This window comes from Olea europaea, chromosome 1 (genome assembly GCF_002742605.1).
Source record: "Olea europaea var. sylvestris chromosome 1, O_europaea_v1, whole genome shotgun sequence".
NCBI classification, from domain to species: domain Eukaryota; kingdom Viridiplantae; phylum Streptophyta; class Magnoliopsida; order Lamiales; family Oleaceae; genus Olea; species Olea europaea.
The window spans coordinates 30,258,370-30,330,458 of record NC_036237.1 but is presented as its reverse complement, the minus strand read 5'-3'; the positions used below and the strand labels follow the sequence as shown (position 1 = coordinate 30,330,458).

The 72,089-nt window shown below is 34.9% G+C and overlaps 1 protein-coding gene and 1 long non-coding RNA gene across 2 annotated transcripts; both read right to left on the bottom strand.

The window, feature by feature from the left end:
• Positions 1-35,921: 35,921 nt before the first annotated feature.
• On the bottom strand, positions 35,922-48,855 carry LOC111400616 (nicalin-1-like). The gene is made up of 14 exons (XM_023028020.1): positions 48,455-48,855; positions 46,007-46,173; positions 45,497-45,600; positions 44,386-44,452; positions 43,793-43,885; positions 43,555-43,719; positions 43,323-43,463; positions 43,147-43,224; positions 41,795-41,907; positions 41,648-41,708; positions 37,979-38,146; positions 36,839-36,940; positions 36,546-36,635; positions 35,922-36,393 (listed from the first exon to the last, which is right to left on the bottom strand). The coding sequence occupies exons 1-14, from the start codon at positions 48,765-48,767 to the stop codon at positions 36,331-36,333; spliced, it is 1,725 nt and encodes a 574-aa protein (XP_022883788.1). The 5' UTR covers positions 48,768-48,855; the 3' UTR covers positions 35,922-36,330.
• On the bottom strand, positions 46,693-48,448 carry LOC111400638. The gene is made up of 2 exons (XR_002703842.1): positions 47,358-48,448; positions 46,693-47,192 (listed from the first exon to the last, which is right to left on the bottom strand). It is a non-coding gene; the product is annotated as an uncharacterized LOC111400638 (long non-coding RNA).
• Positions 48,856-72,089: the final 23,234 nt, after the last annotated feature.

Below are 72,089 nucleotides of genomic sequence, written 5' to 3'. Positions count from 1 at the left end.
ATCAATTATGCCACCACTGAAAAGGAGCTGTTAGCCGTGGTATATGCATTCGATAAATTCAGATCATACCTTGTTGGGTCTAAAGTCATCGTCTACACAGATCATGCTGCATTGAAGTATTTGCTCACAGAGAATGATGCAAAGCCGAGATTGATTCGTTGGGTGCTGTTGCTGCAAGAATTTGATATCGAGATACGAGACAAGAAGGGTAGTGAGAATGTAGTAGCGGACCATCTATCCCAATTAGAGCCTAGGGAGACAGAAGAATTAGTGGACATCAATGAGATCTTCCCAGATGAGCAGATGTTGAGAGTAGATGAAGCACCTTGGTACGCAAATATCGTCAATTACTTGGCCAGTTCCATCCCACTGTCGGACTACTCAAGTCACCAAAGGAACAAGTTCTTCGCCGAATTGAAGCATTATTTCTGGGAGGATCCAATTCTCTATAGGCGAGGGGTTGATCAAATGGTAAGGAGATGCATACCTGAGGAAGAAGTGCATGAGATTCTCGAGCACTGCCACTCATTTGCATATGCAGGGCACTTTGGGGCTTCGAAAACAGCTGCAAAGATTCTACAATCAAGGTTCTACTGGCCTACACTGTTTAGAGACGACTTTGAATTTGTTAAGAGGTGTGACAAATGTTAACGCACTGAAAATATCTCGATGAGAAATGAAATGCCATTGAATAACATTTTGGAAGTGGAGATATTCGATGTTTGGGGAATTGACTTCATGGGACATTTTTCCCCTCCATTCTCAAATCAGTACATCTTGGTAGCTATGGACTCTGTATCAAAATGGGTGGAACAGTTGCACTGCCAACAAATGACACAAAGGCAGTAATTGGGTTCTTAAAGAAATATATTTTCACCCGATATGGTACACCGCGAGCTATAATCAGTGATGGGGGCAAACACTTCTATAATCGCCAGTTTGAGCAGCTGTTGAATAAATATGGCGTTAAACACCGTGTTGCTACCCCATATTATCCACAAACCAGCAAGCAAGTTGAAGTATCTAATCGGCAGTTGAAGAGAATACTCAAGGTCACGGTGAACTCATCTAGAAAGGACTGGTCTAAAAAGCTGCACAATGCATTGTGGGCTTACAGGACAGCATTCAAGACTCCGATTGGCATGTCTCCATACCGCCTAATTTTTGAAAAAGTGTGCCATCTGCCACTAGAAATGGAGCACCGGGCATATTGGGCTATGAAACAGTTAAATATAGACTTAAGTGCCGCTGGTGAAAAACGCCTACTGCAACTTAATGAGTTAGATGAATTTAGAATGAAAGTTTATGAAAATTCAAAACTCTACAAGGAACGAACAAAGAAGTGGCATGACATGCAGATTCAGAGGCAAGAATTCGAAGTGGGGCAGCAAGTGCTATTGTATAATTCGAGACTCAAGTTGTTCCCAGGAAAACTACGATCACAGTGGTCTGGTCCTTACACTGTCACGAAAGTCCCACCATATGGGACTATACAAGTCAGCCATGAGACTAAGGGTACCTTCACTGTTAATGGACAAAGGCTGAAACACTACTGGGGCGGTGACTTCTTCAACCAAAAGTCCACCGTTCAACTCGGGACGTCAGAATAAAGCAGCTGCAGAAAAGTCGAGCTATCAAATATAACCTAGCACTGGGTGAGAGGTAACCCACTGTATCCTTTGATTTATTTTACTTTTCACATTATTTTAGGAGCTATTTAATTTTCGCATTTGCATTTTTTTTTGTTAGGTCATCGATCTTTCACGCATACTAGTCTAAGCATTACACACATAAGGTGACATGAGTCAAGTTGATTGAAGTTGTTTTGAGGGATTGAGTGTGAAGTCACGCATTTTGATGCACAAAGTCGTTCTTCATAAAAAATTTCGAAATGCGTTTCAAGTTTATTTCATAAATTGATTTTGGTGCTAAGTCCTTCGGCAAGCACATATCCCATTGAATTGAAAGTTTCTAAATTTTCCGAGAATGATATTAGCCGAGTCAAATTTTTAATTGAAAACCAACTTCGGGGGAAAATTTTATTTAAGTTGTGTTTTGGGGGTTAAAATTGTAATTTTGATTTTGTTTTCTTTTTTTCATAATTCAGATTTGAAGAAAAAAAACGTTTGATTTGTCTATGCGGTCGCATAGACCATTACTGAAAGCAAAGTGGCCCCATATTGTTGCACTATGCGACCGCATAGTGCAACACTATGCGGTCACATAGTGACCCAGTTATGGGTCTTAAACCCGTAACCCACCTATTCCACACTACTTCCTCCCATCACCTCCAAAATTCCCTCCCCCTCACACTCACGCATAAGACGAGTTCTCCCCAATTTCACGCACACCACCAATCAGTCAAAGTACTTCGCCTAGCACTCCACGCATTTATCACAACTTCATCAATTCTAGGGTATGAATTTGTTCTATTCTTCTCAATTGAAATTTTGGTTCGATTTTTGAATCCGAATGTGTGCTAGATTCATACATATATACTGAGGAGATTGGACAATGGGTAGATATGGATTGATGTTATTGGATAATGATTGTGCTGTGGGATGATTCACTTTTCAATTTATGAGATTCCTAGGGCTCAAATATAATGCACGTGATGTGTTTGATGAAACGCCTAAACGACATGTTTTGAGGCATTTTTGTAAACTGTGCATGTATAGTTAATGAGATGTGAGTTGCCTTGTGTTTTACTATAGAACTACATGGAAATTAACTTGGAAAACACCGAATCCCAATTTGACCACACGAAGGCACATGGCTAGGTCACATCACGGCACCTCACGTCACCCACTTTGGCACGTAATTTGACAACCCAAACGAAGCCCAAATGATTTGAAATTCGAATATGAGCTAGAATAATATGGATACTTTCATGTTCCCAGAGGTCGCTTGGGAAAAAATTGATATTTCTTGGTGACGCCCAGGGCTGAAAGTCCCCACTTGGTCACGGGTCAAAATTTCCACAAAAAAAAGTGCATGTTTGGGCCATAGTTTATGAGCTTCTCATATTTATGCAATGTTGATACTATATTGAACTCATTCATTGAACACTACACTCCTACATGTTATATATGCACTTTGAAGTAATTTGGAGGATTTTGCACTTCACAGTCATCCTGTCTCATTTTCTTAATTATCATAGGTCAAGAGCCTGATACACTACACTCTTACATGTTATATATGCAATTTGAAGTAAGTTTGGGGGATTTTGCACTTCACAGTCATCCTCTCTTGTTTTCTTAATTATCATAAGTCAAGAGCCTGATACACCTCTTTTCTTATCTTTGCAAAATGCCGCCAAAGAGAACATCAAAAGGAAAAGAGAAGGTTGGTTCCGCCTTTGGCACAACCCGGACTAGAAAGAGCCCGAAGGGGGTATCGGGAGATTTCTATCCTCAGGCACAGCAGCCTGTTACGTCGATGTTGTCCGCGAGTGGGCACTCATCCCCGAATGGCCAGTTAAGTTGGAAGATTTTCCCGATTTTGAATTAATTTACTTAATCCACAATTGTGGTTGGGAGAAAGTAATTGAAAGACCGCATCCAGTGTATAAAAATCTGGTGAAGGAGTTCTATGCCAACTTCAATACAGAAATCGACACTCCAGGATCAGATCATCTACATCAAATATAGGTTCGGGGTAAATAGATTATGTTCTCACCAGAAGTGATTCATGACTATTATCAGCTAACCTAGAATAATGTGGTCCCGGTCCCATATAATTTCAATTGGATTGAGGTTGCAGAAGTATTATTAGGACGTGAGAATGCTTGACCTCTACCGACTACAGATTGGTATCAGATTGATCTCATCCCATCTATAGCTATCCTATGGTTATTCATATGCCACAACATCGAGCCCATATCCCATAGGACGACATTCACAAATCAAAAAGGCGGAGTTCATCTATCATTTGGTTCGGGGAAACAAGATTGATTTGGCCACATACATCTACAACCAAATATAGAATATAGGCACATGGGGAGAGGCACACCTCGCTGATTTTCCCAAGTTTGATAAGTGAGATATATAGAGCTGCAGGCAAACAAGTCCAACCTGGGGAAGCACCAGAAAAACCAAGTCTCTATATCAAGCGCCTCACACTAAAGGCCCAGAACCAAGCCAGAGTTAAACATCAACAGAAGTTAGAAAATGAGCGACACCGACAGCAACAGGTTGAGGAAGGACAAGCAGCTGAGAACTTCGAGATGCCACAAGTTCCTCCACCACCGGTTGACATTGATACCCAATTATTGAGGTAGATGTTTTCCACTATGATAGGACACAGCCGAGACATGCAGAGTCTTCAGCAATCATTTGGAGCAATAAGTACCACCATCCAGCAGGTGCAAAATGATATGGCAATCACAAGAAACTTCGCATCCAATGCCAGCAGTGAGTCCCTTGCAACAATAAGAGAGATGAGTACCTTTGATGGGAAATTGGGAATGTACGTTGGCAGGATGGAAAGTTTACAGTGGTGAGTGAATGAGACATAGGACCGTTTAGGAAGCTTGGAGACTAGGGTTCAGGCCATGCAAGTGGAGCAGACCCAGCAGTCTAACCTATTGAGAGAGATTTTATCCTGCCTTCCTCCCCCCTGGAGATGATGCTGCACGACCCAACCTCCCATCACAACCACCATATTGATCAGGAGAGTCTTGTTTACCTCATTTTGCTATTTTGTGTTCATTTTTTTTTTAAATTATGTCATTTAAACTTTAATTTTTACATTTAAGACAATGTATTGTATAAGTTTGGGGGCTAGTGGCATAATTTAAAACAAATAGTCGACATGTAATTATTTTGCATTTTCACATTCCATCGTTATTATTGACTAATTGTTGCATAATGTATGCTTGATGAGTGAGTGTTGATTATACTTTTGCATACTTGTGTGGGTTTGATAGCCTTGCCGACTATGATGTGATTATTGTATTGGTATAATTCATAAACTTTGGGTATAGTGCTGAATAGATTAACCAATACTTGTGATGCAATACTTGACATTATCTATGCACGCTATTTATGCTTGACATGTTAGGTGAATAACTAGATTTTGAGCATAAAGTAGGAAAAAAATAATAACCCCCTATTGAATTAACATGTAAATCACCTTAAGACAGTTTGGAATTGGTTGAGCTATGATAGGGAGCATTAAGATAAGCCAGGGCTCCGTGGATGAAATTTTATTGTGTGGATTGCCTAGACCAGTGAGGTGAAGATTATGTGAAAATCTTAAATTGGGGGTTAGTTTTGAGAACTAAATGTCTAGAAAGGATGTTTCAAAATCTGGTGCCCTAAGGTCAACTGGTCTGGGAGTCACGGGCCTAAAGCTCGCTAAAGTGGTCATATAGAAAGCAAGAGGGAAAGAGGTTAATAAAAAGTCATCTGATCGAGCCTCGAGTGAATAAGCTTGCAAAAGTTTAAAGCTTAGTGCCCTAAAGCCAACTGGTTTGGGAGTCACCGGCCTAAAGCTCGTTACATAGGTTATAGAGAAAGCAAATGAAAATATGATAATAAAAAAGTAAAAAAATAAAAAAAAAGGAAAATGAGAAAAACAAAAGAGAGACAATAACATGAAAAAAAACCCTTAGACATTTGGTTGAGGAAACTATACTTTTGAGGCGAGCCAAGTAACCTTTTTAATCTTGAGTGCCGAAGCAATCAAACTTGGGAGAGTCTTCACTTGTTGAAATGTAAACTTGTGATAGTGAGATTAATCCAAACTACGAGAAGGTGAAAATTACAGCTATGTAAACTCCTAATTTTAAAACACAACCCCGGGATAATTGAGTGAAAAGAATAAGTTTGGGGGGTTGTGTATCTCTCGAGTGAGTAAGGATACATTTGACTACTTGGGGTCGGGACTCAACCCATTATGAATTTGATACGTTGGCATGAATTTACACACACACATCAAGTATGCATTTAACAGGTAAAGGTTGATGTTATTTTTGCACTGATAAATTTTCATAAAGTCAAATACTTAGTCCAATCCTGAGCCACAACAGGATATTAAGCCATGCTTGTTCAAAATTAAGTCACTACCTTATTTGAGGACAAACAATAGTTCAAGTTTGGGGGGGTTTGATAAGTGTGTTTCTGCACGCTTATTTAGATCACAAACATGACTTAATTACGAGCAAAATACTTGAATTGTGACTTAATCTATTCAGCATTATATCAAAAGTTTATGAATTATACCAATCCAATAATCACACCATAGCTGGCAAGGCTATCAAACCCACATAAGCATGCAAAAGTATAATCAACACTCACTCATCAAGCATGCATAATGCAACAATTAATCAATAATAACGATGGACTGTGAAAATGCAAAATAATTACATGACGACTATTTGTTTTAAATTATGCCACCATCCCCCAGACTTATACAATACATTGTCTTCAATGTAAAAATTAAAGTTTAAATGCCATAATTTTAAAAAAAAAAATGAACACAAAATAGCAAAATGAGGTAAACAAGACTCTCCTGATCAATACGGTGGCTGTGATGGGAGGCTGGGTCCTGCAGCATCATCTCCAGGAGGGGGAGGAAAGCAGGATAAAATCTCTCTCAATAGATCAGACTGCTGGGTCTGCTCTACCTGCATGGCCTGAACCCTGGTCTCCAAGCTTCATAAATGATCTCATGTCTCATTCACTCGCCATTGTATACCATTCATTCTGCCAACGTACATTCCCAATCTCCCATCAAAGGTACTCATCTCTCGTATTGCTGCAAGGGACTCACTGCTAATATTGGATGTGAAATTTCTTGTGATTGCCATATCATTCTGCATCTGCTCGATGGTGGTACTCAGTGCTCCAAATGATTGCTGAAGACTCTGCATGTCTCGGCTGTGTCCTGTCATAGTGGCAAACATCTGCCTCAATAACTGGGTATCAATGTCAACCGGTTGTGGAGGAACTTGTGACATCTCGAAGTTCTCAGTTGCTTGTCCTTCCTCAGCCTGTTGTTGTTGGCGTCGCTCGTTTTGCTAACTTCCGTTGATGTTTAACTCTGGCTCGATCCTGGGCCTCTAGTATGAGGCGCTTGATATAGGGACTTGATTTTTCTGGTGCTTTCCCAGGCTGGACTTGTATGCCTATAGCTCTACATATCCCACTTATCAAACTTCGGAAAATCAGCGAGGTATGTCTGTCTCCCTATATGCCTATATTCTGTATCTGGTTGTAGATGCATGTGGCCAAATCAATCTTGTTTCCCCAAACCAAATGATAGATGAACCCCGCCTTTTGATTTGTGAATGTCGTCCTATGGGATATGGGCTCGATGTTGTGGCATATGAATAACCATAGAATAGCTACAGATGGGGTGAGATCAATTTGATACCAATCTGCAGTTGGTAGAGGCCAAGCATTCTCACGTCCCAATAATACTTCTGCAACCTCAATCCAATTGAAATTATGTGGGACCGGGACCACATTATTTTAGGTTAGCTGATAATAGTCATGAATCACTTCTGGTGAGAACGTAATCCATTTACCCCGAACCCATGTTTGATAAAGATAATATGATCCATGAGTGTCGATTTCTATATTGAAGTTGGCATAGAACTCCTTCACCATATTTTTATACACTGGATGCGGTCTTTCAATTACTTTCTTCCAACCACAGTTGTGGATTAAGTAAACTAATACAAAATCGAGGAAATCTTCCAACTTAACTGGCCTTCCGAGGATGAGTGCTCACTCGCAGACAACATTGGCGTAACGGGCTGCTGTGTCTGAGGATAGAAATCTCATGACACCCCCTTTGGGCTTTCTAGTCCGGGCTGTGCCAGAGGCTGAACCAACCTTCTCTTTTCCTTTTAATGTTCTCTTTGATAGCATTCTGCAAAGGTAAGAAAAGAGGTGTATCAGGCTCTTAACTTATGATATTAAGAAAACGAGAGAGGATGGCTGTGAAGTGCACATATCACCAACTTTCCCTTTCCTATATATACTGCAAACTCTAAATCTTTCAACACAAACAAGACTGCCAGCTTCTCAATAAATACAAACATAATCTCTACCAGCTTATGACAATTGACTTTATAGAGAGAATTGTACAAAAAATTGAGGTGGGTCGGACAAAAAAAATTTAGTGCGCTGGTGGAGGCAGCACGGGGGGCTTTCAGGCACTGGCTCCGACAGTACTTCTTAGTCTATATATCAATATAAGATTGTCCCTCAAGTTCCTTCATATATTGTGGAAATTTTGTGCAACCTCATACATAATATGAATTCCCAATTTGCCGTGTCAAAAAAAAAAAAGGACCACCTGTGGCTAATCAGATATCAAAAGTCATTCCAATGAAATATATTCTCATCACGTCCGTCTTTGGCTCAAAAGAATTATGTCTGGAATGTAATGACAACTGCCAAAATGATTAGGGGGAAACAGGCATGATTCATTTTATTTCGACTTGCTTGTTTACCTGTCATGAACCAGTAAACTATTCACTCTAACCTCAAAAGAGCCACTTCTGCTAACCTCAAATCTTTCTTGATTCTTCTGTCTGTTTTGGAAAGCGTTGAGAGTTTACATGACAAGAAGTTAAGTCATACTTGAAATAAAGAAGGTCAGCTACTTCAATGCATTTTTCTCACCTTGCTGGATCCAAAACTACCATTATTCTCAAAAGGCAAATCATCTGCGACCACCCCAGACCTTGTTGCTTTGGTCAACATTGTCCTCCTAGAACTACTCCACTGGGTCACATGATTTTGAAAAGGTGCTTCTTTAATCTTTAGATTATGCCAGAGGTGCCGCAAAACAACTGGTCATTTTCTTAATTTTTTATCTAATGGTACCACCTCTACATTTTTGTGTATGCCCTCATTATAATATTCTTAATTGATGCACCCAACAAATTCTCAACCCACCGGGTGTCTCTCCCTCAAATAACATCCCTAGTTAACATTTACCATTAGATGATATTTAAATGTGCACCCTGCCATTAGAATACCTCGTCTGATTTTAATATAGCTGTCTTGCATATACTTCTATTTCAGTTCTAAGAAAAACAAAAGCAACAACAATTCTTTTATACAAGCATTTACAATGCCTCTCACAACCTTATTATTTCTAGTCACAAGAATAGACAGATAAATTGTAAGACAACAATTAAATAATTACAAGTGTAGAATCTTCATCAAGAGCTGATATTTAGAAATCGACTCTCTCTTCAAACCTAATTCCTAAGAAAGTTAAAAATTATTTCCAATTACGAGCAAAACGAGTACACAATACACTTGCAGAATTTCAGCACAAAATTTTATTTAACGTGCTGGCTAAATATATATAAACCCCCCTTCAAAGTAACAAGTAATCTTAGCATATCACGCAAACTCAGCCTTTGATTTTATAAATATCTTGTTTTTGTCTTTTTAATCCTAGAAAAGAATTTTCACAAAGAAAAAAGCTGCATGCTTAAGCATTAATAAATAAGCTTCTTTCATCTTTAAACCGAGAAAACACTACTCACCCGCCATTGACAAGGCAACTCCATACATCTGCAAACTCTTTCGACCCTGTATTCAAAGCAAAAAAATTAAGCACTGGCATACTAAATTGGATAAAGTAAGGACTAAAGATATATTGAAGAAACAAACTCTATCACAGTATCCAAAAGCTAGTATTTGAGACACAAAGAGAAGAAAGAAATAAACAGTAAAAAGTTGCACAAAAATTTTCCAAATCCAACCTTATTCCACTTCACATTGACAAAAATGCCTCCCATTGCAAAAAAATTAATGGTAATTTCAACTTAATCTTTAATAACACTAACAGTATTCCATTTTCAACATGCAGGAGTAAATAGGAAATGATCAAGAATTACATACTTTTTCCCTGTGAAGCAACAAAGGAGTAAAAGCAACTTTGGTATGAAGATTTCATTTTTCTCAACTAAAGAGTAAAATTTTCTAACTTCTTATAAAGAAAATTTAATTTACCAACAAATACAGGGCAAAAAAAAAAAGCAAAAGGGCAGTCCAGAGAAACTGACCAATTCTACAAGAAGAATCATTTGGGGTTCTTAAAAGAAAGATGAGCAACCGCAACGTTCTAAGGCTGAACCTTTGGTAATTCCAAGCAAGTGCTTCTTGGAGCTCCTTTTCTTCTTTGTACCCGTTTTGGTGCCGGTCCACCATTTGGAAGCTCCGCATAATATCCGGGTGGGCACTATAAGTATTATGTTCTAGGTCCAATCAATTTTGGACATAAATACTTTTGATATATAATTAATGTAATTTAATGGCAGATTTATTATTTAATTAATAGACAATTAAATAAATAATAGAGTCCGTAAATTCAAATCTTCGTAATTTGTTAATTACAAGGAGTCGTGATTGTGAGATACAAATTACATCTGATTGAATCTTAAATCGTCCATGGTCGTAAGTGATAACGAGATACGGATATCATTATTACGGATAGACCATCACGTGTGGCATTTCTTACTTGTGAAGTAAGTAGCTGATCTCACAAGTTAAAGTGTGGTGACACTTAAATGAACACGTGGATGTTTTGTTATAGAACAAAACATTGGAGACCCGCCGAGAGATTCCACATGAATAACTATCTAAATGTCAGTGGTTAATCTCTAACATTCGGTAGTGGAATTGGTCCTTTGACTCGAGGTCGTCATGGTACCTTATATGAGGACAGTCATACTTTGGCGGTGTTGGATGTTGCTCTGCAAAGGGCTACTAATACGACATCGTTTGGGTACGTCAAGAATCGTATGAAGGTTGTGATTGATCAATAAATGATTCATCACTCTTAGATAGTAGGAGATTATGATCTGTGTTTCATTCAATTAAGTCGATGATGAAATCATTGGCGAAGGTGTACTCATAAGTCGAAAAGGAGTTTTCGACTTATATTGACTTAATAGTGGAGTGAAAGATATGATCGAAATTCGGGATTGACACTATTCCATATCTCGTAATTGATCAGATCATATTGACGAAGGGATTATAATTTCATGGTAAACGAACGAATTTTTTTTTGTCATACCACGTGACATTTTCCGTCACATGCATTGCCCTGACACATTGCTAGATATCAATCAAGGACGGCGAGTGTGAATTGACGATAAATTAAAAGGGTGTTTTAATTTATCAATTTTTATTTGATCAAAATAATATCACGTCGTTAGATATCATGGTCGGGAACCTAATGGGTCGCACACAAAAGAGAATTGGAAGATTGCAAATTGCTAATTAGTTAATTTAACAATCGTTGGATAAATTAATTAATTAGATTTGTTATTTATATTCCCGAATTAATTAATTGGATGAATTAATTCACGGACCGGATTTAATTAAATGGATTAATTAAATATTGAACTGGACCGGACCGAGCCCGTTTGGGTTTATATAAATACATGGCTAGGGTTTGAGATCCATATGATTTTCATTATTCTTGTTGGCACAAGAGGAAAAACCTTGGTAGCTGCAATCTTATTCTCTGTGTGGATCACCGTTGGAGGCTGGACAATTGGACAGTTGCGGGTGGCGAATCAAGATTGCTAGAACGAAAAGAAAAACAAAAGGTTTTTAGAATTCGTTAAAGGTACAACCTTTATCACTATTTCTATCTAAACACAAAGGGATTCTCGGTGGGAATTGAAATAATTTTAATTTTTCGCTGTGCATGTATAAGTAGATTCCCAACAGTGCTATCAGAGCATACTTTGTGTTTGTTAGGAATTGATTTACATGTTAATAATCAAAAGTTGATTTTGTTCTTATAATTGTTTCTAACAATTTAAGATTTATTTTTTTGTTCAAAATTATTTTGAATAGAAAAATAATTTTGGATCGAAATATTGTTTTAACAAAATAAAAAAATAATAGGAAAGGTTGGTGCCGACAGCAACAGTTGCTGTCGGCATCGAGGCGGCAGATGCTGCCGCTGGAGCGGGGTGGAAACAGCCCACCGCGGCGGGCTGCCGAGCTATTGGGGGAGTCGCCAGCCAAGAGAAGAAAGAAAACAAAAAAGAAAAAAAAAATTCTTGGGTTCTAGGATTTTCAGAAACGGGTTGGGTGATTTTGGGGATTGGGGCCACCTGTGCAATTTCTGAAGTTGTGAGCCCTTATCCGCAATTAGGGATGTAAAAGCGGGCTTTTTTTGGGCCGAGCCGAGCTGAGCCAAAGCTTGGCCAAAAAAATAAGGCTCGGCCCGAGCTGTGGCTCGGGCTCGGCTCGGGCCAGCTCAATTTTTTTATTTTTTATTTTTTGCAATTTTTAATGACATTTTTTTCACATACCAATTGTTGTGGTGCAATTTGTTTAGTAGAAAAATCAAAGAAATTGTTTAATGACATTTTTTAAAAGAATTTAAAAATTGCATCATTTATTATTTATACAAATTACAAATTAAATAAAAGTACAACTTTCAAAATTATGTAATTTATACGAATAACAAAATAAATAAAAGTTACAAATTACAACCTTCCTCCTTTTTCCGAGTTTGGGACCGACTACAATCAACGTAGGCGGAGTTAAAATTATACACGAATAAAATATTTCGTGTACAATTTTCTTGATTCAAATAAATTTAAAAAATACATTTTTTAAAGAAAAATAATTAATTCAAAAACTTACAACATCCTATGTTTGGATATGCTGCAACTCTTCGGCCATTATATTATCAAGATGTTCTTGAACACGTAATTCTACACATTCCCAATCCTTCAAGCATATCAAAGCCTCCAATATATCTTTTTTTAGTCTTGATCATTCATCTGATAAAATTCGACCACCTAAACTGAATGCAGCCTCCGATGCTACCGTAGACACCGGAGGTGTTAGTAGATCACGTGCAATTTTTGATACAATTGGATATTGCCTTTCGTTACATCTCCACCAATTTAAATGACTAAATTCTTGTAATTCGTTTGGTTGCAACACACTACAAACATCCACGCACATATACCTAGCTAACTCAGAAGGAATTTCAAGATTTGTACCACCAATATTGATCGCTCTTGATGTTGATGAGCTAGAACTAGAACTAAATGAATGAACACTTGTATTGCTATCTAAATAATTCCATAAATTTTCGAAATTTGTTGAAATCTTTCTTGAAAAAAAACTTTGGGAAGTAGAACTACTCTGACCTTCCTTTTCAGCATAATAATTATACATTTCACATAAAAAAGATTTTATATGCACGTGTGACAATTCTATATTCAAAAAATCTGATATCCCCTTTACAGTAGTTTTTGTGCCAATTAAACTAAGTCGATGGTCCATTACTGAAGCTAAAAGAGATAAAGAAGGCAACTCTTCCCAATATTTACAAAATTTTAATTCCATAGAGCGGACTACATCAGCAAAAAGTGGCAAATTCCTATATTTATGAAATACTTGTGAAATGTAGAAAAAATGTTGTAAAACAAGAGAAGATGTAGGGTAATAAACACCGCTACATTCCTTTGTAGCATCGAAAAAAGGTTGTAAGAATTTTTTTGCGTAAAATGCAATAGTCCATTCTCAATCTTCCAAATTATGTTTGGGTCCGAGTGTATGCCTACCATTATAATATAGTGAAATCACTTTATCGTAATTTTCACACGAATGTAACATAAGATATGTAGAGTTCCACCTATGTGTTACATCAGTGGCAAATGATTTCTCCTGTAATTCATAGTCTGCACACAAACTATTAAATGCTTGTTTTCTTGCTGGTGACACAGTAATAAAATTTATTGCTTGTCTAATTTTATCTAAAGGTGAACTTATATGTTCTGATCCAACTTTTACAATCAAATTAATAATATGACATACACAACGTTGATGAAAAAATAAATTTCCAAATACGGGGTTAAGATCAGCAATAAATCTTTCAATAACAACTTTGTTCACTACAGCATTATCAAAAGTAAAACTTCGAACCATATCTTGTATACCATATTCCCGTATGATATCTTTTAAAATCATGTATATGTTAGTGACATTATGGGGAAATTCTTGTTAGTGACATTATGGAGAAATTCTACACATCTGAATGCAATAATTCTTTTATGGAGAAGCCACAGGCGATCAATATAATAAGTCGTAGCAGCAGTATAACCTTTTCTATTACAACCAGTCCATAAATCAGAAGTAAACGATATAACACTATTAAAACTTTTTAGACTTTCAATAGTAATTTGTTTTCTTCTGTTATATAATTTTATGCTATCCGAACAAAGAGTATTTCTAGAATAAGAAGAATACCTGGGTTGGAGATATTTCTGCACGAGTCAGGTAAAGTGTATTGAGTCTATCATCGTAAGCAGCATTTCTACTGCAGCCATGTATGCAGCCATTTATTCACGAAATCTTTCCTATGAACATACAAAGGTGGAAAGAGTAGAATTAGAACGGTCAAACACTAGTTCGGTCTGTTTCGAGTCGAGATCGACTAGTTTCGTTTTGCAACTCCTTAATACGTGTCTATTCAAATGCGTTGTGCTCGAGCCAGACTTCCAACTAAGTTCTTTGCCACAGTAATTGCAACATACTTTCCAAATATCTACTCCATTTTGAACACCAATTTTTTTACGTGTCATATGTTGCCAACAGTCCGATGATTCTTTTTTTGTCCTTTTTGTCTCGAGTACTTGAACTTCTTCCTCTTCAATATCCTCAAAATTAATTGGAACATTTTCACATGCATCGTAGTTAGATGGAGTACTCGAGCTACCGCCAAACTGATTAACTTCATCACTTGTAAAATTCATAATAACTAGTATAATAAAAAATACATAATATTAGACTGTAGAGTGAAAGAAATTGAATATATTAATTGTTATATGAGAAGTGAGAAAGAAGAAATTGAAATTTGAATGATTGAATCTGAATCTATAATATAAAAATAATGCGAATTAAAATCGATAGTAAAGTGATTTAAAACTTCAAAAATTATCCCGTATTTATAGATAAAAAAACCCGCGTTATTTTTCAAATTTGAATTTCAAAATCTATACGATTAAAGGTAACAGTGTAACATTACGTAAAAAATGCAGCTATAACTGCCCTAATTGGCAGCTATAAAGCTGTCTAAAAAGACAGCTTTATAGCTGCCTAAGGTAGCTGTAACCTGCTGCCTAGGCAGCAGGTCACATCTGTTGCATGGCAGCAGCTCAAATTTTCAAATTTTTTTTTGTCCTTTAATTTGCTCGGGCCGAGCATTATTGTCACGGGCCATTTTTGGCCCGTGACACGAGCAAGCCCATAAATGGCCCGTGACACGAGCAGGCCCGTCTGGCTCGGCGAGCCACACGGGCTTGCTCGGGCTCGGGCCGACCTCTTATTTTGAGGCTTGGTCACTATGAGTCACGAGCCGTTCGAGCCACCGAACCTTTTTGACACCCCTATCCGCAATATTGTAAGATGGGTCATAATGCAATTTTAACATAAGGGCCAGATTGATAATTCTAAAATTTCTAAGGGTTGTCTCTAAATTTTCCAATTTGGGTCAAATGCAATTTCAAAATGGTTTTGATTTTGAATTTTAATTTTAAAATTGTTTTAAATTTATATTTTAAATAGGTTTGACCCATAATTTAATTTTGACCCAAATTAAAAGTTTTATTTAAAATTTGATTTTAATGGGTTTGACCTATAAATTTAATTTTGACCCAAATTGAAATTCTATTTAAAATTGACGATTTTTTATATTTTTGTTAAAGTATGATTTTAACTTAAATATTAAATTTGACCCCAAATAGAATTTTATTATATTTAGGATTGTTATCCTATATTAAAATATTAATTCTATTAAAACTAGAGTTTGACTCTAATTTAATACTTAATTAAAATTTGATTTTAATTAATTATTCACCCAAATATGTTATCGAAGTTAGAATTGGATTCTAATTTGACATTTAATTAAAATTTGATTTTAATTAAATTGTCTCGCCCTAAATTTCTTCTTGGAATTAGAGTTGGACTCTAATTTGGTATTTAATTAAAATTTTGATTTGAATTAAATTAACTACCCCTAAATTTCTTCTTGGAATTAGAGTTGGAATCTAATTTGGTATTTAATTAGAATTTTGATTTTGATTAAATTAATTCGCCCTTAATTATTGGAATTAAATTCTAATTTTGTTATTTAATTAAATTCCACTTCCTTAAATTATGAAATTAGAGTTTGACTCTAATTTGATTTTTAATTAAATTTTGGTTTTAATTAAATAATCCCGTCATAGAATTGTTGAATTAGAGTTGGACTTTAATTTGGTATTTAATTGAAATTAGATTTTAATTAAATATGCCCGCTAATTAAATAATTGGTTAATATGATTAATTAATTATTTAATTGTTCCGATCATTTTGTCTAAAAGAGTTTAGACGATTTAATTGCTAGAAATTTGAAACTAATTTGCATATAATATTAGATATTATATAGGTATACATTTATGTGATGAATGTATTATTAGTGGACGATTATGGACTCGACCATATGGATTTGTTGAATGGTTAATTTTTATTCTTGTCGTTTTATGGACCTGCGAGCTCTTAATTGTTTTGGGTCTGCGAGCCCGTTATTATTGTTATTATTTTGGGCCTGCGAGCTCTTGATCATTTTGGACATGCGAGTCCGTTATTATTATTGTTGTTATGGGCTACGAGTCCAATTTCATTTAAGCCTGCATGCCAACTAGTATAGGATACATGTTGCAATTGGACTAATTGAAAAAACAAGAAAAGGAGACCATGGAGATGGCGTATTGATACTGATCAGTGTAATACTCCCTAAAAATTGACCAATTAGTCTTCCTTATGGCTCGGGAAGACTAGATAGTAAAGTCCATAATTGTTCACGCTATTATATTATATGTTATATATATTTATTTGTATGGTAGATGTATAATAAAGTATATATTATTGTTACGATGAGACATTTCAATGCAAAATCCCTCCATGAAATATTAAGTCACATTTATAATCACCTTCCATCATTATAGTAAAAAATCAGAGTCCCAAATCGTCTCAACTTGTTGAGTACACTCAAGGCTAGTCCATTAGGGATATGTTTGACACTATGAAATATTTGATATTTCTGAATGACGGGTTTAACTTAACTAAAATTTATTTTTTGTTGAGTACACTCAAAGAGATAAATTTTAAAAGATAAATTTTAGAGGCATGTTAAACTAACACATAAGATGTGTGAAAACAAAGAGTTGTCAGCTTAATGATCTGGGAGTTGTATGTAGATACAATTGATAATAGTATCTACTCAAATGTTATATTAAAATTTGTTGAGTACACTCAAAGTCTTAACATAATAGATGGGATCCCAACTCATTGGGAGTCAAGTATGGACTCCATAAATTTATGTAAGAGGGTCATAAATTTTAACTAAACAGTGGGAGCATAATTAATTTAATAAAAGTCCATGTTAAATTAATTGATGCGTTTTATATGTTATTCTTTTTCTTTTCGTTGTTTATTTATTTATTGAATCGTGAGTAACCATGTGTATTTGAATGGCATACTATATGCCAACAACCAAACTATATTTTCTTAATTGACACCGCAATTTGAGAATTGCTCTTATACATGAGAAAATTGGTCACGTCCTTGAGTAACCTTTTTCAGAGACACCTGCTAATGACTCGATTAAAGAAGAGGTGGCTACTGTAGTAAACGCAGTGATGACAATAGTACTGCAACGTATGTGATACTTGAAACTATGTCGCCTGAGTTACAAAAGTGACTTGAGAGTATAGATGTTAACACATAATTCTTCATTACAAAGAGTTGTGTGATAATAATCATGTGTGGAAGAATATGAGACTTCCAAATAACTATATCGGTACAAAATGACAGAGTAATCTTCAATCGATACTTAGACACTGAAGATGATTGATGTTGAGAAATGTCTAAACTGTGTTCAATCATAAACCATGAACTAAGTAATGACTTGGTTCTGCAATCTCTGTCAGCTAAAACTATTCACAACTAATTATGAATTTAACGTGAATAAGCTCGAATGCAAAATTATTGAGTTGCTTAACATGCTTAGGACTGTTAAGCCCTTTATCAAAGTTGGTAGTGGGCAAACCATTGATTCCTCTAAAGATATTAAGGGGAAGTCTAAAGGGGCTTTATGAAAAAAAACCCACTATGATTAAGACAGTCTAAGTGAAGGACAAATATCAAATCTAATGACCCTTGTTTTCATTGTAGAATGAAAGGTCATTGGAAGGAATATAGTGTAGCTTATGTCTACTTCACGAGTTTCTTAGGTATTTGATACCAGATCTCATATTTATACAAATATGAAGAAACTAAAAAAGAAGTAGACCACTGCGAAAGGAAAAAGTTGACATACACGTTGGAGATGATCAAAGGTTGCTGCATTGCCTATATGAATATACTTCTTGCCATTGCCTTTTGGTTTAGTATTGGAACTAAAGAAACATTGCTTTATACCAACCATAGCTGGAACATTAAAATGAATTTCATGTTTCGACATAAACTATTTTAATGTTAAGGACAATAGTTGTTCTTATTTATTTTGATAAAGATCCTAATGACTATGGTAAATTACAAAACGACGTTTATATTCTTTAATACTAAAGATTCTATAATGAGTATAGAAATTATAAGGCATAATGCTATAATCTAATTATTACCTAAATCTGGCATGACAGACTTTGTCATATAGATGAAAAATAATTTCAAAGTTACATAGAGATATATACTTAAGATTAATCGATTTTGACAAGTACAAATTATGCATGTCTGGCACAACGACCAAATCTTCTTTTACTTGAAAAGAAGAAAGGTCGGCATAATTATTGGTCTAATGCATAGTGATGCATATGGATTCATGTCAATTGATGTCAGGTAATGTTTCTCTTATTTCATCAATGATCATGTATACTTGATGAAACTCAAACATGAAACTCTTGAAAAGTTCAAGGGATTCAAATTAGAAGTAGAGAAACAAATAGGTAAAGATACCCTCACATTAACATTCGATCAAGTGAGAGTATCTTAAAGATAAAATCTAGATTATCTAAGAGAGAATGAGATTCTCTTGCAGTAGACTCTTTCATATACACTGCAGCAAGGTGGTGTATCTAAAAGGAGGAATCATTAATTATTAGATATAATGCGGTTAATAACAAGCCATGCAAATCTTCTAAAAATTGTTTTGGAGTCGTGTATTGATTGCAGTGTGAAACACACTAAATCATGTCCCATCTAAATTGATTAACATACTCTATACGAGTTATAGAAAGGCAATAGTTCCAATTTATCTTATATGAAAGCTTGGGGTCATGACGCTTATTTGAAGCACCTTGAATCAGATAAGTTTGACACTAAATCTAATAAATACGTATTTGTGGGGATATTCAAATGAGACATTTGAATATAAATTCTATTATCATGAAAAAAGTCTTCGTCTCACGACGTATCGTCTTCTTAGAGAAAATGTTTACTCTAGGAGAGGACAGTGGAAGCAAAATAGAACTTGAAAGAGTTCAAGATTCCAACAGATATAGTTAACCAAGTAGATAAATTCGAGTTTGATCCCATATCTGATATGGGACATACTCTTGATCAAAAAGTAAAGGCTCCTGAGGACATGCTCTATGTGAATTTAGTAGAATCATTCGACCTTCAAGAATGTGCGAATTCATGATTACTAATCAGATATTACTGATCCAGGATAATGAACCTGCTAACTGCAACAAAAATAAAGTCAAGTGTTGACTTAAAAGAGACAGCAAGAGGCCATGAAACTCGAGATGAACTCGACGTATGTGAACAAGGTTTGGACCTTGGTCAAGCTTCCTGATGGAATAAAGCCCATAACCTTTTGTAAATAATTTACAAAAGAAAAGGTCGATATGGATGTGAATATCCATATATACAAAGCAAGGCTAGAAGCAAAGGTTAAGTGTTGACCTTGGTGAAACATTTCTCCTGTAGCCTTGCTTAAGTCCATTCGGGTTTTGTTTGTAACGGTTGCATACCGTGACTATAGGTTAAGAGAAGTCTCTTGGAGCTGAAATTTTAGATTTAATGAAAAAGTCAAAGTGCTTGATTTTATCAAATTTGAAGACGAATTGTGTGTTTACAAGAAGATAGTGGGAGCATTGTCGTATTCCTAATATTATAGAAAACGACATCCCCTATATTTCAATCGTTGAAATAATGGTTGTTAAAGGATCTATTCATGAACGATATGAGATAAGCAACTTGATCTAGAGGTAGATTTAGAAGATTGCTTAACTCATCCCTATTTGCATAGATGAAATCTTGAGAAGATTTCATATGGAGAAATTGGTTTACTATTAAGCGGTATGTTGGAAAGGTTCCGAATGTGAAGCAACCGTTGATTCAATAGTAGAAATCTAATACATGATTACTTCAGAAGTAGCAAAGAGTTGCAATTTGGATCATGATATTTATAAATGAATTTGGATTAGTTCCTAATATTGTTGATCAGATGCCATTGTATTGTGATAACAATAGAGCCATTGCAAAAGTAAAGGAACTAAGGTCTCATCAATGATCAAAACATGTATTAAAGGGGTACAATCTTATCAAAGAGATAATACATAGAAATGACGTAAAGAGAAGAACAAATTTCCACATTTAATAATATTGCAGATCTACTGACAAAGAGTTGTCGTAGCACAAACATGATCGTCATGTAGACTTATGACATTAGATACATAAGTAATTGGATCTAGTGCAAGTGTAAGTTTGTAAGTATTATGTCCTAGGTTCAATCAACTTTGGACATATATACTTTTGATATATAATTACTGCAATTTAATAGCAGATCTATTATTTAATTAATAGACAATTAAATAAATAATAGAGTCCATAAATTCAAATCTTCGTAATTTGTTAATCACAAGGAGCTGTGATTGTGAGATACAAATTACATCTGATTGAATCTTAAATCGTCTGTTGTCATAAGTGATAACGAGATACGAATATCGTTATTACAGATAAACCATCACGTGTGGCATTTATTACTTGTGAAGTAAGTAGCTGATATCACAAGCTAAAGTGTGGTGACACTTAAATGAACACGTGGATATTTTGTTATAGAACAAAACATTGGAGACTCGCCGAGAGATTCCACATAAATAACTATTTGAGTGTCAGCGATTAATCTCTAACGTTTGGTAGTGGAATTGGTCCTTTGACTTGAGGTCGTCATGGTACCTTATATGAGGACAGTCATACTTTGATGGTGTTGGATATTACTCTGCAAAGGGCTGCTAATACGATATCGTTCGGGTACATCAAGAATCGTATGAAGGTTGTGATTGATCAATAAAGGATTCGTCACTCTTAAATAGTAGGAGATTATGATCTGCGTTTCATTCAATTAAGTCGATGATGAAATCCTTGGCCAATGTGTACTCATAAGTCGAAAAGGAGTTTTCGACTTATATTGACTTAATAGTGGAGTGAAAGATATGATCGAAATTTGGGATTGACACTATTTCATATCTCGTAATTGATCGGATCATATTGACGAAGAGATTATAGTTTCACGGTAAACGAACGAATTTGCTTTTGTCATACCACGTGACATTTCTTGTCACATGTATTGCCCTGACACATTGCTAGATGTGAATCAGGGACGGCGAGTGTGAATTGACGATAAATTAAAATGGTGTTTTAATTTATCAATTTTGATTAGATCAAAATAATATTTCACGTCTTTAGACATCGTGGTCGGGAACCTAATGGGTCGCACACAAAAGAGAATTGGAAGATTGCAAATTGCTAATTGGTTAATTTAACAATCGTTAGATAAATTAATTAATTGAATTTGTTATTTATATTCCCGAATTAATTAATTTCACGGACCGAATTTAATTAAATGGATTAATTAAATATTGAACCGGATCGGGTCGAGCCCATTTGAGTTTATATAAAGGGAAAATTACCTAGAAACCTGAATTTAAAGATTAATTTTCAAAGAACAAGAGATTAAGTTTCATTTTCACAAATCAGGTCTTGAATAAATTTTAATAATTAAAACCAATAAAAATATATTTACAAAATTGAATACACGTATTTAACTCATCTAACCCCATTACCCCACCCACTTACCCACCTACACCAAGAAATTTGTCTTCTCTCTCTACCCACTCTTATCTCTCTCCCAACATTTCTGTCTTCTCTCTCTATTGACTCTCATCTCTCTCTCTCTCTCTACATTTCATATTCTCTTTCTAAAATCACTGCTTTCCCCATTCTCTCTCTCTACACCAATCCTTCTTTGACAGACAACTCCAAAGTTGAGTGCGGCATTGGAGTGGATGCACATATTTGTCTCTTCACCTAAGTGGATGTGCTGGGATGGTCACATCGCCGGTGGAGTTGAGGTGCAACGATACGGACTAAACTCTTCTCCGGCGTTTCGGATCATAGCGGCGATTTAGACTTTTTGTGCGGTGTTACAGACTTTTGTGTGGTTTTATAGATCGTATGATTTTTTGGTAAATTTTTCAACAAGTTTTGTTGAGGTTTTTGAGATGGTTATTGTGTAGGCTGTGATAGTGTGCTATGGTAGTGGTGATGGCTTGTTTGTGGGTTTTTTTGGTGGGGATGGTGGTTGGGTGCGGTTTAAATGGAGAGAGGAGATGATGGTGGTGGTGGTGTTTTGTGGGTGGTGCGGTGGTGGTGGCAACGGGTTTGTGGAACTTTGGGTGGTGGTGCTGGTTGGGTGTGGTTTAAATGGAGATAGATGAGATGGTAGTGGTGAGGTTGCCGATGGCAGCAAAGACACGAAGAATGAGGGAGGCCAATGTAGTGCCAGATAATTGAATCTTCTCAATTGAAAAGTGCTCCATTACTCCGATTGTGTGTTTTCTGTAGAAGAGAAGGAAAGAGAGATTTTGCCTCTTTTTAGCAATTATCACAAATTTACGGTTGGCAAAAATGTAGTGGCCTGTCCTTCATCCATCCTTGTCTTCTGGGGCTAGGAAACATCATTTTTATATCGATTATTACTTTGAAACGGGAGGAAATTATGATACTGATCGCAATGAGTTCATATTTGTTTGTGGTGACCTCATGTGACCAAATTTGTGTTTGTTGTGACTATTTGTGACCAATTTTGACCGATTGTAACATCAGATTGACCTTGTCATAGATAGTCACACTGAATGTAATTTTGGTCACAGTTAGTAACACCGAAGTTAGAGTTGGTCATTGTTAATCACAAATAACATATGTCAGTGAATTGGTTACATACAATCACAAATTCGATTATTACTTTAAAACAGGAGCAAATTATGATTTGGGTCACGATGAGTGCATATTTGTTTGTGGTGACTCCATGTGACCAAATTTGTGTTTGTTGTGATTATTTGTGACCAATTTTGTGTTGATTGTGACCGATTGTGACATGAGATTGACCTTGTCACGGACAGTCACACTGAATGTAATTTTGGTCACAGTTAGTCATATCGAAGACAGAGTTGATCATGGTTAATCACAGATAATGTGGGTCAGTGAATTGGTTACATAAAATCACAAATTAGATGGTCACATAGAGTCACATTGAAAATAAATTTGATTACAAATAGTTACATATAATTCATCTCACCTGATTAGGTCACAAATCTAATAGAACTGGTCACATGTCATTGTCTAAAAAAATAAAAAAATAAAGGGTACAATGTCAGTTGCCGGAGACCATTGGAATTGTTGCGGGAGGTAGGTTGGGGTCGTCGGAGTTGTCGTAGGAGAAGTTGCCGGAATGGGGTTGGGGTCGCCGGAGCAGTCACTGGAGTTGTCGTCGGAGAAGTCGCCGGAGATGGGGTGGGGTCACCGGAGGTGAGATGGGGTGGAGAGATAAAGAGAATGGTTTGAATTTAAATTTTAAAATTTGGTGGGGGTGGTGGTGGAGTAGGTAGATTAATTATATTATATTATTTTAAAATATTTAATAATTTCATTTATCACCTGATTTTTGTAAAATTTCAGGAAGTTTGTTAGTTTAGAAATATGATTTTTATATGTAGGATTTATGTGGTCTTCCCTTATATAAATACATGGTTAGAGTTTGAGGTCCATATGATTTTCATTATTCTTGCTGGCACAAGAGGAAAAACCCTGGTACCTGCAATCTTATTCTCTGTGTGGATCACCGTTGGAGGCTGGACAATTGGACAGTTGTGGGTGGGGAATCAAGATTGCTGAAACGAAAAGAAAAGCAAAATGTTTGCAGAATTCGTCAAAGGTACAATCTTTATCAAGATTTATATCTAAATACAAATGTATCCTCGGTGGGAATCGAAATAATTTTAATTTTCCGCTGTACATGTATAAGTAGATTCCCAACAGGAACCTAGTGGAAACCAAATATAATTGCTATGCTGCCTGTAAGGGTTGTACTCGTATCCATGCGGTGGTTGGTGGGTCAGAATGCTGGCGGTGGTGCTTTGAGGGTGAGGTTGGGTTATGGGTGTGAAGGGGAGGTGATTTGGAGGAGAGTGGTAAGTATGACCGAACCAGGGCTCAACTAGATCTGGTATGGGTGGAGCAGAACGGGAGTATGGTTGCTTGCTACTCCGAGAGAGTCAATTAAATAGCTATCATCAACATTTATACCTGCTTAGTACTTGCTCATTCACAAATAAAAGGTAACTGAATGTTCACCCACTTTTGTAAAACGTTACTCATCCATCACCTTTTCAATTCCATCCATCCATCTGGGCAAGAAAACACACGTGACGGATGGAAATCCCTCGTGGCAACAAACACCATTAATTTATTTAACAACTGGACATTAGTCACCAAAAATGAAACAACATTTTTCCTTTAAAAATGGCAAGAAATGTTTTTTCTCATATTCCCAAATCAAAATTCAATTTCACCAAAATTTTCACATTTGAACCCTAAATCCATTTGTTCTCCAGAAGTCAGGCCTAAATTATTTTTGTTCCAACTCGAATCCCAACTGTCACTGCTATTCATATTTCCGTAGCGACCAAAAACTTTCTGTTGATTGTTCGACCGACCAATGTTGTCTATATAAGCATCACTTCTCCGTAGAATATTTAAAATTCAGGTGCTTGAGGATTTTAATTGAAAAGCTTTTTGTAACTATTTGATTAAATTCTTTGTTTATTTTCTCTATTGCGGGTTACATATGTTGTCTATTGTTTCTAGGTTAATTTGAATTCCAGATAAAGCTATAAACTTGGATTCCTTTGTTTCATTTTATTTGCAAGTGAAATTCAGATACAGATACAAATTTCCATTTACAGATACAAATTTAAAAATACTGATGCTACTAATCTTTGGTTGATATTGTTGTCTATCTTTAAAAATACTGATGCTATTGATACTAATGGGGTCTGGAAGGAAAGGTTTATTGATTTGGGATGGAAATCGATGGGTTGTTATGGAGAAGAAATGGATTTAGGGTTCAAATGTGAAGATTTTGGTGAAATTGAATTTTGATTTGGGAATATGAGAGAAATTTGGTTGCAAATCCCATAAATTTTCTTGGGAAATATTGCAGAAAGTGTTAATTTATTGGAGCTAAATTATTTTACTTTAAAGAAAAAAAAATCTACCAAATAGGATATCTTTTTTGAGTCTCATTCTTCCAAAAATTCATTTTTACAAAACTTATTTTCAATCACATTCTATAATAGAATAATATTACATGTAAACTCAAAATTTTCCTTAATTTTTAACTACACATTCACCATTTTTTTTATTTTTTTTATTTATAGGCTCATTCGAGCCATTCCTTTATATAATCTAAAAGAAATTCTGATTTAAATTCTGATTTGTATATCTCTAGAATAGAGAAAAAAAGATTTAATCCCTATTTAAAAAATGTATTCTTTCACTTAAAATGAGCTATATGTGTTGAATAAGATCCGCAAGTATTTTCAACAATTAATTCTCTTCTATGTTTGAGAAGTGCTTATAAAGTATTTAAATTATAAATTAAATTAAAGACATGATTAATAAGAATATGATAATTGTAAATTCTTCTAAATTTGTATTAAAAAAATGATTTGATATTTATAAGTAGAGCCAAATATAGGTCTAGTAAAAAAAATTAAAGATAATAATTGGGATTGAAGGGGTAAATTTATAAGTAGAGCCAAATATAGGGGTAAATTTTTGTTTAGCACTTACGAAAAATCTCTAATTTGCTCATTCACGAAGTTGGGCTAAAAAACTAGAATTGCGATTATATTGTTTAGTCTACCAACTTGAACAAGTCAATTCAACAATAATCAAATTTAATTGTATTTTTGGTTATGCTGATTTTATTTTTTAAACTTGATACGTCACTTGGTATCGATTTTGCGTACCTTTTAAGTTTTCAATCTTTAGCACACCATAAAAGTTGACTTTTTTTTTTTCGTTTTTTGAAGAATCTAATAATAGTTATTGCATTTTAAAGTTGACAAATACAACATTTATAATTCATAAATTTTATTTGGATGAATATTTTGTTCGGTAAGAGTGCAATAAAGTACAAGAACAATTCAAAGTATCCACAATGTTTTACTTAAAAAATAATAATAATAATTCTCATTTGGAAAATAACGAAATATATTCAATAGTAATATAAAAATTATGTAAATTGATACAAATGATCCCAAATCCATCTTGCATTTTGATCACGGACCTTCAAATTTTTACCATTGACGTTACAAAGCCATGCATTAAGTGAGTAATTGTGGGTCATTTTTTATGGTTTCAATAAAAAAATGATCGTTAGCTTCGCTTATGGATTGCACACTTCTTTTTAAGGGTTTGTTTGATTGGAGTGAATTTCATGAAAAAATGTCATATCTCAGGAATTCATTTTCTACTTTGACTGTTTGATATGAAAGTAAAAATGGTGTTCGAATTGCCCCCCAGGGCACATCCTAACTGGCAAAGATGAGGGCGCTTCAAGGCTGGTAGATCAGAGGTCGTGAGTTCGATTCCTGGAAGGCTCTTGGAAGGCAGATATTCTCCTGGAAGGCAGGATTTATCCTGGAAGGCAGGAGCTCTACTCGAAAGCAAGGTACAAAGATGGGAAACGACTTGTTTGACACTTTGGCTGATCAGTTGGGGGGCTCTTGAGCACTGGTCAATTTGGGGAATAACCTGCGGTTTAACTTGTCTGCAGTTTGAGGGGCCAAGGTGTAGACTCCAGAATTTAGTCACTATAAGTTGGATACCTGGATATCAAAAAAAAAAAAAATGGTGTTCGAATTTCAATGTACAAACACTTAAACCGTCTTTTTGGCTTATTCCATGAAAAATGCATTCCTATGATTTTGGTGGGTTTTTTTCCTTCTTACATGAAATTTGTTTGTTTTTTCCACCTTTCTAAGATTTTAAAGTGTTATAATTGAAGGAGAAATTTTGTGGGGATCATTTCGCATCACACCCTGCCCCGATCCTAGCCCCCACCCCAACCGTGGCCTTAGCACCCACCATTGCTCAAATTGATATGATTGTCAATTAAAAGCATCTTTAGGAATTGTTTATAATCAGTTTAAATTATAAATTAAAAAAAGTGATGAATAATACTAGTAGATTCTATAAAATATGTAGATAAAAGGATAACTTAACCAATCGTGTTTAGAATTTAAACACTTGCAAATCGAGGGATAAGATTTTTATTTGGGTTTAGATTGGTGGTGTGGAGGCTGGCGACGATAGTTGGTTGCAAGCGTTACATAGGCTGGTGGGGTGGAATATTGTTGGGTTGGGAGAACAAGATGATAATTTTTCTCTCTCTCCCTCTCTCTGAAATCTTTTCTTTATTTTTAGTTTGACGAAGTTAGCCCCTTCAGCAAAAATAAAAAGAAGTAATGTAGAGTTCACACTCAAAACTAATAGTTATTTGGAAGAAATTATATTAGAAGGACCAACTTGCACCTAGTGGTATAGGTTTTGGATGTCAATGTCAAGATTTAAAGATTTCGGACTAAAATGTAAGATTAGTAAAAGTTTGAGGATCTACTCTAATTTTTCTAAAATCATAACAATAGAACCAATTTTCCTATCAAAGCAATCAATGTTATTAAAGAGTAATTCATATAAACATACTTTAATTTTAGTATGTTGAAATTGAATAATTGTTTCAGAGACCAAAAATAATTTTTTTTTTGGTATAATTTATTTCAAGTCATTCATTGCATTTTATAAAAAACTATCAGGTAACGTCCCTACCTCTTAATGTTATAACGCAAAATGTTTGTATCTTTCATTTTTTGGCATTTTTAATTTTATTTTTACAATTCTTGAGAAAATCATCATTTTCATCCAATTTTTTACAATTAAAAATATAAAGTGACAAATATACCCTACTATTTAAATAAAATAAAAAAGAAATTAAATAATAAATTGCAATACACTCCCAAACTTTTTTAAAAAATACCGAGTTCAAATAAATTATTAAAATGGTAATTATCACAGAACGTCTTATACCTTTCAATATAATTGTGAAAAATCCTATACCTTTAATTTTTTTGGACATTTTTACCATTATTATCACATTTCATTGCTAAAATCATCATTTTCATCAATTTTCTCAATTAAAAACTGTAAAATAACGAATATACTATCATATTTAAATAAAACAAAAATAAAGAACAAATTACAACTATATTCTCAAAATTTTCCAAAAAGCACGAATAAATTTTAAATAAATAATTAAAGAATTTCTGCAAGTGCAGTCCCAATTGCATTTGTACTAGCCGCGTCGCTTAAGTAGTAGTGAGTTATAAATATGTAGCTATGTGACGTTTCCATCTGTATATATGGAGATAATGTTGTTCTACTACCATCTAGGCAGCTGCTTCGTTGTCCGATCTATCAATAATCTAGTATGGACTAGTTTTGTGCAACAAGGGTAAGAGACGTTTTCTTCCAATTAATGTTCATATTATTATAAATTGGCCTCTAAATCTTCCAGGGCCTTGCCCGTTTAATTTAAATAAGTCTATTAAGAATAGTGACTGATATTAAAATGTGTGATTAAAAAATATAATTTTTTTTATTTATGTAAAATATTATTTTAATAAAAAATGTGGTTAAAAATGAGTACCGTCAAAAAAATAACGAGCTAAAATGTGTTACAATTAGGACTTGTCCTTTTTTAATCCCTTTCTAAACCAGAAAAATTAAATTATGAATATTTAGCCTGGTTTTGAAAGCGAATTTTCAAAGATAACATTTTCGATAACACGTTTTTTCAATAAAATAATATTAAGGTAGACTTATAATTTTTCTATTTTTAACATAGTTCCTCGTAAAGAATAATTTTTTATGTAATCACGTACTTCCTCGTAAAGAATAATTTTTAACAAAATCTCATCTAAAAAATTGTACATCGCACAGGTTTAGTTTTCATATCGAAGGGAAATTTCTGCTGAACCGCATACTAGCTAAACCGGTTATGATTTAACTCGGTTCATGGAAATATTTGACATCGACAGATTTAATTATAATATAATTCTAACCTATGACGTAGTTTTCTGTCTAAGATTCAAATGTTGGATAATTTAGTGCTTTAAATTATCGGATCTTTCATGTTAAATCATCAAGAAATATAAGAATTAAAGCGGAAGCATACCTGAATCAGACATGGTTAATGCAATATGAATTTCGCGGTATGATCTTCCAAATCTATACACAGTCTCCTTTTCCTCTCTATGATGGGATGCAGTAGAGAATGAATAATACGTTGCGTGTGATCTGGAGACCATAACCTATTTATATAGGGATGCCCTTTGACCTAATTCGGCTCATCATAGAATTAGGACTTGGGCCCGATCTTTACACATATGTAAATCCATACTTTAACGGGATACATTAAAGCTCAAAATCGGAGCCTTATTAGATCACTTTAATTGGGCTCAACCGAATTCGATAGTCTATAATTTAACACACAATTACTCACACATACAAGCCCATATTTAATTAAAAAATCCTTACATCAAATCCAATTGAAATTCATAAGAATCCCACGTGACCAAGTTTTGGACTCCAATCCTTTTAAATTTTGATTTATTTTTCCTAAAATCCAATCTGTATCAAATCAGTCAAAGCCCTCAATAAAGGTGCATATAGAAAATAAAGGAATCAAACAGGAGTTATCGAAAATTAACAGTAAAAGCCTGAATTCTCCAATTTATTCACCTGCTTTCGTGTGATACTGATACGTTCCCACGCTGACTACTGAGAGTTCAAATATTATTACGAGATTTTACATTTACAATGTCATGCTTTTACAGTTACAACATAAATATTGAAAGAAGTAAAACACAGTACGTACCATTTCATGCCTTTTTAATATTCTTAAATATAGCAAATATAGCTCCAATCACAGCAACCACCACTCCTGTAATGATGAGGCTTGAGTTTAGGTTTTGTTGTCCATTCTTTTTCTCTTCCTCTCTCTTCTTCTCTTCCTTGGCTTCCTCTCCCTTCTTCTCTTCTTCCTTCAAATAAGAACGTTTCTTCCACTCGGTAATATGAACTTGAGGATAATCGACTTAATTTTTACAGAATTTGAAAGCTACGAATGGAGCCATAACTTTACAAAAAATTTATAATCTTAGTTAAACATTAAGATTGCAGAGAAATTGATTATTTACAAATTACCTTGAGTTGTTCGGAATGAGTAGAAGGTGGACGAATTTGAGAATTATCAGTGTTAACTACACCAGTCATAGCTACAGGTTCTACTTGAGAATCTGCCATTTTTGGGGGGGCTTCAAACAAGTTGAGCACAAGACGAGTTTCTTTTATGAGTTTTTTGTTTAGCAGTTGTTTCAGGAATAAAGGATAATATTAAGAATGGAAGCAAAAAGGACAATATAAGAAGATAAGACAGACGTGTGTAGTTGGACATTCGTTGTTCAGATTTCTTTGGCACACGTTAATATATTCCTTCTACACGTGTATTGTTCAAGTTTAATCTTTTTTTTTTTGGGGCAAATTATAGTGAGCGGTTCCTAATTTTTCAATTATTTATCTACATGAAATGAATTCTAACCATTTTTCTGACATTTTGTGGAAACACCATCAAAATCTAACAGGATTATTACGCCTTTCACTTTACCTGATTTGATTGACATGGAAAATATCACCTAGAAAAGAAAATATTTTTTATTTTTTGTGGAAAATAAAAATCACCTCTACCCAAAAAAAATGTTTTCCTTAAAAACAAGGAAAATTAGGCATATTTTCAAAAGTTGAAAAATGTTTTCCATGGAAAAAAATAGCAATCAAACGCTTCAAGTAGAAATTTGGGTGGAAAACTGATATTTTCCATGGAAAATAAATGTAATCAAACACACCCTGAACTCTTTTTATTGACTACTCAAACAAGTACAAATTGAAGGGTACTGGGTATCTTACCTCCAAAATATGCATAAAGGCATTTGGACCCAACACAAAATCGAAGTGACAGTTCGAGTTGGATGAAATTCTAACCCAAAATAGAATCAACAAGACGAATAAATTAACTCGATTCGATTTGTTGGGATGAAGGAGATTTTTCATTGAAATTTAATTCTTTTAAACTTGACCCCTCAAATCAAGATCTTTGCGTTGATACAAGTCAACCTGAAAATCAAACCAACATCGCACCAAGCTAACTTGTGTCTGTTCAATTTGGCGTTTGGATTGATTAGGTAGGTAATTTGCCCACCCTAGTGACTACTATCGGTTCGAGTTAGCATGACCTATATTTTCCATTTCTTTTATTATTATCTTGAAAAATGTGTGTGCTTGGATTTTTTTTTTTTTTTTTTTCGATCGATGCTTTGTAAACCATCACTCCATCAATCTTTGAAAGAATGTAAATTGTCAAAGGTTAAAGGGTTGGAAACAAAATCAATTTTCGAATTGAACCAATTGGATCTGTCCAATTTTCAATTTTTAAAGAATCTATTAGTCAGTATTTTAAAAAAACAGCGCCCATGCACAAAACGCCTCACCTAAAATCCCTTTTTTTTTTTTTTTTTTTTTTTTTTTTTGTTTTTTGTGCCCTAAAATCCCTTTTTTTTTTTTTTTTTTTTTTTTTTTTTTTAATCTTTGGACGCCTAGTAGATTCTAAACACGCTTTTTCGTTTTTTCCTTAATTATTAAAAAAAATTTAGGTTGATTTAAAATTTTAAAATAATATTAAAATAAGAAAACATTTTTTTATACTTTTTTACGCCTAGGCCTCACTTAGGCCTAAACTTGGCATCCTCGCTTCGCCATACTTTATGCTCTTTAGAACACTAGTTAATTCTTGAAATATTGAATAGCTGATAATAGATGAATTTAATGTTAGAAGTTTTTATGGAACTCTAAATTTCAAAAACTTGAAAAGCAAATTACTTTTATGCCAACATTTTTCATGTCAAATCACCAAGAGAATTATAACTATGGAACATACTGTAATTTATTGGGAATGTTTCTTTGATACTGGATCTTAAATCTTGAATATTAACTATTTTGATTATTGAGTTCTTGATATTGATTTTGCTTCTTGATCCACATTTTTTGAGTCTTGAATTCCTTTATCTTGATTATTTAATGGTGAATTGTATGTTCTTGATTGTGGATTTTTTTGGACATTCCTCTTCAATATATTTTCTCTTGTATTCGTGTGTTAATGGGACAACGTAAAGAATGAGAAATTGCATATGAATTGGGAACTATACCCTATACATAGTTTTCATATGTATTTCGTCTATCACTAAATACAATTATAATGGAATCTAATCTACACATATAATTCGATCCACATTTTATTTAGATATCCAAAGCTCAATTACTTAATTTTTGGGGGGAGAGAGAGAGAGAGAGAGGCATAAATAAGGTATTAAGTATGCACCAAATCAATTTTCAAACATTAATTTTAAAAATGCAAAAATTAGGTATTTATTAATTAATTAAAAATATTTTACTAATTAATTATATCAAGGTCACAATTATACAATTCATGATCACTAGTGAATACTTATAGGATAGATTAGAGGTCACAAATCAAAAACATTATAGGTCACAAATTATTTTTCAATCACATATTATTATATTTTTAGGTCACAGTTTAATTTCATTGGTCGCAAAATCAAAATTTTTATTAGTTACAATTAATTTCGCATCCACAACTTAATTGTGTGTCACAATTACATTTTTTTGGTCACATTATTTATTGATCACAAAAACCTCTCGTCTCATCCTATCTACCCACGAGCACCACCATCATGACCACCACTGACTCACCCGACCGTGCAAAACAGCCACCATACACCACATCAATGCAAACCCACCACCATTACAGTAACCACACACCAAACTCCGGCAACCATGAGCATTACCGTTTCCAGAATTACCACTACCACCACAACATTCGCAAAACCATCACACCACCATCGCACAACACACCACCACCTTTATCTCCATCTATGCCACACTAGACCACCATCCCACCAAAAAATCCACAAACCCACAGGCACCACCACAGCACACTACCACCGCCTACAACAAAAACCATAACAAATCATGCAACATAAACCACAGCAAAACATAGAAAAATACCACAAAAACCTCAGCAGGTGATTGCAACGCCGTAGGAATCTCCACAAAGAGCATTGTGATGTGTAGATATCACCACAAAAACTTCCACAAGCAATGCTGTGTAGTTTAGATTGCTGCTAGATACACAATGTTCAAGGAGAGTTCAAATCCACAAGAGGAACTGTCGCGCCTCAACTTCGCTGCACATTTGTCGCCACGCACAGAGCGTATGCATTGATGACCAGAGTATACGCCGTTGTGCGCGACACTTTGAGCTTGCAGCTTAGCGCAGTGCTCGACGAACTCAAGTGCCGTTCATCAGCAGCACTTAAGGCGATGGTTTTGTTGCTCACAGCGGCTGATCAACGGCGTTGGATTCGCTGTCGCACCGGCACCTGTTGGTGAAAGAAGGACAACAATGAAAGAAAAAATGAAATAGAAGAAAAATGGGTAGAAGAGATTGTAAATGGGTATTTGTTTTGATACATGATTTGTGAATAACGAAATTTCATTTTTTATTTTTGAATTGTAATCCTTAAATACTCGGGGTTATGAAATTTCCTCTAATTTTTTATTTGATTACTTTGATTTTGAGTGTAACTTTAGAATAGTCTTTATACACAATTAATTACATATGTAGTCCCACATGGCAAATTAAATAATTTCCCAACATTTAAATCCTACAATTTAATTACATAAATTGCACAACATACAATAATTAGAGATGATGATGATGATGATTATTATTATTATGGACAATATGGACTGTACTAGCACATTTTGACTACAAACTCTACAATTTAACTATGGTTTTATTTATTTATTTATTATTTTATTTTATTTTATTTTTAATGAAAAACCACATACGTTTGTGGGCAAACATTTGTGCAGAACGCGTACAAATACGCAAACAACAGCCAACCAATTATGCATAATATGATTCAAGGGGGGCAACTTAGGCATTAAACATACTTCACTCAAAAAGAAATACTAATTACTAATTACTGGAATCATATCTATTCTCATGACTTAAATGTATACAAATTTGAAAAGGAAAGAAGTTCCTTTTTCGCTGTCCATATTCATTTCTTCCCTTAATTTTTGAACTAAAAATAATTAACTCAATATTCAATTCTATTTTTTCTTCCCTTCTCTTTCTTTTCTTCACGGCCGCCACCCTTCGCCCTTATCACCACCACCCTCTTCCTTGCTGCCACCGCCTCCATCTCCGCCCTTTCCGTTTTTAGAACCAGCCTGACGCCATTTCCTTATCACCATCACCCTTCTTTTCTTTTTTCCACTGTCGCCTCCCTCCCTTGTATTACCACAATCCCTCTTCCTTGCTGCCACCACCTACACCATTACCCTTCTACTTTTCAGAACCAGCATCTTCCTTATTGTCATCCTTTCTATATTTTTAATATTTTAATTCACAAGAATAATTAATTAATTCTAGAATACAATTCTACAAATTTTGCATCAGTTTTATATTATAGGAAATTTCCATCGAAAATTGGAAAAGAAATTATTTCCGTAGGTTATAATGTAGAAATTTATCAAAAGAAACAACAATTACAATTTCGCCTCTAATTTTCATCGATTTAATTCAACTCAAAAACCATTTTTAAAGAAAGCTATCCATATTTTGAAGAACTTGCACATGTAGGTAAATTAGTTGATAATCACTTTCTGATTTTGTATATTTGAAGAAGTTATCGACACGTTATTGTCAAACGCCACATGACACCGACATGTCAAAAACATCAAGTGGTGTGTTCAAATTACTTCTTGATTTCGTATAGTTGAAAGTCACACATACACGTGTCTAGAACTCTAGGTGGCATGTTCAAATTATTTTTTATTTTGTACGATTGAATGCGTTGCGGGCATGCTAAAATTAATAATTTTCCTTGAGTACGTCGAAAACTTGTTGCATTGGTATTTTTTTCAAAAAATTGTGTCAAAGTGTCCATATCATGTCGTGCAACTTTCGTATCCATGTTGGTGCTTTCTATCTAAAAGCTTTCCAGACTCACCTAGGATTGCCCATAAACTCTCTTCTAGTTGTATATTGTTTATGGGTGTCGTGTAAACCATTGTATATAAAAATCTTTCATCAACCATTCCCCAGGCAATTTCATTCCTAAAATCTCAATGGAAGTAACATTTGGGTAGGTCGATTTCATCTCCAGGCCAGATATAATTCTCAATTTCATTCCTAAAATCTTTTAGTGAAGTCAAATCACAAAATTTATCCTTCTTGACTTACCAAATCATTATTCTGATTTCATCTTCAAATAAGAGATTGAATCAAATCAAAACACTGCACGCACACTCATGCCTCAATGTCATGGAAAAGATGCCAGTTGATTTCAAGCCAAATATGTTCAAGTACCATATCAGATGATAAATGAATCAGTTTTTTCGAAAATACAACCTCGCTTAAAATCGGGATCTAACATAGAAGCTATGTCTCTTTGTAAGGAGAGCCAGCTGGAGGATTACAGGGTAGTCTCAACAAAATTTGTTTATAGCAGCCAAGTGATCTCCTTCAGGAAACCACCGAGGAAAAGTTAAAGAAATAACGACCAACTCAAAACTTCTAACTAGTTTACTCAGAATTAAGTTAACCTACACACATAGGGACCATCAGATAACTCATCTGAAGTTCAATGTCCGCATTTAAGCTGCAAAAAAAGTAATCTGCAAGTCCAAAACTCGGAGGGTCCTGGTGGTAAACTACCCAGCTCCATAATCAAGCCGTTTTCACTTTGCGGGAAGGGGGACGACGAAATAGACTGATCAGATCATCAAGACCCTGTAGAGACATAATCAGCATTTGCAAAGATGTCATTTTCTCGTTATCATACTCATTAATAAGGCATATATAGAGCAACTTTTTGCATTTTCTGAATAGAATGTGCAGACAAGTGGGATGGAGAGGGGAAAAAATTTCATTAAGGATCATACCCTGGTTGTGATGACTAGAAAACTGAAAAGAACAATCAAGTATGATCCGAGGACTAGCAGCAAAAGTAAGTCGAATGTTACACTGGCAACCTGCAGTATATCATCAAAAATATCAGACCATTCGTTAGATACATAAATTGCATTGGGTTTTATTTTAGAACCAAAGATTCCCAAAATTGAAGTGACTTCATAATCTCTTCATTCCCTCAAACCTGGTGCTCTTGAGAAATTAAATGCTTAAAGAGATTTATGTCCGACAAGATACAAACAAAATAAAAAGGTGAAATAAGCACCTGATATATATGCAACCTGCCAGTTGTTGAATCATAAAAAGTGAACATTCCATCAAGAACTTCCTGTTGTACATTCACCTCGATGGTATGATCTGCTAATTCCTATCAACAAAAATAAATATAAATAAATAAGAAAAATTGTAGTCACAATCCAAAACTAAAATTCAGGAAAGGGAGTGGCTCGTGGGATTTAACTTGATTCTACACAGCCGATTAATTTGTAAATGATGAATATAATATCACGTCAATTCAAATTGAAGAAATCCATCGCCATACAGAAAAGGAAAAGAATAAAAATAAAATAAAAAATCCAAAACCACGAACTTCTTATTGACCACTTAGAAACATCATCTTGACTAGCTTAACATATCAGAGATGAAAGGTCTAGACCCTACATTTCTCAACCACTGAGCCAAATCCAGAAACTATTTAGTGTATAGCACATGTCATAAGTTGGCGAGCTCTTTCACCAAATCAGGAAACTATGTAGCGTAGACAGGGAAAGTGGAATTCACATCCAGAAGGTCATTTTTCTTCAAGCAATAAAATAGGAAGTCAAACATTGCTCTGGATGCACCAAGCAGATGACATAGTTGACAAAAAATCACTACAGTCCTCTTTTATCATTTCACAACGTGTGCTTTGCTCTTTTTCAATTATTAGGGAGTGGTAAGAGCTTTATTCTCTTAAATATACTGTTGTACTTGTGTAATCAGTTGCCATAAAATTTTGCTACCCAAGGATTTTTAATACAGTCAAATTATTAGGAGGCAAAACCCTAGAATTATTCATATTATATAGCATCTCTCAGTTTCATTTTTCTTGCTTCTCCAATATTCCATGCTTGATTACAATAACTTTGCAGGTCTAACTTCAATTTTCCCCTTCTCCTGGAAGTTCACTGTATCATCTTTGCATGTTTAGGAATTCATAATGCTACATTTCCGAGTCATCTTCGATTCACATCGAAGCTACAATGGCAACTATTTCTTTAGCCAAAAAGGGAAACTATAATCAAAAGCTACAAAAGACGTAGAACTGAAAAAAAAAATTAAAAAAAAAATGCCACTATTAAAGAAAACATATAGAATCACAAGGGATAAACTATGAACTTAAAAATTCAAGTAAAGCAAGATTTACCTTTTTCAGCGCCATGATGATAGGATCAGTTTTTGAAAGAAATGGCGCCACTCGAGGTGTTCTTGACAAAAGGTCTAGCCATGAACGTATATACGAAGGATTGACAGCTAAACTACTATTATCCGCAAATATATTGATGTCTTTCCCCTTCAAGTCATAAATATGTCTCTGTATATACGCATTAAACCATTAGGCCATGCAAAATCATTTAATACATAATATGCATTATATATTCATACATATGCAAAATCATTTGATGTTTAATAAACCAGTCCAGTACATTTTTAATCAGAAACTAGCATGGTCGGGATTAGCTGATTTTGGGTATTACTGCGTAAAAACTTTCTCCATGAAATTAACAAGCATGATCTGCTAATTTTACACAAGCTCACTGTTTATGCTCCAAGTTGTCAATAAATATGCATGCACTCTTCATTTCTTCAAAAGTGTCCGATGCATGCATATGTGCACAAGCAAGAAACAAAATGAGCAGTAACAAACATGTATGGCGAAATTCTACAACCTTAATTTTGCAAAACTACAAAGCAAGGACTTCAGAAAATAAATTTGAAATTTAAGATCTCAACTAACACTTGAACAATTACCTATTTATTGAATACGTGCATGGGTAGTATGCATGTATTGTAAGACTTATAATTTTGGATTCAACGTGTATAATAATGTGACAGTCCTCAGTTTAAATTGAGGCTCTTGGACAATTACCTTCCTAATTACAATCCTATAAAATATGGAAAACTATTAACTATACAAATTTGCTTATATATGATATGCAATCAAGACGTAAATAGATTGAATAATCATGGAAAATATATAGCTAATCCTGACTGACATTCCCCCTCAAATTGATGCTGGAGGATTGAGAAGCATCAATTGCCCACAAGGAATTGATGACGCTGCCGTGTCATAGCCTTTATAAATATGTCAACTATCTGAAGATCAGTAGAAACATGAGGAAGAGAAATAATACAAGAGTCCTGAGCTTCCGAATAGAGTGACAGTCCACCTCAATATACTTAGTACGTTCATGAAAAAAGTATTATTAGCAATCTAAATAGCATTAGTGTTATCAGCATGAAGAGGGGTAGAATCATCCTGAGAAAAGCCAGTTCAGCTAACAGTCCACAGAGCCAAAGAATTTCAGAACGGGCAGTAGACATGGCCGGATATTCAGATTCAGTAGAAGATTTAGAAACTCGATCTTGTTTTTTACTCTTCCAAGATATCAAGGAATCACCAAGAAATATACACCACCTAGTACCAAAACGTCTAGTATCATGATAACCAGCCCAATCAGCATCACTGTAGGCAACAAGGCGAAGAGAAGTACCGGTTGGGAAGAATAAGCCACGATTAGAAGATCCGCGAAGATAACGAATAATACGACGAACAGCAGCTAAATGTAGATGTCGTGAAGCTTGCATGAATTTAATGTCAGGATCAGTTATTGTCAATTAGTTCAAACTACCCACCAAATGTCGATACAAAGTAGGATTGGTCAATAGATCACCCTCATCACCGTGATATTTCGTATTTACTTCCAGTAGAGTATCAACGGAAGGAGAATCCTGAAGGCCGACTGCAGTGATCAAATCTAGTGTGCACTTATGTTGACTTAAAAAGATGCCAGAATGATCCGAATGAACTTCCAACCCAAAGAAATATGTGAGGAGACCAAAATCTTTCATATGAAAAGAGGCCTGAAGATGTTGTTGCAGACGAGTGATTAAATCTGAATCCATCCTTGTGATGACAATATTATCAACATAAACAAGAAGGACAATACCAATCGGGGTCTTGCAAAGGAACAAAGATGAGTCATATTGACTCTGCTTAAAGGAAAATTAAAGCAAGGTTGACTGAAACTTATCAAACCAAACCTGTGGAACCTGCTTCAATCCATATAGAGATCATTTCAACTTACAAACATCTGAAGAAGAAGAGGTTGGGTCATGTAAATTTGCTCCTTAAGATCACAATAAAGAAATGCATTTTTAACATCCATTTGAAGAAGTGGCCATCCTTGAGATGCCGTAATAGAAATAACAGTACATATCGTAGTCATTTTGGTAACCAAAGCAAATGTCTCTTCATAGTCCACCCCATATTCTTGTCTATTGCCAAGAGCAACCAAAGAGACCTGAATTCCAAGTCGCCATTGAAATATAGGACAAATAAATAAAAAACCACTTTCAAATAAAATTCAAAACCGAAATTCAAGCCTAATTAGTTGTGTCAAATAAGCAAACTTCAGCCCAAACAATATTTGAGATTACCAGCCCAAATAGACCTCAATTTCTCCCTAAAATGAACTCTGAAGATTTTGATTCCAGCCCAAAATTGACTCCTGCAAGTTGTCGGCCACCACACAGTCGCAATCTGAGTTTCCCGTCAACAAACCAACCCACTTCACCCAAATGTCGAACTCCAATTTTCGAGCACCACAGAGGACACCAACTGACTGTCGACCACAGGATTCAGCCAAAGCAAGTGTTGGCACTACACCAACAGTCCCGACTAGAAGGTAATCGGAAGTTTGCTGCTCAAAAGATCGTGAACCACAAATATTTATGCTGGTTCTTCGACCACCCAGAGACGACACAAGCAGCCCACAAATGTTATACTTTTTGCACAATCGTCATTGCCCACAAAGACTATCGGAATAGTCAAGGGATTAAATCCTAATTTAGAAATCCTTACTCTGATACCATCTAAGACTTATAATTTTGGATTCAATGTGTATAATAATGTGAGAATCCTCAGACTAAATAGAGGCTCTTGGACAATTACCTTCCTAATGACAATCCTATCAAATATGGAAAACTATTAACTATACAAATTTGCTTATATATGATATGCAATCAAGGCATAAATAGATTGAATAATTATGGAAAATATATATGCTAATCCTGATTGACATGTACAAAACCTTAGATTAGCACGTGCACTCTAATTAAGATGTTACTTGAACCATGATTCATTCAGTTCTGCTTTAGGCAAACCAGATGAGATCAGATAAACAACAAATTATATGTCATAAACATTCATCCCCCGCAACCACTCAAGTCCTCAATATAATGTAGCTTTAACCTAAATCAACAAGACAAACAATAGGAAAGCAGCGGCATCTGTTCAATTTAAGTCGAAATACTAATCCATACATAAGCTCCTTACAGTTATTCCACAATTGAATATTATGTTACCTTTTGTTTAGATTAACATTTCACTATATGCAACACACAAATTAACCTAACCTTCAGATTATTCAAAATGAAATCGAAGTTCAGTTAAATACAGAAAGTGAGGGTAAAAGAAGATCTCGAACATCCTTTCAATTGAACATGCCGCCATCTATCGATTCTAATAAAAAAATCTATCATAATATATCACAACACTATATTCCAGATGAAAACAGAATTAAATCATATTTACAGACAAGAAGTGCATTTTTTGGACATGAAACTTCATTTGTGCAGCCATTCACAAATTGCAGGTGTGCAAGAACTACAGAATTTATTTATCTTCATTTACAAGCACGGGGCTGCAGGGGAAGGGAGGAGTGGGGTGAAGGATTGTGCAAATTTCTACAGAACATTACACCCAAACTACAATAGGATTCTACCCTAGAGAACATTAACTATGAGATCTTACCGCCAGACTTTCAGCAACTAACTTGACACTTCGACTTATTAAAGCTTCATCAACAAAATGTCTGTACAGAAAATCTGAAATTTAGGAAATGGCAAATCAAGCAAAAAATAGTTCAAGAAAAAACTATTTTTGGTTCCCAGTTACAACCTGTTATCTGATAGACCTCCAGTGTTTTGCAGCAATTCAGGAGCAACAGAAAGCTCAGAGAGTGTTGCAGCTGTGACTCTCAGTCTCGAAAATTGCTCATGCTCCCAGGCCACCTAAAATGCTTCAAAAGCTTTAGCAGTGAAACTAAAACAACAAGATAGGTGTCAATTACAAAATAACGACAAATGCCCCCACAACTTCAAGTTGATCATATCAACTAAAAAATTCATGATAATTTTCCTTCTACTACAAGCAGTCTGCATCTTAATAGAAATATTGGTAAACATAAGTCGTAGAACTAAGAGAAGGTGGTAGCTTATCTTTTGAAACCACATAAAATAAAACCAGGTTTATTTCTGAACTGCTTATGCAAAATAAATTGGTGAAAGCACACAAAAAGTTCTACCAAGAGTCTTGTAACTATGACGAATTAAGCGTCTCCAAAGGGTCATCACTACCAAGAGTCTCGTAACTATGACGAATTAAGCATCTCCAAAGGGTCATCACTTTTTTTTCCAATAAGGTTAATCAACTACGGCCTACGGGTACCCAATCTTTATAGTTTCAATCCCAATTAAAAGGCCACATGAAAGCCATTTTTTGTTTGCATAGAAACTTCAGTAATAAGTTGGAGAGCTTTATTTTCATACAGACTGCATTAATAAGTCAAAAGTATGAGCTCTTTGAAAACATTAAAGGCATCATAAGCCAGGAAGTAGAGATTAGCCACAACAAATGCATAGAGCAGAGCAGTGTTGTGTTATTCTAATCGACAAGTGTAAGAGAAGTAATCCATAATTGCAGTTATACAAGTCATCATACAAGAAGAAATTAAATCTTCATAATCAATAATCTATCACTTTATTCAAAGAAAACCTGTTCATAAAGCTGATCCGCAACAAGTGCGCATGACAAAACTACCTAGAATTCTCCACTTGCTAAATATAAACCTAAAAGACATTTTATCCACAAATATCTCACCATAATTCAGTTCCTTCCTAAACATATCCATAGCCACAGAACATGCTACTTGTGATAACCACAACAAAAAAAGGCATTAGAGGTTCCTAGTGATAGTAAAACTCATATAATGTGATACTTATGCACTGATCCTCATGCAGAAAATAAGAATGAAAATATCACGTATGATTCTATCCTAAAATTGTATTGTACAATATCCTAAATTTCTGTTCAGTCTCCCTAAGCCATGTTCAAAAACAATTTAAAATGAACTTAATAAACTCATCTGTATCTCAAATGTTAAGCACTAGAGCTATCATAGGTTTTTTGATTAAATAATATCAAATAAAAAGCATTTTAAGTGCAATTCAAACACCTACACATCTACTTACTCGAGTGTTAGAGATGTTTATCTTTTTGTGTTTCAGACCAACTTTGAGCCCCAATTCTTCTGCGACATTAGATAAACCCTGCAAATTCCACTCAATAAGCCAGAAATTGGCACGGCAGATGACTGTGTTTGAAAAATAAACCCACATCTTTATTGCTAAAAAGTTACTTTGCTAACCTCAAAAATTTGCTTGATGTAAGCATTTTCTGGAGGCTTGGAAACATGAATCCATAAATCATTGTTAAATGAGCCAACGCTATTCAAGCAAATAGCATAATCAATAGTCTCGCGTTGACGCTGATCCAAACTCCTAAGCCACTACACAAGGTAAAACATAAGATCATAATAATGACATGGCAACATATGTAAGCACATAGAAGAAAAGAAAAAAAGTTCTTCGAGTAAGCACCTTGTAAGTTCCATTATAGTTATAAGGTCCACCAGATGTAAGCCCAAAAAGTAAATTATACCTTCCTCTAGTTTTAGGATTTGAATATAAAATAGAAAACAATCTCGCTATTTCAAGAAGGGCCACAACACCACTTCCATTGCTATCACTTCCCACTGATAATGCCTGTTAACATTAAAAATAACATAAAACCCTGGACCATCAATCAAACAGAAAAACTAAATAAATAAGTATTTACTGGTGCAGCTCCAAACGTGTCATATGATGCCACTATGGCAATAGTTGGAAGTTGATTTGAATCACCATCAGCTTTCAATCCTGGCAACCACCCCTGACATAGCATGAGAATCATTAATGATGAAAAAATACGTCTATAAACAGTAGTGTAAGATTGGCAGAATTCATAACCCCTATGATAGTTTATGTGTTCAATCAAATATAACAATGTCACAGGCAACCGTTCATATATGGCTGCAATGTTTGAAATTGAAACTTGAACCTCTAGATTGCAAAAGCTATATATTATGCACTGTTTGGCCCCAATTCTCTAAAACTCATTTTTCCTCGAACTCATTTTCAAACACACTTTCCCCTGAGAAGAGTTAGGAATGGCAGTTCCTGCTCATTGGGAGGTCCCAAATAAAGGGGTTTTGAGCATAAAGATTCCACTGACCTGTTTCATGGGATTTACAACGTTTATCAACTTTTCAACCACACATTCATCAACTTTAATCAAAATCTACTAAAAATTTCATTTTTATATAAACCAAACAGGGTTTATATAATGGCCCCAGTCAATCCCAACAGAAAAATAACAGGTTAAGCTTGAACCTGGATATTTGCAATGGTTGGAGATGCAACTTTCTTGGGTTCTGGCACAGCAACGACAAGCTTGTATCTGAAACATATATATTCCATCAAAAGATACATAATAGGGTTAATGGAGAACTTGATTCTTGATTCAACATCTGACATAAACAGATGCAAGTGCAATCTGTGGATAAGACGCCACCGGCGTTCAGGAGTCAGGGGTACTATTATGAAGCACCAAAGAGTCATGAAACAGAACATAATAGCCCACAAAACAGCAAATCAAAAGAAAAAAGAAAGGAACTAAACATATACATGTAAAACTAGCTAGCGGAACTAAATCATACATACATACATACATAGTAAATTAAATAATTAGCAATAACGAATTTGGAACTCTCAATATTATGAAACACTCGAAGAAAAAAATTATATAGACATAGTGCGGTCTACTTCACTTCATTTACTATTGAACCGACCGGCAGTCTAACAAGCTCACTTGCATGCCTCCTTTTCTGTTCACTTTCAGTGCCTTAAAATTGAATATGCACAAACCAGAAAATGAACCTAGAACACTCGTTATTCCATTCTCTCATTTTCCCTAAGTAGAAAATAATGCATTTAAATTCCATCAAAATTTCTCTCAGAATCGTAACATATTATGGAGCTAGTCAATTACATGAGTTATCTTGACACTTATAAATATGGAACAGACCTAGAAACAAATAAGACTTCCTATTTTCCCCAAGCGTAGACAGTTAAAATCATTTATATTTCTTTGTGATGTAAATTGCTAAAATATTTTTATAGCTAAGGGTGACAGGCTTTGGAGAGTGGGGGCAAAGTCATTATGCTAAATATGACAGAAGGGGACTGGAATACAAAATGAGTATACAGTTTTTAGCATGAAGTCTGAGCTTGTATTGAAAAATGCACTGGTCTAAGTGCCACTTTCAAGACAGGGATCAAGAATTCGGTAATTGATGGCAGACCACACAAAACAGAAATGAAACACAGTTCTACTAACCCAGTACTTATTCTCAGCATCATATGATATGTTAGATATGAGGAATGGGAGTGTTTCTGATTCTAATGATTTCTTAAAACATTCTTTTCAAGTCAAAAGACTAACCCGCCAGTTGTAGCAGTTGCCAGTTGACCAGTAGCATCATTCTTCTTGACATCAGCTAGCACAGTATTAATACTATCATCCTCAAAACCAAAGTACACTGGATACTGACACATAAGATAACAGTTGAATCAAAATTCAAAAACATAAGATTGACAGATAGAGCATGAAGTGTTTTAAGTCAATAAAGAAGATAACACACTACTTTATGGGTCACATATTATATTAATAAGCCAGACATTACTAAAAAACTATAACTTCAAGCATGCTAGTCCTTGTTTTCACAGGTGATCCAAGTTATACATTCCAGAATCCATGAACAGAATTGCATACCGTTTATGTTCTCTTGGAATGAACAGGTGGAAGTAAATACAATATCCTAATTGTGCAGTGTACAAATTATCTCTAGATACAAGTACATCGAAAATGCCAATATGTATGCTTTACAGTTTCCACAACCAACAGAAAAAAGAATCACCGATTAAATCCAAAGAAAGTAATTGTTTCACTCACAGGGGTGTTAGCATGTATAAGTAACTGCTCTAGTTCAACCAATACTTCCTTCATAAGGTCTTTTGCAGAATCATGATGAGCTCCACCCACACTTTCAGAGTTAAGACTAAAAGCTGGGGGGAGTAGAAGCAATAGACCACCTAATGGCTTTCTGTGCGTAATATATTCTGTCATAAGATTGTCAACAAAAAGATAACTCCAACTCAGATGAAAAAGATTATGAAGCTATAAAAATGAATATAAAGTAGAATGTAAGGTAGTTGACACATAGAAACTAAGCCTAAGTTTGATTCATGTTTATAAATTGTTAATAAACAATTAAGTTACTTTTTATCCAGGAACCCACAAGTACTACTCACTTATCCACCGATCATTTCTATCTATTTATAATTTAAACTCTTTTAGACACTTCCAAAAATGCTTTAAAATAGATAGGGAATAGATTTTTGTTTATTGATAGTAGTGCCTTTATGAAATGAAAGCAAGAACTGAAACACAATTGAGCAAGAGTTGTTTTAACTTTGTGAACTGAAAAATATACTGAGAAGGTTTTAAAAATGAGAGGAAATATATTTTTCACTTATTTTGAATTCAAAACCATTTAAACTAGAGGTCATTCACAATAAAGTGCCAATATGTGGACTGAAAATAGATAAAGCTTTTGACAGTCTGTCTCTCATATGTGCTTTTTTTTTTTTTTTTCCAGTTAATCTTATCTTCAGTGCAGATGCTGTAACATCATGCTTCCACTCGTCTCTGTTTAATAATTTCATTATGTAAAAAGTTTTCACATACCAGCTGAGATGACACCTGTACAACTCTGATTACCTACTTCAAGTGCAGTCCAACTCCACAAAAACCTCTTTAAGAGTAATTATTTTTGCTTTTCAGCCAGCTGACATTGCACTAAATCTGTTGTTGGAACATATATTTTGCCACACTAATCTAGTATGCCCAATATCAACATGCAAAAGGCATCTCCATTTGATGTACCACTCCTTTATATGAATAATATTTGAAACCAAGAAATTGTACCCAACATGGCATTCTATAAGCATATTTGGCAAAGCTTAGTTACACATACTTTTTTATCCACATTTTGTAGGACCCACAACTTATTACTCCTGATCTACATATTCAGTAGGACCACAACTTATAAGCAATTAAAAAGGCTACCAAAAAAGCTCTATATGGACATTGTTTTTTTTTTTTTTGATAGGTAATCAAATAATTTTATTACTTAAAAGAGAATACACGGGGGGGGTACAATCACTTTAAGCTATTAAGGAAAAACATGAAATTAGGCAACCCATCTACAGGATTTCTAGTCACAGCATTAAACCAAGAATACCTATATGGACATTGCTTATAAGCTAATTACTTTCATTTGAATTATAAAACAGAGCACTTATTTTTACATGAGATATTTAAAACATAGTTGAGGTGCAACAAAAATCACCATTACACCAAGTGGCTTGCAATATTCCCATGTGAACAGAAAACAAACTTAACATTTCAGTACACTATATTCAGCAAGAATGTGTACAAGAACATATCATAACATGTGGAGTGGAGCATCAGGTAACTTTGGACAACTAACATGTGTCATGTCTAATTTTCACAAGATAGAAGGCCACCAGTTAGTTTAACTTCCCATTCACTCCATCAACTAATGTCTCTCTTTCTTTCCACTATTAGAAACTCAGTGGTCCGGATATAACATAATAACTGAAGCATGAACTAACCAAGCATGACCTTACTATATGATACTTCTATAATGTGGATTTTACAGTTCAATATCTCGCTACCTTTTTCTCCAGAGTTATTAAACAATTGGAATAGACTTTTAATGCATATTTTACTGTATTTTTCAAAATTTTTGGTCGTATTATAGGTTAAAAATGCATTTTCTAGTTTTCAAGTATTTTTCCAATAAATTTCCCTTATTCAGCACTTTTCAGTACAGTAAGCAAGCTCCATTTCAGCTTCACAAATGCAACACGCACGCAGATTACAGAAAAGCAAAAGCTCGCCTTCTAATAAATTCAATGTCCAACAGATAGATAGGAAGTTCGGAAGTTTAATTGCTGACTAAAAAAATATGTAATGAAATATCATTACAATTTAAAGATATAAAAATGTAAAATCCTCAACTAAAATTCAGCTTGCATCAGCATTGGCAAAGCAACTAAAAAAAACTCTCTTCTGAGTTTCCTTCTATAGTAACCCGCAAACTATCGATAGTTCTAAACTCTTAAGACATTCTTTCCTTACATAAAAAATTAACATAAAAGTTAAATTTCAACTAAGTATCCGCTCAGAACAGCTATATTTTTTTAATTAAAAAAAAAAGTTAAATAATACTTAACATCTTTAAATTTTCTTCAAGTTGAACATAAACTAGTAAAACCAGAATTCATAATTGATTAAGAGAAGCAAAGAATGAACCTTTAATGAAGGTAAGATTCAATTCGCGGACGGGAAGGATGAGGACAGTGCGGGAGAGATCCGCGGCAGCCCCAGACGATGAAGAAAAAAACGAAGAACCGGCGTGATGGTTGAGTGAAGCGAGTCGAGATCCGAACGGCACGCCACCAATATCGTATTGCACAAGCCGGTACACATCGACCACCGTTACGGCGTCGCAAATTTCGATGCAGGCCATCACTAATATCAATAGTGTGATCATTGAAGAATACACGGGATCGATTAACACTGATGAGGGTTTCGGATTTTGAACTTTCTTCGGAGAATTCGCCATTAGGAGCTTGAGGTTGGGTGGACTGTGGTGGGGTTGAAGTAGTTTAGACAATGTGATGTGACTTGTGAGAACCGAGAATGTGTGCAATGGGATATATTGGTAATTATTGGGGAGTTTACGCTCACAAGGAAGTTCATTGCTTCATTTATCTATTTGTTTTTGTATTATTATTAAATTGGAAATTTGTTTTGCAATTTTCTGTTTAATTTTAATGTCATTTGTTTTTAATTAGTTGGTGACAGCATATCTAATAGACCTTTTAAATATGAGATGCGTTCTATTTTAAAGAGTCAGTTTTTAAAATTATATCTCAAGAGGCTTTTTAAATTAATATTTTAATTTAGATAATTTGGAAGGACAAACTCATTCTTTATAATTAAATACATTCAAAGTGTTTCAATTTTCAATGTAAGAAAATAATAAAATAATCTATAAAAAAGTTAGTTAAAATAAAAGATAGAGGAAAATAATAAATTTTTTTGGGATTAATAAAATTAAATATTAAATACAAAGAGTTTGTTAGAATACTTCAAAAATTTAATTCTCTAAATTTATAAATGCTCTTCAAATAATAAAATATACTCTTTAAAAATCGAAAATCTCTTGAAAATATTCTAAGAGGAGTAACAATATTCATGGTGAGCATTATCAGTCTAAGTAACATTATTTAGATAATAACCATACATAGTATCTTCCCAAGATTTTTATATGCATATAATCCAAGCCAATTAGGTTTGGTAATGGTAAAAAAGAAAAAAATGTAAATGGTGTCGTACGTACACTTTCTGTCAGCTCCCAATCTTGTCATTTAATTTATAGAAATTTCAAATTTTTGAATACTTTGTGAAGAGAGAAAATTTTTAGCAATTTGTATGGGTCGACCATTAAGATTACAAGTTTGACACATTTTGTTCTTTTTCAACCACGGTCATTGAAGAGTATGAAATAGGCAAATAACACCAACTATAAGATAGTTGAATTTTTTATTTTTTTAATAAACTTTGTTACGTTGCAAAAAAAATATTAGAGACTAATAGCTATATAAAAGTTGTATTACACAAAAGTTGCACTATGTACTATACCTTACAATCATAACCGACCTATTTGTACTATTATTTATACTACATATCAAAGGCCATGCGAACATATTTATTTTCCAAGAAAATTATCTAAAAATACATACATCATAGTAGTAGCATCGAGGTTGTCAATATAGTAGTGGGATCCCACAGAGTGGTGGAAGTCCGAAAATTCTAGATACATCATCCATGTGTGAACTTCTTTGACATACATGTAGTACTGCCCATCTTCCAAAATCATAAGCTTTAGCAAATTTATCGTACATATTCATACTTTCTATTGTGATGTACATTTCATATAACATAGTAAAAAGTTATATTGATAATATTATAACCTTATGAAAAGAATTGAATTAAGATTTAAATTAAAAGTCTTGTGGCAAAATTAAGGGGAATAAGGCGGCTACGCTACACATTATCTTATCACTCTAAATACTAAAATGACAAATGACATAATAGGATAAAAGATGGCAAAATAATAATTAGGAAAAAATAAATTAATTATTAATTCAGTTCTCAATTACTATTATAAATAGGGGAGAATGAGAGAGAAGGAAAACACGCAATAATTTGAAAATCAAAGACAAGTAACTTCACAAAGAAAGCACTTTTATTGTCATGAAACTTAAAGGTGAGTAATCTATGTCCATTTTTTATTCCAAATATATTTATTACAATTATGTTTATTGAATTACTTATTTCTTTTCAAATTGATTATAGATTTAAGATTCTACCCATTGACATAGCATTGGTTATTGGCATTACATTGGACAATGCTTGATATTCTTGATTATACACCAAATTGATGTACTTGATTAATGAGCTCATATATTGTTATTCTCAACCTGTGCACACGGGTAAAATTAAACATCTATAATTGGGGCCCAATGTATTCTTTACTTATTTTAAAAAAAAGGATTATGGTATAGATTACTCGTTAAATAAGTATATTCACATTATTATTATTATTATTATAAATATGTAAGGAAAACTTATGAGTTTGTTTCACTCATGAATTTTGCACAATTTTAGCTTGATTATTTGCTAAATCTTGTGAGTATAGAACGTTTTTGATGTGTTTGTTAGTGTTGTTTTGAAGATTGGAAAAGACGATGCAAAAAAAGGTACTAAATTGAACGAAGAGGCCAAAAATAAAAAAGTGGAGCAGAAAGGCAGTGCTTAGGCGCTGCGTTCGAAGCGCCTAAAAGCTACGAGACATAAAAAAAACGAAGAATCTAACTCGAGAGGGAACGTACAACGTCTAGGCATTGCAACCATAGCGCCCAGACGTTTCCAACGGCGCTTAGGCGCTACCTAGATTTGTTCGCGGCACTTAGGCGCTGCACTGGGGTTGTCTAGGGCGCATTTTTGGCCCATTTCCATAAAAATCCTACTTTCTATACAAACAGAGGGGCACCTCTAAATACAGATTTCTCACACTTTTGAAGGGGATTCACACATTGAGAGGCAAGATAACATAATTGGAGAATCAAAAGAAGAATTCAAATGAAGAAAACATCAAGTAATTGAAGGTTTAACACATTGATTGGAAGATGCAAGAGATATTGGTGCAAGAATTCTACTTTTTCTTCTACATTTTTACTACAAATTTGGTGGTATATTTTAAGACAATTGATTATTAATTAGATGATTTGTGAACAATGATTGCGTAGACATGCGGATTATTTGTTTAGACCACATGTTAAAATCCGGTAAATTGATATAATGTGTAGAGATACCTATATTGATTGCTGCGGTCGTGTGTGAATTCTTAGAACCAATGTTTCGTTTAATTAAATTTAATTTACATAGAGATATGAAATTAAACTAATTAAGTAGGCTCAATGAGAACTCAAGAGGGGTAAGTTGAATACAATAGAAGAATTCGATCGAACACTACCTTAAGTTTTATGAATCTTGATTTATGAAGTAAAGGTGACAAATAGGTGAAATTGTTCCGCCCTAACGTCCATTTATTGTTTGAATTCTCAATCACTTTTCATTGAATCCAATCACATTTTTAAGTCTTTAGAATAAAAATCACATTTAATCATTGTTAACTTGTTGTACAATTTTGTTTCGCAAGTGTACGATCCGTAACAAGTAATAGTGGACCTAAGAGTCCGGTTATCGATCCCACGAGGACTATTTTGTAGCACTTAATTTAATCTTTCTTTAACTACTATTTGACGAATGTAAATAAAAAACAATGATTAAATATGATTTTTATTCTAAAGACTTAAAAATGTGATTGGATTTAATGAAAAGTTATTGAGAATTCAAACAATAAATGGACGTTAGGGCGGAACAATTTCACCTATTTGTCACCTTTACTTCATAAATCAAGATTCATAAAACCTAAGGTAGTGTTCGGTCGAATTCTTCTATTGTATTCAACTTACCCCTCTCGAGTTCTCATTGAGCCTACTTAATTAGTTTAATTTCATATCTCTATGTAAATTAAATTTAATTAAACGAAACATTGGTTCTAAGAATTCACACACGACCGCAACAATCAATATAGGTATCTCTACACATTATATCAATTTACCGGATTTTAACATGTGGTCTAAACAAATAATCCGCATCTCTACGCAATCATTATTCACAAATCATCTAATTAGTGATCAAGTAATTAAATGTATTAAGAACAATATTAAAATCAACACATGAAATAAAAAAGTACTAGAATCTCAATTGCATGAAATAAAGGGTTCCAAAAGATTACATTGTTCGCTCTAACATGAAATTTAACTACTCATAATAATGGAAGAAAAATAGGAGATTGTCTTAGAATACATCACCGAGTTTGAAATAAAGATATGGAAGAAAAAGTGGAATTCTTGCACCAAGATCTCCTTCCTCTTCCAATGAGTGCTTCCAATCTTCAATTCTTAGTGTTAATCTTCTTAAATTTCTCCCTTGAATCTCCCTTCTTGTTGTTTTTCTCTCCAATATGTCAAGAACGCGTGACTTGATCCCATAGATTTTTAGTGTGCGGCTCCCCCCTCGTTTAGGTCTTCAATCCTGTGTTTATATTGTCTTGGAGTTTAGGGAAAGATTTGGAGATGAGTTGGGCCGAAAAAGAATGGTAAAAATCTAAAAAAATTACTCTCGCACGGCGGTGCCTAGGCGCTGCGATTTCTGTCAAAATTTCAGCATCATGGAGCCTAGGCGCTGAGGAATAGCGCCTGGGCGCTGAGGACTACTTCGGTTGCACTGGACAGCTTTCAGTATTTTTATCATAACTTTTTCGTTCGATATCCAATTGAAGTGATTCAAGATGCATTGGAAAGCTAATTCAAAGGACTACAATTTTGCTTCAGGAATAATTCTCCAATTCGATTGTTTTCTATGTCAAAAATGAGTCTAAATGTGAGATGAAAACTCCGGCGCAAAACTTTTTGGTTGGAAGATGATTTATGATCATATCTTGACTAAATTTGATCCCTTTGACACCTTCCTTTGTCCATTTTGCTTCTAGAACTCTCGGATCTTCATTTCAAGTTTCGACACGACTTTTGATTAATTGCATTTTAATCCTCGAACTTTGGATCTCTTACATTTTGGTCATTTCATCCAATTTCGCCAGCTCTTGCCTATTTCCTTCATTTGACCTCTTTTAGCTCTAGTTTTCTCCATTTCCATCAATCTACAAAACAACACCAAAATCACCTGTTAGCACTTCTAAAATACTCTCCAAGATAGCAAAATCATGAAATTAATGGCATAATATAATGAGTGTAAATCACTCATCAATTATTTTTCTTCCTTCATTATGAATAGATAAATTCATTTTTAGGACGAATAATGTACCCAATTGGTATCCTTTACATTTTCTTATTAAACTTCTTGATTTTTACAGTTTCATGTGTTGATTTTACTATGAAGTAAATGCATTAAATTACTTGATCAATAATTTGATGATTTCATGAATCCTTTACGAATATAGATATGAGTTTAAAATTTAGACCATATAGTAAAATTCGATAAATTGGTATAACAAGTAGAGATACATATATCATTTATTGCGATCATAATTGGATTTATATGACAAAAAACTCGTTTAACTAAGTTGAATTTACATAGAGATATAAAATTTAACTAGTTAAATAGGCTTAATGAGAACTCGGAAGGGATAAATTGAATACAATAGGAGAATTCGACCAAACACTACATTAGATGTGAATCTTAATTTATAAAGATGATCAATATGTGAAGTTATTCTGCCCTAACATACATTCATTATTTGATTTTCCAATCAATTGTGTGTGCATCCATTTATTTTCTAGAATTTAGATTAAAACTCAAATCTTACAACTTTTTATTTGTTTTCATCAAATAGTGGTTAAAGAAAAATTGGATTAAGTAATAGAATATAGTCATTGTGGGATCGACAACCCAAACTCTCTGATCCATTATTACTTGTTACGGTCCGTACACTTGCGAAAATAAAATTGACAACGTGTTTTTGGCGTCGTTGTCGAGGACTTATTTACTTTTAGTCAAAATTTATTTTGTTTTTTACTGCTATTTGTTCGTTAATTTTCTTTATTTTCAAAAAAAATGGTGTTCATTGTATGCTCCGTACCCAAGGCGACGATCTTAAACCATTTGATTCGAAAATAGAATGTACCTTCAGATGAAGACGCAAAAAATGCAAACAAAATAGCAACATCGAATGGCTGACAATCAACAAATTCATATCTCTATTCAACCAATTGGATAAATGACCGAAAGAGTGGTGGCACCACCAAAACAGTAGCATGAGCGAAGGGAAATAAGTTAAAGAGATTTGCCAGTATTATGCCTATAGCAGTACCCACGCACTCAGTATCGTGTATCCAGATTTTGGGGTGAATAACTTTCAGATCATACCAGATTGGATTAACTTGATGAGCAATACTCTTCAGTTTTACGGGTTACCTCATGAAAACCCGAATACACATATCTCCAGATTTCTCAGAAACTGTCAGAACTTTCCTGATCTGGGGATTAATGAATATGTTATTAAACTACGGATATTTCCATTTGCATTGAGAGATGCTGCATTAGAGTGGTTGGATGCGGAGCCTCATGGGAGCATTACTACATGGGAAGAACTGACGAGAAAATTCTGCAACAAATTTTTTCCACCAATAAGAGTAGCTAAAATCAGATTGGAGATTCAAACTTTTCAACAGAAAAATGGAGAAAGCTATCACAAGGCATGAAATAGATTTAATAAGCTGATGAGAAAATGTCCAAACCATGGAATCATTATAGGCAATCAAGTGCAGTACTTCTACACTGGACTTACACCACTGTCAAAATCTCAAGTCGATGGCTCAACTGGTAAATCAATTATAGGAAAATCAGTACAACAAACCATGAAACTATTTGAGTTAATTGTCACCGCACATTCAATGTTCTCATCAGAAAGGGTGGCACCATAAAAAACTGGTGGAATGTATAAATTAGACAGCACAGCAGTTACCAACACTCAAATTGCAGCATTAACAAAACAGGTAGAGTTATTGGTGAAATTACAAACAAAATAAGCACATGCAGTGATAGTCGGTCCATCATGTGAAAACTGCTAGGCTAATTATCTAACAGAAAACTGCATCTGTGAGCTTTTCAGAGGAACATGTGAACTTCATTCAGAATGGTTCTCGAAATTTTAATTCATTTCCTCAAACATACAACCCAGGATGTAGACAACACCCAAATTTCAGATGGTCAGATAATCAGCAATTAACGGTTCAAACAATGCCCAACAAGAGAAAAAATCAAGTTTGAAGGAGATATTCAACCAGTACATGCAGAAGATAGATAAGGTGTTTTAGCAGATTGACACTAACTTTTAGAATCAACAAGCATCCATCAAAAAGCTGAAAAACACAAATTGGTCAGATAGCTCAACAGCTTACAGAACGCCTGTAAGGAACATTGTTAGGCAACACAATGATCAATCCAAAAGAGCAAGTACAAGCTATTACAATCAGAAGTGGAGTACAATTTTTAGAGATACATGTGAAGATACCAGAGAAAAACGACAAAGAAGTAATAGGTGAAGAGGCCGAGAAAGAAGCAAAGTCTGAACCACTAACTAACGAAGAAGACGAAAGGAAAGAAACATTCATAGTTAGAGCACCAAGCCCCGTGAAATCTTATGTGCCACCAATTATCTTTCCTCATAGGCTACAGAGAAAGAAGTTGGACAAGCAGTTTGCCAAATTTGTGGAGATTTTCAAGAAGCTACACATAAATATCCCGTTTGCAGATGCAATAGCCCAAATGCCCAGTTATGCAAAATTCTTGAAGGAGATTCTGTTTAACAAAAGGAAGCTGGAAGAACATGAGACAGTCTGCCTGAACAAGGAGTGCAGCACAATTCTATTAAAATAGCTACCTCCTAAACTAAAAGACAAAGGGAGTTTCATGATACCTTGCACAATTGGTTTTAATTATTTTGAGCATTCTTTATGTGATTTAGGTGTCGGTGTTAATTTGATGTCCCTCTTTGTTTACAGGTCTCTTGAATTGGGAGAAGCAAAACCTACAACAATCTTCTTGCAACTAGCCGATAGATCAATAAAACGATTGAAGAAAATTATTGAAGATGTGCTAGTGAAGGTTGATAAATTTATTTTTCTGACTGACTTCATCATTTTGGACATAGAGGAGGATTCAAACATCCCTCTAATCTTGGGAAGACCTTTCTTAGCTACTGGAAGAACGCTGATAGATGTTTACAAAGGAAAGATAATTCTTCGGGTGGACAATAAGCAAGTCATATTCAACGTGTTCAAGGCGATGAAACGTCTATTGACTTTAGACACTTGTTGCCAAGTAGACATTCTTGAAGAGCTTTTGGTAGATACATTTAAGATAGAGGATCAAACGAATCTTTGAAAAGCAGAAATGCACAATTGGAGGCAACTAGTGCAGACAAGAACTGAAGGTGCTATAAAGTTAGTCAAACAACTAATAGGAAGGAGACATTGGCAGTATGAGTCTCTTCGTGACAACCGTTCATCCCTGGTACCATCAGTTGAGAAGGCCCTCACTCTTGAATCGAAGCCCATGTCATCCCATCTCCAATATGTATATTTAGGATATTATACAATACTTCAAGTAATCATTGCGAATGATATGACAAGGGAAGAGAAGAATAAATTGTTGGAGGTACTAAGGATGCACAAAATGAGAATTAGATGGACAATAACCGACATCTGAGGAATCAGTCCAACTCTTTCCATGTACAAGATTCTAATGGAGGATGTGTCAAAGCCATCGGTGGAAGGACAACGCAGATTAAATCCCACCTTGAAAGAAGTAGTGTGAAAAGAATCGCTGAAATTGCTGGACGCAGGAATAATTCATCTCATATCTCATAGTTCGTGGGTGAGTCATGTACATGTTGCGCCTAAAAATGGTGGAATCACTGTGGAAAAGAATGAGAACAATGAGCTAACACCAATACAGGAAGCTAAACCAGAAAGGACCATTTTTCGTTGCCATTCATTGATCAGATGTTGAAGAGGCTGGCCGGGTATTTTCATTACTGCTTTCTGAACAGATATTCAAGGTACAATTAGATAGTTCTTACTTCAGAAGACCAAAAGAAAACAACATTCACATGCACCTATGGAACGTTTGGATTGAAAATGATGCTTTTTGGTCTATGCAACGCACCTACAACCTTTCAGCGGTGTATGATGACCATATTTTCTGACATGGTAGAAAAGTACATTGAGGTTTTCATGGACGATTTTTCTGTGTTTAGAGATTTCTTTGATGACTACTTAGATCGGCTGTCTCTCGTATTGCAAAGATGTGAAGAGAATAATCTAGTGCTAAATTGGAAAAAATGTCATTTCATGGTAAAATGGGGAATAGTACTGGGACACGAAATTTCTGTACAGGGCATTGACGTGGACAAAGCTAAGGTATAAGTGATTGAGAAATTGTAGTCACTTAATTTAATAAAAGGCATAAGAAGTTTTCTGGGACATGTAGGGTTTTATAGAAGGTTTATCCAAAACCTTGTAAAGATTACAAAATTGATATGCAACATGATAGAGAATGATGTACCGTTTAATTTTTCTGAAGAGTGCTTAAAGGCTTTTAACACTTTGAAGGAAAATTTGACATTGACACATGTAATAGTGGTACCAGAATGGGAATTGCCTTTTGAGCTCATGTGTGATGCAAGTGATTTTGCAGTGGTGGCTTTGCTAAGGCTACGCAAAGGAAAAGAATTCCATGTTATCTACTACGCCAGCAAAACATTGACAGATGTTCAGATCAACTATACAATAATTGAAAAGGAGATGCTCGTAATGGTTTTTGCTTTCGATAAATTTATCTGATTGGGTCCAAGGTGATAGTCTATACGGACCATGTTGCTTTGAAGTATTTGCTTGAGAAGAAGGATGTGAAACCGAGGCTAATTCTATGGGTTCTGTTGCTACAAGAATTTGACATCGAGATTCATGATTAAAAATGAATAGAAAATCAGGTAGCGGATCACTTATCAAAGATAGAGCAATTGCAAGATTCAGATGATGTGGATATTAATGAGGTCTTCCAAGATGAGCAGTTATTGCAGATAGAAAAGGCTCCATGGTATGCAAACATTGTTAATTACTTAGCTAGTGGCTATATGGATCCAAATCTCACCTATCAGCAGAAGAAGAAGTTACTTCGTGAAGCGAAATTCTATTATTGAGATGATCTAATTTATACAGGAAATGGACAGACTAGATCATCAGGAGATGTGTGTCAGATGATGATATTAAATCGATCATTTCACGGGTTCATGCTTTGGCTTATGGAGCATCGAAGGTGCTTCAATATGGTTTCTTTTGGCCTACGTTGTTCAAGGACTGTCATAGTTTCTACAGGTCATGTGATAACTGTCAAAGAACATATAACATATCAGCTCGTCAGTAGCAAATGTGCTTCAATGTGGTTTCTTTTGGCCTACGTTGTTCAAGGACTGTCATAGTTTCTACAGGTCATGTGATAACTGTCAAAGAACATGTAACATATCAGCTTGTCACGAAATACCACTTGTTACATTCTGGAGATAAAAATATTTAATGTCTGAGAGGTTGATTTTATGGGTCCTTTTCCATCATTTTACAACAATCGATACATTCTAGTAGCAATGGACTATATCTCTAAATGGGTGGAAGCTAAAACATTGCCTACAAATGATGCAATGGTAGTGGTAGATTTCATAAAGAAACATGTCTTTGACCGCTGTGGATCACCTAGGGCCATAACAAATGATGGGGAAACTCACTTCTGCAATCGGTTATTCTAGGTAGTTCTGTATAAGTATGGGGTACAACATCGAATCGCCACTCCTTACCAGCCTCAAACAAGTGGACAGGTGGAAACCTCTAACAGACAATTGAAAAGAATTCTGGAACTCAATGTGAATGCATCTCGAAAAGACTAGTCAAAGAAATTGAACGATACTTTATGGGCATATCGCATAGCGTACAAGACACCTATTGGCATGTCCCCATATCAACTTGTCTTTAGAAAAGCATGCCACCTACTAGTGGAGTTTGAGCACAAAGTATATTAGGCATTGAAGCAGTTGAAAATGGACCTCGAAAAGGCTGGAGAAAAAAGAATTCTACAATTGTATGAATTGGAAGAACTCAGGAGAAAAGCTTACGAGAATGCATCTATCTACAAAGAGAGGACAAATCAGTGGCATGATAAAAATATTCAGCAGCGAATTTTTAGAGTAGGAGATCAAGTGCTACTGTATAACTCCAGGCTTAAACTCTTCCCAGGAAAGTTAAAATCCAAATGGTCTGGACCGTTCACGGTTGCCCAAGTATTTCCTTATGACGCAGTTGAATTGTACCACCCAACAAAATGAAACTTCAAAGTTAACGGTCAATGTATTAAGCACTACATAGAAGAGTTGCCCACCACCAAAGAAAGCATTGAGTTGACTATTCCAGAATAATCGCAGTACCAAGTCCAGATAATGACTTAAAATAAGCGTTTCTTGGGAGGCAACCCAAGCTTTACCCTTTATTTGATTATTAGCCTTTGTTTTAATTTTATTATTCTTTTGATACTCTATGCTATAGTAATAATACTCTCTTTTGTTTTTTGTAGGAGAATTCCCAATGGAAGGTTACATTAAGCGTAGGATGAAGCTCAAGTTATAAAATGTAGGGAACTGGTGCTATGAGGAGGAGGTTAAAAAATATATATATATTGGGGTAATATGACTGATAAGAGTGTAAAATACCATATTTTTCCCTCTTAATTATTACATTCATATGATTATATTATGTCAAAATGTACTCATTACTCTTATGTTTTGGTTTAGGTTGGATTTTGGTGAAAACAGTGAAATTTGGAAGAAACAAATGAAAAATGACCAAAGCAAGAAGTGAAAGTTCAGGGACCAAGTTGCAAATAATTCATAGATGAGATGGGCAATGGAATGATGATTTGAGTAATTTAGGAGTCCATTGGTGCAATTAGAAGTCAAAAGAAGTTAAATATGCCTATAATATTTTCACAAATCAAATTTCAACTGGATATAAGGATTTTCAGATTTTGAGACGAAGATTGAGATCAACGTTTGACCTAGTAAACATCTGAATTTGGAAAGAGCTATTTCTATCAAGATTGTAGTAATTTGAGCTAGCTTTCCAATGAAATTTGAATCACCTCAATTGGATGTCGGAAGAAAATATTATGACCAAAATACTGAAAGTAGTCGCACAGAAAATTCTAGCCGAAAATTTACTTTCCTTATTCGGTTTAACCTCTTGTGGAAACGCGTTTTGCACATGGTTTTAACCCCAAAAGCGTCCCAGAACGCCTCCATTCATTCTCGATCACTTTTCTCTCATCCTCGGTACAAAAAATTCCATGAAGAACTAAAATCTTTGGTGAAGTTACGAAGGAACTCATTGAATTTGGAGATTTCACGTCATAATTTCATATAATTCGAACTCTCTTTGCTTAATAATTTCTAGATTTGGATTTTCTCGTTATGAATTAGTATTGAAATTTGTTTACTTTTAATAAATTTCTCATGGATTCAGTCATGCTTTTTCTATTGTTAAATTAAACTATTTGTTGAGTTTCAATTTAAATTACTTACTATTGAGATTATTTTAACTTTTATCAAATCCTTCATAGATCTAGCCATGCTCTTTCTATCGAATGATTGAAATAATTGTTGAATTTTAATCTTAATATAACTTTATTGGCGGATTGATTACTGCCTTATGCCCGACGTATTGGTCGATTTTTGATCTTGTTCTAATAAAAATGTGCGAATGTGTTATAGAAAATCTAGATTCTAGAAATATAATTGGAATAAAATTGGACTTCATTGTTAAATCTTCCAATTAGAGAGTTGGGAAGAAAACCTCTAATTGAGTAAAAATACATGAATTATTGATGTTGATTGATCCAATCCAATGGGGGAACTCCGACGCTTCACTAATTTCGCATATTGATAATTAATTTTTATTCAAAGAGAAAAATCATTCCCACATTTAATTACGAAAACCCTAGTTTGTTTGATCCTTTGAGAAAATTTCCATCTCCCTGTGGATATAACACCCCAAAGCTGTACTAAAATCATCGCGTTATTCTTTGGGCGTAATCAAAATTTGGCACCGTTGCCGGAGAGACGGTACAAATAATTGAAAGATTCTTGAGCAAAAGGGTGACTTCGTTGCTCTTTTACATTTTTTTAGTTAGTTTAATTTTATTAGTTCTTATTCTGTTATTTCTCACAAAATTCCATATTTTTTGGTGCTTTATGAACAGAGATCGAGACGAGCGGAGACGATTCATTACAAGGCCGCAACCAGTGTTTGAATCTCTTCCTAACCCTCTCTTTGATACTGAATCTATTGGCACACACATCACATCACATAACACAATGACTGATAGTGAACACGAAGATGCACCAACTAGAACTTTGCATGATTATCTTCATCCCACACGCACATCTACACCATCATGCATTATATTTCTACCTAATATGCCACGTATGGACCTTAAACCAAGAATGATTCAACTTCTTCCCACCTTTCACGATCTTGAAAATGAAAACCCATACGTGCATATTAGGGAATTTGAAGAGGGGGTTGCAACTTTACACAATCAACGTAGTACAATGGATGCAGTCAGGCTTAAATTTTTTTCTTTTTCTCTTAAAGAAAGAGCAAAGAGCTGGTTGTATTCATTGCGACTACGTTCAGTTGGGACTTGGGCTAAAATGACTCAACATTCTTTGGAAAGTACTTTCCCCACCACAAAACAACTGCATTGAAAAAGCAAATCTCGTCTTTCACTCAAAAGGAGAGTGAAACTTTATATCAAGCGTGGGAAAGGTACAAAGAATTGCAAGCCCTTTGCCCCCACCACGGTTATGAAAGTTGGCGCATTGTGAGTTATTTTTATGAGGGATTATTACCTAGGGAGCGTCAATTTATTGAAATGATGTGTAATGGTGAATTTTTGTAAAAAGATCTGGATGAGGTTATAGACTACTTAGATGACTTAGTTGAGAAAGCCCATACCTGGACTGGACCTAGTGCCACCGAGAGTACTAATAGGTTACGATCCATTGGAAACCTGAATAGCATAGGTATTTATCATCTTAAGGAGGAAGATAACCTTAGACCAAAGGTAGAAACCCTTACCAGAGAACTTGAAAACTTGCGTGCTAAGGATTCAAAAATCACTCGATCTGTTTCTCGTGTTGAGCCTTTAGAGCCTTGTTTTTTGTGTGGAGGGAGTGATCATCCAGCACAAGAGTGTGCTACTTATGCTGAGATGAGAGGACTTTATGAGGAACACTGTAATGCTTTAGGTATATATCAAAAGCCCTACACCTCTTACTACGAGGCCTATAACCCAGGGTGGCGGAATCATCCCGACTTTAGCTGGAAGTCTGAGAACCAACAACATGCCCAACAAACTCGAGCTTACAATGCACCCCCACGTCAACCCATGTCCTCTAGGAATTCTTTAGAAGATACCCTACATGCATTCATCGAGGCACAAGGCAAAACAAATAAAAAATTTGAGACTATGATTGCCCAGGTAGTCGAGGAAAACAAAGAGATAAAGAATCATATGTCTAAATTAACCAATGTCTTAGCTGTAGCGGAACGTGGGAAGTTACCAGCTCAAGCTCAACCAAACCAAAAGGGCAACACATGGCACAAACCTCAGGATCCAAAGAAACCAATTTTAAGGAGGCGAATGCCATAACCACTAGATCGGGAAAAGTTGTAGAACCAACCCCTCCACCTAGAGAGAACAGAAAAGAGCCAAGTGAGCCTAATAAGAGCAGTCCTAGTGAGGAAGTTATGGAAAACCTAGCTAGAATACCTTTCCCTTAAGCTCTCAAGCCACTTCGAAATCAACAGGTCGGCATAATGAAATCCTAGAACACCTCAGACAAGTCAAAATCAATTTGCCTTTCTTGCATGTAATCTCCCAAGTTCCTACATATGCTAAAGTCCTTAAAGACTTATGGACTGTGAAGAGGAAACATCATGTCAAGAAAACCACTTTCCTGACCGAGCAAGTGAGTGCTATGATAGAACAAAGGATCCCACCAAAGTATAAGGACCCTGGTTGTCCTACCATTTCTTGTGTCATTGGGAATCGTGAGTTTGCACAAGCCCTTCTTGATTTAGGAGCTAATATCAACCTCATGCCCTATGCTATATACTTGTTGCTAGGTCTAGGAGAGATGAAACCCATCTCAGTGGTGCTACAATTAGCTGACCGATCCACCATACAACCAAGGAGAGTAGTTGAGATGTGTTAGTTCAAGTTGATAAATTTTACTATCCCGTTGATTTCTTGGTATTAGATGTGAAGGTTGAGGTGGATGTTAACTCTAAAATCCCTATTATACTCGATAGACCTTTCCTTGCTACAACTAATGCTCTTATCAATTGCAGGAATGGTCTGATGAAGTCGATGAATGACATCAAACCTACAACCTACGGAAGAAGATGAATGACATCAAACCTACATGATTGATGCACTCACTCAGGAAGAAGCACCCACAACAATTGATTCTGACCCTTTGAACTCTTTTATCCTAAATTCTGAAATTTTATGTAGTTTTGATGTTAATGAGTATGCTAACATTTGTGCTGTTTTTGCAAAATTGCAGGACTACGGGACTTCACCATAGCAACCCAAGTTTGAAGAATTGCCAGAAAGGACTGGAGGACAGAAGCCATCAAGTATTGAAAGCCCTAAGCCAGAATTGAAACAACTTCCTACAGGACTGAAACATGTGTTCCTTGGACCAGGTGATACCTTTCCTTTCATTATCTCGTCAGAATTGGATACATTACAATGTAAACAACTTTTAAACATTCTGAATGAACACAAATCTGCATTAGGGTGGACCATAGCTGACATCAAAAATATTAGTCCTTTAATCTTTTCCCATAGGATTCATCTAGGGAAAGGGGCTAATCCTAGGAGAGACCCACAACATAGGCTAAACCTCACAATGAAGGAAGTGGTAAAGAATGAGATACTTAAATTGCTAGACCCAGGAATCATTTACCCAATTGCAGACAGTAAATGGGTCAGCCCTACACAGGTAGTCCCCAAGAAGTCAAGTGTCACTGTAGTAAAAAATGAAATTGGTGAATTAGTCCCCACAAAAATGGTAATTGGTTGGCGCATGTGCATTGATTATAGGAAATTAAATGCTACCACTTATAAGGACCATTTTTCCCTTTCCCTTTTGGACCAAATACTTGAACGTGTGGCTAGTCATCCCTTTTACTGTTTTCTAGATGGCTATTCAGGATACTATCAAATTGAGATTGCTTTAGAAGACTAGGAAAAAACCACATTCATGTGTCCTTTTGGTACCTATGCATTTCATAGAATGTCATTTGGACTTTGCAATGCCCCTGCCACTTTTCAAATATGCATGATGAGTATGTTTAGTGATATGGTAGATGATTGCATGGAAGTTTTTATTGATGACTTGACTATTTTTGGGACCTCCTTTGATGCATGTTTGTTAAATTTGAAAAGAGTCTTGGCTAGACGTGAAGAAAAAGGCTTAGTTTTGAATTGGGAAAAATGTCATTTCATGGTGTCTTCCGGCATTGTCTTAGGGCATGTTATTTCTTCAAGAGGGATAGAAGTAGATAAGTCAAATTGAATTGACCTCTAAATTGCCTACACCCAAGACAATAAAGGACATTAGATCATTTCTTGGTCATGCGGGTTTTTATAGGAGGTTTATACAAAAATTCTCATCCATATCTAGACTCCTATGTAACTTGCTAAACAAGGATGTGACTTTTGAATGGACACCTGAATGTCAAAATGCATTTGAATTGCTGATTGGTAAACTTACCTCCGCACCCATAATGCAACCACCTGATTGGACATTGTCAATTGAAATTATGTGTGATGCTAGTGACTTTGCGGTAGGTGCTGTTCTAGGGCAACAAAAAGAAGGTAAGCCTTTTGTGATTTACTACGCTAGTAGAACTCTAAATAGTGCTCAAATGAATTATTCCACTACTGAAAAAGAATTACTAGTGGTAGTCTTTGCGCTTGATAAGTTTCGATCCTATTTGATTGGCTTTCCCATTACTATTTTCACAGATCATGCATCTCTTAAGCACCTTCCTGCAAAGAAGGATGCTAAGGCAAGACTAATACGTTAGATCTTACTTTTGCAGGAATTTGACATCATTATTAAAGATAAGAAGGGAGTGGAAAATGTTGTAGCAGACCATCTGTCAAGGCTGACCTTTAAAGACAACTCAAACACCTTGCCAATTAGAGATGAATTTCCTGATGAAAATTTATTTACTATCTCTTCTCTACCATGGTTTGCTAATATTGTGAATTACTTGGCTGCAGGTGAAATCCCAAATGAGTGAAGTGCACAAGATAAGAGAAAATTCTTGGTTGAGGTATGTAACTTTTATTGGGATAACCCTTGTTTATTTAAGTATTGCCCCGACCAAATATTGAGACGATGTGTTCCTGATGAGGAGATACCTAGTATACTAGATTTTTGCCATTCCCAAGCTTGTGGGGGCCACTTTTCTATGAAAAAGACTCCTTCAAAAATTTTGTAGTGCGATTTTTATTGGCCCACCTTGTTTAAAGACATTGATGCCTATTGTAGATCCTGTGAGAGGTGTCAAAAACTAGGTGTTATTTCCCTCCGTAATATGATGCCTTTAAATCCCATTTTGGTGGTTGAAGTGTTTGATTGTTGGGGCATTGACTTTATGGGACCCTTTCCACCTTCTTTTGGCTATTTATACATCATTGTAGCTGTAGACTACGTGTCTAAGTGTGTAGAGGCGGGTGCTTGTAGAGCCAATGACAATAAAACGGTTGTTAAATTCTTTAAAGAAAATGTTTTATCTCGATTTGGTACACCTCGTGTTATTATTAGTGATAGAGGCACACACTTTTGCAACCGTTCATCTGAGACACTAATGAAAAGTATGGGGTGATTCATAAAATTTCCACTTCTTATCACCCACAAACTAGTGGACAAGTAGAATTGGCTAATAGGGAAATTAAACAAATTTTGGAAAAGATGGTGAACCCTAATCGTAAGGATTGGTCGTTGAGACTGAATGATGCACTTTAGGCTTACCATATAGCTTCTAAGACTTCCCTACACATGTTACCTTATAGACAAATCTTTGGAAAGTCTTGCCATTTACCTGTTGAACTTGAGCACCGAGCCTTTTGGGCCATTAAACACTTCAACTTTGATCTAGAAGAGGGAGGTAGACATAGAAAATTTCAATTGAGTGAGTTAGAGGAGTTAAGAAATGATGTCTATGAAAGTTCTAGAATCTACAAGTCAAAAATGAAAGCATTTCACAATAAAAACATTGTGAGAAAAACTTTTAAACCAAACCAGAAAGTGTACTTGTATGATTCTAGACTTCACAAGCACCCGGGAAAACTCCGCTCTAGGTGGACTGGTCCCTTTGTCATAACACGAGCTTTTGAGAATGGAGCGGTTGAAATTAAAGACCCTAATGATGGTAAGGTATTCAAAGTGAATGGACAGAGACTCAAAATACTCTATGAGCAACAGGTGCCTGCATTGGAAGAAATTATTCTTGCAGAGCCGGTTTACCACCCATGGCACACTTCAGGTACATTTTTCACTTTGTGTTTCTGTATATTAGTTTCAGATTTCTTTTTTTGTGTGTTTTGCATTTTTTTTAGTTTATTTTCATTTTTTACATCACCTTTTCCATTGGAGATTTTCAGGCTTCCTATACTTTAACTCATGTGATTCGCTTCTACACTCAGGTGACATCTTTCCCTACCTTTATTTGGCAAACATGTTTTTGCATTGAGAACAATGCAATGTTTAGTTGGGGGGAGAGTTTAGCTTAAATTTTGTTGTGAATTGCATGTTTTTCATGGAATTTTGGCCTCTTTTTTTTTAAGTCCCTAATGTACTACATGTTCTTGAATAACAATATATGCCACTAGGAATTAATATTGTTTATGAAAGTTTGGATATTGAGACATTTGCTGAATCCTTTTGCACACACAAGCCTTGTGGTAAGATGGAAGTGTAACACATGTAGCTAGAGGAGTCTCTTGTTGAAGTTTTCTTATGTGCGAATTGGTGAGGATTGAGAGCCACAATATACTAAAAATGTAATAAGCGTTCATTGATTCTGTGAATTGGGAACTTATTTTGAGAATAACATTATACGGTATGTGGTATGATGGTTGATTATACTTGGGAAATGATAACAGTTAATTTAGGATTGAATTTGAGCCTTCAGACTAATTCTTTTCCATAATTATAATCCCCTAGTAGCCACTTTGAGCCAAGACACACCGTTTCTTTTCATGCGCTTATGTTATCCATACCTTCTTACATTGGATTAAAATCTATAAATAGTCATTTTCCTAGCTTTATACTTCCAAGTGTATAGTATGTGTTAAATGTCCATTTGAGAAGAAAAGTAACGAGGAAAGTGATAAGAGATGATAAGTGCTCGGGTGAGGCGAAAAAAAAAACACAAAAGGAAAGGGAATTTCAACAAAAAAAAAAAAAAGAAATGAAATGAAATGAAAAAAAAAAAAGCAATGAAAAAAAAGGGGGGAATTGTTGTTGGGAATTGAAAGGTTGAGGAATACGTTGATGTAAAGGATTGATATGTTGAAATACTTGTTGAGATGCCTAGCTAGATACTTGGAAGTCCTTAAATTCTTTTCGCCCTACTTTTCATATAAACCAACTTAACCCTTTTAACACTCTTTACATTGGATGTTTTGATCTCAAGTAGGTTTGTGGTAAGAAGTTGATGGATTTTCATTTGAAAGTATGCCTATCATGTGATCAATGTTTGCTTGTTGCTTGTTCATAAATATTGAAGCCTTCATGCTCTGAGTGTGCATCTTTCCTAACTCCATAGAGAGAAACCCAACACTAAACACTTTAATACCTCGTAAGTTATGGGGCAGGACCTTTAGCTAGAGACACACTCGATATTGCATGTGTTAGGGTTGGCGGTAAGATGACTATGACTAGACATACACTCACACATTTAGCAAATGTTTTTAATATCTTGATAATCATAATATTGTTAATTTCTTGTGGTGTTGAGTTTAAAAAGATAATGAAGTGCAGTTGAATTAGAACTCAACAACTTCACTTGTAATTTGGATCAGTCACTCATTTGTTTTATTTTGCTTTGAATTGCTAGGGACTAGTAATAAGCAAGTAGGGGGGTGTGATAAGAGTGTAAAATACCATATTTTCCCCTCTTAATTATTACATTCATGTGATTATATTATTTCAAAATGCACTCATTACTCTTATGTTTTGGTTTAGGTTGCATTTTGGTGAAAACGATGAAATTTGGAATAAACAAATGAAAAAGAACCAAAGCGAGAAGAATTGAAAGTTCAGAGACCAAGTTGTAAATAATTCATAGATGAGACGGGCGATGGAATGATGATTTGAGAAATTTAGAGTCCATTGGTGCAATTAGAAGTGAAAAGAAGTTAAATATGCCTATAATATTTTCACAAATCAAATTCCAACCGGATATAGGAATTTTCAGATTTTGAGTCGAAGATTGAGATCAACGTTTGATCTAGTAAACGTCCGAATTTGGAAAGAGCTATTTCTATCAAAATTGTAGTAATTTGAGCTAGCTTTCGAATGAAACTTGAATCACCTCAATCGGATATCGGAAGAAAAAGTTATGACCAAAATACTGAAAGTAGTCGCACAGAAAATTCTAACCGAAAATTTACTTTCCTTATTCGGTTTAACCTCTTGTGGAAACGCGTTTTGCACACGGTTTTAACCCCAAAAACGTCCCAGAACGCCTCCATTCATTCTCGATCACTTTTCTCTCATCCTCTGCCCAAGAAACTCTATGAAGAACTAAAATCTTTGGTGAAGCCACGAAGGAACTCATTGGATTTGGAGATTTCACGTCATAATTTCATGATATTCGAACTCTCTTTGCTTAACAATTTCAAGATTTTGAATTTCTCGTTATGAATTAGTATTGAAATTTGTTTAACTTTTAATAAATTTCTCATGCATTCAGTCGCACTTTTTCCATTGTTAAATTAAACTATTTGTTGAGTTTCAATTTAAATTACTTACTGTTGAGATTATTTTAACTTTTATCAAATCCTTCATGGATCTAGCCATGCTCTTTCTATCGAATGATTGAAATAATTGTTGAATTTTAATCTTAATATCACTTTATTGGCGGATTGATTACTGCCTTATGCCTGACGTATATGGTCGATTTTTAATCTTGTTCCAATAAAAATGTGTGAATGTGTTATAGAAAATCTAGATTCTAGAAATATAATTGGAATAAAATTGGACTTCATTGTTAAATCTTCCAATTAGAGAGTTGGGAAGAAAACCTCTAATTGAGTAAAAATACATGAATTATTGATGTTGATTGATCCAATCCAATGGGGGAACTCCGACGCTCCACTAATTTCGCATATTGATAATTAATTTTTATTCCAAGTGACAAATCATTCCCACATTTAATTACGAAAACCCTAGTTTGTTTGATCCTTTGAGAAATTTTCCATCTTCCTGTGGATACAACACCCCAAAACTATACTACAATCACCGCGTTATTCTTTGAGCGTAATCAAGGACCCCCACCCCTCAAATTTTTACTATTATTTATTTTCTACTTTTTAAAACCTTTTGTTCAAAACACAACTTTCTTTCACGTCAATTGCCCAAGCCCTATCCCCTCTCATTTTCTTCCCCAACAACATTAATCTTTAACCCCTTCTCATCTCCTCAACAACACTCACAAGGTACCCCCATCTTTTATCTTATTGCTCAAATAAGTTTTTTTTTTTTAATTTTATTTTATTCTTCTTTTCACATCACACACAACACAAGTCTTTCAATTACCACATATTCACGTCCCCACCCCATCTCCCTTTTGATTTCAAAGTTTAATTGTTGCAAAGTATGACTTCATTCATCTACATTAGTTTACACAACAAAATTCAAGGTATGGCATCTTGTACTCTCTACTTTCATTCTTGTACATGATGGTTGGCGATTATTTTTGCCCATTTTTTATGAACATGTTAAGAAGAGGGATTGATTACTTGTGATGTCAAGATATTCTTGTATGATGAAGATACTGTGGCATGAATCAAATCTAAACTATGGAAATTTTTGGAAAAAACTTAGGTGCCTTCAAAGTGTTTGATGAATTGCCTAAGTAAACATGGTTGAGTAAAAAGAGCTAATGTAGATATTGTGCTAATTGACTTATATGGGAATTGCCACTTGGGTGATCGTGAATTGAAATTGAGAATAGAATACATAAAATGCAAGCTTGACTACCGTAAACCCATATGGCTAGGTTTTGAGCCTTACTTTATCTTCCTTTACTATGGGTCATCATTTTTTGCTAATGGTTTGCATTTTATAAACTTGCACAGGTACAATGCAGCCTAAAAAGAGATTAAAAGTCGCAGCCTTCTCTTCCAACTCTTTTGATAGGAGCAAACTCATTAGTGTCGAAGTCGCTGAACGATATAATAACTTGGTAGTTCACAAGACTTGACAATTATATGATAGAGCAGATAGGTCGACAGAATTGGGAATTATTTGCTAAGCAACCATGACCGACACTAATTCCGATTGTAAGGGAGTTCTACACTAATGCAAAGGAGCATTGAGACTTTTGGGTGTTTGTGCGGGGTAAATGTATACCATTCGATAGAACTTCCATCACCAAGTTTTATAATTTGCAACATATTTAAAATGATGAGTACTCTAGGCTTCATGAAGAGGGTGTTGATCCTAATGAGGTCATTCAGATCTTGGCCAAATCGGGTACTACATGGAAACGTTCAGAGACAGATGTACTTAACTTTCCTACTTCTGGTATGACTTCGGGATGTAAGGCATGTCATTACTTCATATCTAGCAAACTTATACCCAGAAGCAATTGAAGTGAAGTAACAAAAGAACAAGTGACCCTCAATTATGCCATTCAATATCGCCTATCAATTGATGTTGGTAAAGTTATTCATGACATCTTGTATATTTTGAGAGGGTCGACTACAGGTGGTCTAGGGTACCCATTGTTAATTTATGAGCTTTGTTTGATAGGTGGTGTTGTAACATACTCGACTGAGGAGGTTGTGCACCCCAACCGGCAATCACACGAGTGCAGACTTGGAAGTTCGTGAGCCGATCAGAATCTACTAGTGCACCACCCCTACACCTAGTGAACGCCCATCCAGATCACACCAACCAACCCCAGCTAGAGACCCTAATATTGACCTTGCCGCTCGGCTCCATAACATGCTACTGCAAATGAACTTGATGCAAAATACAATGTGCGAGCAGTTCCATTATCAACATGAGGTCAATGTGGCCTCGCTTTGATATACTTTGATCAGACATTCCCTCAACCACTTCTCCTACCTGATCACACTGCAAATCCAATTCTACCTACCCGGGACACCGATGACGAGGAAGACAATTACCGTCTTCCATTAGTTGAGTCATCTTCCCTTTTTGTTTATATTTCACATTAGGGACATGGTCCAGTTAAGTTTGGGAGATTGACATCATTTACTTACGTTGTTGAGTCTCTCAAATGCTTACGTGTATGTGCTTGTTTTTGTATGTTTTAAAAAAATAAATCATATTCTGCATGCTTGTGTG

Bases quoted from the DNA above. Each gene is read 5' to 3' on its own strand.
- LOC111400616 (XM_023028020.1), bottom strand. From the start codon at position 48,767: ATGGCGAATTCTCCGAAGAAAGTTCAAAATCCGAAACCCTCATCAGTG. The intron at 36,941-37,978 runs GTAAATCTTGCT...TTTTGTTGATAG, and splicing joins TCATCATGGCGCTGAAAAAG to GAATTAGCAGATCATACCAT. The intron at 36,636-36,838 runs GTGCTTATTTCA...GATATACTGCAG, and splicing joins GCAGGTTGCATATATATCAG to GTTGCCAGTGTAACATTCGA.